The sequence below is a fragment of the Xiphias gladius genome, chromosome 15, assembly GCF_016859285.1.
Source record: "Xiphias gladius isolate SHS-SW01 ecotype Sanya breed wild chromosome 15, ASM1685928v1, whole genome shotgun sequence".
In the NCBI taxonomy this organism is placed as follows: domain Eukaryota; kingdom Metazoa; phylum Chordata; class Actinopteri; order Istiophoriformes; family Xiphiidae; genus Xiphias; species Xiphias gladius.
The window spans coordinates 18,946,869-19,007,816 of NC_053414.1; the positions used below are offsets into that span (position 1 = coordinate 18,946,869).

Sequence of the window (60,948 nt, forward strand, 5' to 3'; positions counted from 1 at the left end):
TTTTTTTTTTTTTTTTACATAAAAACCTTCTTCTTTAGCTTTTTGAACACGTATATACTGTATGTATTAAAAAAAACACAACCAAGAAACAACAAAACACTGGTCAAAACACCCCCATCCCGCCCACCGACAGTCGACAAGTATGAACAGGATCATTACTTTCAGAGACACACTTTAAAAAACAACAACTTTATTTATGAAAACAGAACAAGCACACAGAAGTGTACAAAAATAGAAATGACAAAATATACAGTGAAGCCGGTGTTATCAGAAGGGCATGGATTTAAATAAAAACATTATCAGACATATAGTCCAGATACTATAGATTTTGACAGCTTTTCTGATTTTACTGTAAGAAATAATAGCAACGTAGTAATTTGATTCAATTAACCAGTAGTGGACTAACAGAGAAAAGGTTTGCTGTCAGAGAAATAACATTTATGGATATAAAATTTAACCATAAGCATGATGATATTTATCAGGTACAATTGTCCCTATCATTCATGTTGTGTTCAGAGAAAACAAACAAAACATTTTCCCTGTTAAGAGAAAAAGCAAGATAACTTCTGGAAAAAGCAGAGACACAAGAGTCAACCTCGGCGGTGGAAGAAGTATTCTTATCCTTTGTTTAAGTGAAAGCATCAGTACACTAATGTAAACATACTCCATCACAAGTAAAACTCCTGCATTCAGAATCTTACATAAGGAAAAGTACAGAAGTATTATTGCTTAAATGTACTTAATGTATCAAAAGCAAAATTACTAATTATATGGCATCATATCTGTCATTTTATATGACATTATTAGATGTTGATACTGAGGCATCAGCATGTAAGTAGCATTTTGCAGTTATAACTGATTGATGTTTAATGTTTTAGTCCAGTGTTTCCCAACCTATGGGTTGGGCCCTCTCCTAAGGGACACAAGATAAATCTGAGGGGAAGGAAAGAATAAAACACAAAGTTCTGCTACTCACATTTGTATTTGTTTTATTAACTTTTTTGTATTTTTTTTGTGTGAAATATTGGATACTTTTACCCCTTTGGTCTCAAACATATATTTAAGGGGTTACAGGCCAGAAAGTTTGAGAACCACCGTTTTTATCTTAAACAATGTGTTGTATTTGTATATGTACGTATGATGTTTTTTTTGGGGGGGGGTTTATCTTAATGTCAAAAGTACAATATTTCCCTCCCAAATGTAGTGGAGTATTAGTATAAACCAGCATAAAACGTGAAGTTCTCCAGTAAAGTACGAGTACCTCGAAACTGTACAGTGACTGAGTAAACGTACTTAGTGACTTTCCAGCACTGATCAACACGACTGTCCCTGCTCCGACCCGCGCGTCTGTGGCGCTCTCTAGCGGATAAACTGTGCAGCACACCCTCCCCTCCCCTCCCCTCCCTCGCTCTCTGCTCAGGTGAGCTGGTGAATGTTTTACCTGCTCGGCGTGACGTCACGGCACCTCCGGGGACAAAGACAGAGTCGAGTCCACGGGCACCTCGGGCTGGTTCACTTCTCTGGTTCGGATGGCTGGACCGCATTAACACCGAGTCGGGGGGGGGAGGAGGGAGACTCGCGTTGGACCTGAAGCGGAGCTGCTCGTGCCCTGTGAACTTCGCACGCTGCGCCGGTGCGCGAACCAACACGATGTCTGCCTCCGCTATATTCGTGCTGGATCTGAAGGGGAAGGTACGATCGACGCCTGAGCTCCACTGCAGACACTGATAATGGCACCGATAATCGCTCATTTGGATTAATACACAAGTTACAAAGCCCACACCTTTCCCTCGCTTTTGGCTGCGCGGGTTGAGTTTTTAACTGTTGCTTTAACTGTCAAACATTAATGGCATTTGCCACTCATTAATTTTTTTGCCTCGTTAAAAATTAATAAAGAGCTTGCTAGAGACTCATTCATTGGCCCTCTCTTCTGTACTTCCGGATCCCCGTCCGCCTGTGGAGAGACCGCCGGGCCGCGGCCTCAAACAGCGTCACGAGAAGTGGGGAAAGTGAAAGTGTCCAGCTGTGTTGCAGCAGCTGTGTACGCGTTAAGTCTGCGCACTCGCGGCCTGTGTGCCGCCGTCCCCTGGTCGTGGACATCCCCTGAGGACGTCCTCTTCTTGTAACCCGACCCACGAGCTAGTGTTACTGAGAAACGGGAGTGGAAGCGGGCACGGTGTCAGATGTTCTGTGCGTGATAAAAGGGCTGCGCGACAGAGAGCGCAGAGCAACACGTTGACGCCACTGTTTAACTGGACCCGCTCAAAGCTCGCCGCGGCAGTTTGGTGACTCGCAGTAGGCGACGACCTTAGTTCATCTAAAGCATCTAATGCGCCTCGAACAGGTCTGACCTGTTTCGCATCGGCCCTCTCTTAGACATCTCATCTTGTAGTACGGTAGGACACTAGCCTTAAAGAAGGGTCTGCAGACTCGCGGGGGTCAGGGGCAGTCCTGGCAGGGATCAACTCTGTCCCCTTTTAGTCAGGTAATGGTTTACTGCGCTAAATCACAACCGAATCAGCATCTTCAGGCACAAATTATCATCGGGAATAAGTGGATGCGGATCCTCCTGCGCTTTCAACCGAAAAAATCGAGTGGCCCATTCTGAAGAATTCACATGTCAACTGTATCAAGGATTGCCTTAAATGGTCATTTTCATTATCAGTTAATCTGCCCATTATTCTCCTAAATAGTCTGAATAATAATCAGTTATGAAACATTTGGTCCATAAAATGTTAGGAAAAGGTGAAAAATAACCGTTTTACGAATGCCCAAAGTGCTTGTTTTATTTTAAAAACAGCCCAAATACCAAAGAAATTCAATTTACTTTCACATAAAACAAAGAAAAGCAGCAAATCCTCACAACTGCATGAGGGCCGTTTCTGGAATTTTTGCTTAAAACCTACTTTTACAGTAGGTGCCGCTTGTTTCTTGTTGACGGACTTAACCAACCAATGCTCTAATTGTATCAAAGCCTAAAAATGTCACTATGTCTCACCTGCTTCTCTTTACCTTCTACTTCTCCTGCTTTGTGTTTGGTAAACAGTTGGTATTGAAATCGGTGAAGTAATAATACCTGTTACCTAGAATCACCTCATCAGTGACCTTCATGATAACAGTCAATGTCGGCGATATTGTGATCGATAATGACAGTAATAAAGAAAAACAAATACTGTAATCTTTTGAGACATACATGTAGATTAAATGTTGCCCCATCCTTGTCGATACCAGCCTTGCTTTCTGAGTCCCAGCTCACGTGTGAGACTGTTTGGACCATTTACTTTGGCAAAATGTTACTTTATATTCACCGCTGTCTGTTATTCGCCCCGCTCAGGTGTTGATCTGTCGGAACTACAAAGGCGATGTGGACATGGCGGAGATCGACCACTTCATGCCTTTACTCATGCAACAGGAAGAGGAAGGACTTGTCTCTCCTGTAATTCCACATGGCAATGTTCACTTCATGTGGATCAAACACAGCAACCTGTACCGTATCCTTTACCTGGCGCGTTCTGCGCTATAAATTATTAATAGTGACTGTAAGTTCAATTTGAGGTTAAAACGTAGGAGAATAATCAATTCCAGGGATTTTAACAGTAACAAAACATGAATGTGTGGAACACTCCTTGACCTGGTCTTCATACAGTGGTGGTCACCACAAACAAGAACTCCAACGCCTGCCTCGTGTACTCATTTCTCTTCAAACTTGTCGAGGTGAGTGGCACATGCAATGCAATTATATAGAGTGGTGACACACCATGAAATGTTTGTCGTACATCCAGTTTACAAGAGTAGGTTTGCATTTACGTGGAAAGCCGGTGAAGGATGGCAGTCAAATATAGTGATAATTCAGAGTAAAAACTGGCAGTTACTCTGTCCGTTTCGTGCAGGTGTTCACGGAGTACTTCAAAGAGCTGGAGGAGGAGAGCATTCAGGATAATTTTGTGGTCGTCTACGAGCTGCTGGATGAGCTGATGGATTTCGGCTTCCCCCAGACTACCGACAGCAAGATCCTACAGGAGTGAGACTCTCCGAGACGCACACTGACGCACAGACAGACGCACAGACATGACGCATATTGATAGAGAGTGTGGGGTTGAATTACAGCAGGCCACCTCCTTCTCATCTCACCCCTTGCAGATACATCACTCAGGAAGGGGCCAAGCTCGAGGTGGCAAAGACCAAGGTGCCGACCACCGTCACCAACGCTGTCTCCTGGAGGTCAGAGGGTATCAAATACAAGAAGAACGAGGTCTTCATTGATGTCATCGAATCCATCAACGTACTGGTGAGAAGGGATGTGGAGCTCTTTCGTTGAGCTCTGTCATTAAAGCCTCTGTCACCATCAGATTTATTAATTAAAAGAATAGTTGTCAGGGAGCACTTACTATAAATCACACAGAAAGGGAGCAGAAAATTTAATCGTACTGACGTTTGGCGATATTACTGTCATAGAATTTGGAGCTAGTTGTGTTATGTTGAATACGCCATATCAGAGTAAGTAGCGCAAGACTTTTCTGTATAGTGAGTATATTGTATATCAGTGTGTAATATGCTCTGCACGGCCTTATTATTATCATTGTTTTATTGTTTCAGTTACACTCCATCCATTAGCTGTATGTTATTTTAATATTTATACATGTGTTAGTGCAAGTAGTATTAGTGTCTTTGTGTCACTTTACCAGTAGAGGCTTAACTGATTTCATGTTTTCTGTGATACTGTATTCTCTGACGTGCGTTCAGCTTAATCTCCCTGCCTGGTGTTTGGTTTGATTGACTAATTAAATCAGATGATAATTATTAATTCAATTGAATAATGTACTCGGATGGATGGACCACTGTGTGCTGTTTTGCTCAGGTGAATGCCAACGGCAGCGTGATGAGCAGTGACATCGTGGGCAGCATCAAGCTGAAGACCATGCTGTCTGGGATGCCCGAACTGCGCCTGGGCCTCAACGATCGAGTGCTTTTTGCACTCACTGGACGTGCGTATGCAGCCCCGGTTACCTAGTAAGATATGTAGCTAATCTCTCTGCTTTGGTTGTGTTCAAATTAACCCCACTCGTTGTGTCGTTTTTTTTATTCAGGGGACAAGGGGAAGACCGTGGTGATGGAAGACGTGAAGTTCCACCAGTGTGTCCGTCTTTCACGTTTCGAGAGTGATCGTACGATCTCCTTCATCCCTCCAGACGGGGAGTCCGAACTCATGTCTTACCGCATCAATACTCATGTTAGTTCAATTAAGTACCAGGGATTCATACGTAAATTTTTATATTTGTCATTCATGTCATATTAATGGCGCACATGCTGTTTAGGATGAGACCCGGAGTACTGTAAATGCATGTACTCAATTTAGACGTAGCTGATGGAGCTAGTGCCATGTTCTATATGTTACAAATAGCAGGGTACTGATATGAAGAGATAGCTAAACACATAAATCCAGATGGGAAATTCACATCTATTTCAAATGAAACAAGTATAACAAACCAATAAATTACAGAAAATTAGATTCAAAAGCTATATATTACAGTACTTCAGGTAATATACAGGATTTTTGAAATGTATAAGTTCCTGTTTAAATATATGTGCAGAAATAAGGAGTCTAGTAGTGCAACTCCGAAAGCCTTATCGAGCTTTATATTGGTGTGCATGTAAACACATGAATTTCATTCTCATGTATACTGACTCATTTGCATATGTGACTCAAAAAAGCATTTTCACATTGTTTTAATTGTAAAATCGTTTGCATAATGAAACCCTATCCTTTATCTCTTACAGGTGAAGCCTCTGATATGGATCGAATCAGTCATAGAGAAATTCTCTCACAGTAGAGTGGAAATCATGGTGAAGGTACTGACCAGCTGTGTTTTTAACCACCATACATGCATTTTTTTTTTTAATAAACATTTTGTGTCATTGACTGGAGACATATGCTTTGGTAACTTCAATGAAAACTGTTAGAGCATGAAGAGCACAAGGAACAGAGCAAACATTATCTGTGTCATGTCTTGTGTCTCAAGTTTTTGTTTACTTTCTACCCAGTGATACAGTTCACTGCCCTGAGGCAACAGCAAGGAGGAGGCTTTCACAACACGCCCTGCTATATTGTGTTGTATTTTCAGGCCAAGGGGCAGTTTAAAAAACAGTCTGTGGCAAATAATGTGGAGGTGAGGGTCCCTGTCCCCAGTGACGCTGACTCGCCCAAGTTCAAAACCAGCACAGGCCATGCCAAATACGTGCCTGAGAAGAACCTGGTGGTGTGGACCATCAGGTCTTTCCCCGTAAGAAATTCACAACTCAGTCTTTTATATGCCACGGAGTTCAAATTATATTCCTGTCTTCAGTGTTTATTGATATTCTGATCAAAGATTGAAATTTGTGTCGTATTCTTTGTGTCTTTCCGCTTGCCTGTGTATCGCTTCTGTAACTCTGTCTAATCAGTTTTCTCTGTGTGTGCCTGCATCTATCCAGGGAGGTAAAGAGTTTCTAATGAGAGCTCATTTCGGGCTGCCCAGTGTGGAAAATGATGAGATGGAGGGCAAACCTCCCATTACTGTCAAATTTGAAATCCCATACTTCACAGTCTCGGGCATACAGGTATGTATGCGTACAGGTTTTTAGTGTGTTTATGGTGAGGTTCTCCCTTCATGCCAGACAACCCAAGAATATAGCCTGTAAGACGCACACATTTATTCTGGATCTGAAGCCTATCAGAGCACAGAATATCGTGCTTATATTAATTTGGAAAATAATAAAGCTCTAACTATCAGGTGAGACGATTACTACTCTGCATAGGGTGTCTAGTTTACAGCCTGTGGAAAGTCAAGCCAGGTCCTGTAAGAGCTGATATTGTGTGCTTACTCCAGGAGCGTGGGTTTGCCTCAACACGTTGTGTCTCTGTCTCGCTCACTCTTTTTCCACCAGGTGCGATATATGAAGATCATAGAAAAAAGTGGCTACCAGGCTTTGCCCTGGGTCCGCTACATTACGCAGAGTGGAGGTACATTAGTAATTCTTTTCATCAGACCTCAAAGTAATAAGACATACTGTTTTTGGAACACTTAGTTCTATTTAGGAAAGTGGTGATATACGAATGAATGTAGAAACTGGATCACAGTTAACTTCACACTAACATTTGTTCTCTTCTTTTTTTTTTTTTTTTTAGATTATCAACTGAGGACCAATGTGTAAAGTGGGGGGGTGATTACAATACTGGATATTACTCAGTTCCAGGACTTCCAGATGAGCGTCAATGATCACTTTAAAACTGGACTGAAAGAATGTAATAGAAATTTCACTTGCTCTTTGTAGTGTCAGTGATCTTGTTTTATGAATTATCCGTGTGACTTGATTTTAATGCTGTAATGTGTATTGTGGGACTATTGCAAATTATTTAAATGCTTAATTAAAATGATTCCCTTCAAACAATTTGTTATGAGTAACCTTAGTATTTTTCTCGAGTCCCTTTGTTTTTCCTGAGTTTGCATCACCATATAAGGACAGTTTTTGTCCTCATTTTGTAGTAATGACTGTGCAATCACAGTCACTAAATTCCGCCTAAAATTAAAAACTTACACCCGCCTTTTTTCTACACTTACCTCTGGAGAAATACAAACAAAGGTCAGAAATGTGAATGAACTGCCTTTGAAGACATCAACGTATACGAATCGCCCGCTTTCTTCGCTACGTGCACTGATTGGTCGAATGCTGCTGTTGCCACAGTGATAGTGTAGTAACGGAGTTGTAACCCCACCTCTTTAACCATATATGGAAGAACAACACCCTCTAGGCAAGCTGGGATTGGTCAGCGTGTGTTCTCTCATATGTTTGTAAATTGTAGTCTGGAGACGCCGCTGTGTGGATCTCAGCGCGCAAATGTTATTTTCCAATGTTGATAAACCTTCCTTGTTTGGATTTTATTTAAAAATTACTGGTCTTTAGAAACAGCGGGATAGAAAATCTTGGCGACATTGTGGATCTTGACGAACCGAACAAGGTATGCGTAAAAGCTCTATAGTTTGCTCTTTTCAATGTTAGCGGTTAGCCTGGATGCTAATTGTTTGTGACATTCGGCTGAGCAGTCGGTAAAAACAAAATGTGTTCACAAAGCTTTGTTGTTTAAACGTACGGTTTTGTGAAAACGACCCGATGTAACATTACGCCAGCACCGTCAGATAACATGGCGTCAACGGGGAACTGAAGCTTACGTTAGCCGGATGCTGTAGTAGCTAGCTGTAGCCGAAGTTAATCTTCCTGAATCCTGGCTTCGCTTCTTTACTGTCCATCGATGCTTAATTGTCATCATGAGGAGCCCGCCGTTGGGTTTCGGTGTAGTAAACTGTTGTACATCTCCTACTGAATAGGCAGGAAGAGAGAGTATAATGGTCCTTAGTCAGATGGATGCCGGTAAAGCTTTGACGGCGGCGGCAGCCAAAGGGAATACGAGCGAGGTGCAGAGGATCCTGGAGGAGAGCCGAGTGCATCCTGATACTCTCAATGAATTTGGCATGACTGCACTGCAGGTGAGGACCAGTCCCCCATGTTCAAATGGTCATACATGATTCACACTTACCGAGGTATTAACTACACAAATACAAATACATATACGGTAGAAATACGGTAGTCCAGAGTTTTTGTCTGTGACAGACTCACCTTTCCTCCCCCTTCCTACATACACCACATACGGCTCTCTTGAATTTTTCTCTCAAGTTTCCACTTGTGAATTTGTTGTAGTGCCGTGTATAAAAGCAAAGTTTATGTTTTTATGTTAAAATCACGCAGTGCCAAAGTCCGAGTCCCCGATCTCGCTCGGAAACCAGGTAATATCCAGCAAAATATGGAATATTTTATGTTTTGACTCACTAAATCGATTAAAGCAACGTCCTACCTCCATGAGGGTTACAATGTTCAGTTGAGGTGTCGATTCAGCGTTTTGCAGGCTGTAGTTCGTGTGGCTGTTGAATTGTACTGTAAATGTTTTGTACACCCATTTATATCAGAAAAGGTAGACTAAATGGAAAGGCTGCAATAAACGATTGATCGTGTTTTTCTTTTTCTTTTTCTTTTTTTGCAATAAAATGTCAGAAATAGTGAAAAATATCCATTGCAATTTCCCAGACCTCCAAATGACATCTGCAAATGATTGTTCTGCTCAAACCAACAGTCACAGACCCAAAGATATTAAATTTACAGAAAACTGAAAAAAGAGAAAAGCAACCAATCCTCACATTTTAGAAGCTGGATTTGGCCTCATAATTGACTGAACTGATTAATTAGTTGTCAGATTTGGTGCAGATACATTTTCTGTTGATGGACTAATCAATTAATTGTCTAGTTATCATTTCAGCTCAACTAAATGGAAACACCACAGTACAATGCAATAGAATTCAACAGCAGTGTAAACTACAGCCTCCAAAATGATCATTAAGTTTAATCAATCCCTCTTCAAACATTATAACCTTCATAAAAGTTGAATTTATTGTAGGATTGTTTTATTAGACTGCATTTGTTTCACCTAGGTGTACCTGATGATAAACTGGCAACTGATCGTATTAAGATGAGTGTTGTCATTAAAGACTTCCCTCTTCCCATTGCTGTCCTGTTATAGTTTCACTAACACTATAGACAGTTAGTGTTTTTAATTCTTTACCATGTCCCATTTGACATTTTCATGATATCGACTTTTGGGACTAAAACGAAACATTTAATAGGGCTTTGTGATCTCAAATCCTATACATGAAACAGTTAAAAAGCCTCTGTATTTGAGAGAGTTTAGGGTCACAACCTGCCATTTACATACAGGTGCTGAATTTACTATGCGCTTTCGTCGTCTCTCTAATATCTCCTGAAGGTGATGATGATGGGGAACTCCAAGATTGCGAGTTTGCTGTTGGAAAAAGGAGCAGACCCCAACATCCAGGACAAACATGGGATAGCGCCTGTCCACGATGCAGCCCGAACAGGATTCGTGGACACTCTGCAGGTTCTGGTGGAGTACGGTGCTTCGGTAAACCTCCCGGACCAGAGTGGGGCCCTGCCTATCCACATTGCCATCCGGGGCGGCCACCGGGATGTTGTGGAGTTCCTGGCACCGCGGTCCGACCTGAAGCACGCCACCGTCAGCGGGCAGACAGCGATAGACGTGGCCCGAGCTTCGTGTGTGCCTGATATGATTGACTTGCTTTTCGCTCACATTCATAGTTAGTCAGAAGTCTGGGTGCCTTCTGGGTAAACATAACCTCACACTTTTTTTTTTTTTTTTTGTCTGTTTTTTGCTTTAAACCTGGTGACTTGAATTCATTGCTGTGTAAAGGATTCATTTTTTGTGATTAGTGGCTCAGAATTAATATGTGACACAGGACATATTGTCTTGGCAGCTTATTTTCAGTGGATTGGGTGGCTACAGTAGAGTAGACACCTCTTTTGCACAGTGCAATTTAGGCACCTTATATATCTGTTTTCCCTATTAATTGGGAGTGCACATTTGTAGATAGTTTTCCCTCAGTGTTTTGTAATTATTGCATTATTTCTATTGTGTAAGAATTGTAACAGTTGATACAATGTATGTGTTTTTTTAAAAATTTTACAAACTTGACATGGTGCACCCTGATTGCTTTGCATAGTTGTGTTTCTCTCGATTAGATGTACTTAGACTTTGAATTTACTCTTATTTATTGTTGGAATAGGACTGAATATTCCTGTGACTTTGTAAATAGCGACATTTATTGTGATTTGTTGAAATGTTATTTATATAAATACTTTTAAAGCAAAAGTGAGATTATTCACTTTACTATTTGAAGATGAAAGCACAAAATAAAGTGTTGAACTTGAAGTCAAAGTGTCGATTTTGTACAGTATACTGTATTTAGCTACTGTGTATTTGGAGATTTAATGACCTTAGCAGTAGTTTACATTCTATATAAAATTATTTTCCAGGCAACTTCTGACAAAAAAACAAAAAAAGAAGAATTTAATTTTGCTGAAATAAAATGATTAAACGTTTTATTTTCCACATTATTTTATTCCTGGCAGTTTGATGAAGGCTGTGAAACAGCATTTAGACCATCATGTAGAAGGCCAGTGGTTCTCAACCCGAGGGTCAGTACCTCTTAAGGGGTCACAAAATAAATCTAGGGGTTTGTGAGATGATTGACAGGATAGGAGAAATCACAAACTGCTCTGCTACATAAATTTTAAAGTTTTTATCTCCTCTTTTATAAGAATTATTTAAATGTAAAAAATCAATGGTGAATCTGCTCACAACTCAGTGGTATTAGGTGACAAATGATGCGTGGTGCCAAGTAGTCACTGCTTTATTTCGAGGCAATAAAGGCTGGAAACCTCTGATGTTGGGAGATCAAATTTACAGAAAATAATGAACTCCGCATTTCTAAAATCCTGGCTACGGCCCTGATTGACTCATTATTATTCTTTTTTTTCACATTTTAAATCTTTACAAACTCCAAGGCTCTATTATAATTTTTTTTTTTTTAGCATAAAGAAGCAAATAAACAAGTACCTGTTTTGAAGCAGAAATTAAATGAATTGATTTGTGCAAATTTAGCTGACTCTAAAAATAGATTTGTTCAACCATGTTAACAGCATGTTCCTTTACATTCATAATAATCTGCTGTATTCTGCCTTGAGAGACAAATCAGATTGGTTTATGTACTGATAACTACGCTACATATTTCCTTAAGTGTCCAGCACTTCCCCAAGGTGATCCATCAAGGGCATTTATAATAACTGCGCACTGGAATGCACTGCACAATGAAAAATGTCAGAAAGGTCACTCAGATAGCTGGATTGAAACTCAAAATGAATGAGGGCCCTGTTTTCTTGGGGCTTGTAGGTAACGGCAGCACAGTTTGCTTATGTCTGTGCTCAGGGCTCTTACGGCACAATGGGTATTTTGTTTTTCTTTTTCTGTGCCACGGGCCAACTTCACCAGGAGATACAGTTCAGCTACTGCGCTGCCATTTCTCTGTGCAGAGGCCCATGATGTCACAGAAAACAAAAAACAAAACAAAACACAAAAAAAACCCAGCACTTATGTTGTCAGAATGTCGGCACATTTAGATGCAGTTTTACTCAACTGGGGTTTTGAATGCAGGAGCATTTTGTGCAGCATAAATTTGCTGCTTATGGTTAAACAAAGGGTCTGAATACTGCACTTCTTCTACCACTGGATTTAATAGTCTGCATTTACATGTTGTTTTCACCTTCCTGTTTCAGATTTACATAGTCCCACACCTCCTGCGAACTGCACAGCCCAACCACAGCATTTGACTGCTGGGCACTGAACAACTCTACTGGAGCAGCTGGATGTTAAATGTCTGCCTCAAGGGCACTTCAGCAGTAGTTGTTGAGTAGAAAAAAAGTCATTCACTCTCCCCACCCATATTTTCCCAGCTGGTCTTGGGTTTTGAAACAAATCTTCCGGTCAGAAGTCTGCTTCTCTATCTTTGTGCTACCACTCCCTCATCTTGTGTAATAAAGACCCACAACAACGAACAATATTTAAGTTTATTTTCCCGCCCTGATAACTAGACCAGTTACACAAGTGAAAAATACAGACTCACCCGGACATACACCCAGCCACTAGGTAGAGCTGCCTGACTTCACAGCGCACAAATGTGGTTTGCTGCGAGATGTGCAAATACTCCACGTATAAACACTGTTCACTGTTGTGGTTGATTTGCTTTGCCTGTTGGGGGAGAGATAAGCTTGCATGCAGCAAGAAATAGTGGAGTAGACAAGAAAAACCTGTGTCAACCTACTTCTTCACACCTGTGGACGAGCATACACATACGGGTCTGTGTGAATACATGATGATGACAAGAATGAGGGAAAATTAGGTATGAATCAAAACTCTGATGAGTGAACTTTTGAACCTATTACAGATGAAGGACAATGACAAAGGAATGAACTATCTGACAGACCCGCCTGACTAAGTGCATGCCATTGGAGACGGTTTAAACGTGTTGCTTTTTAAAAGTATGTTTGGGGTGTTTTTGCCTTCATTAGATAGTAGACGGTGGAGAGTTGACAGGAAACGAGGGGAGAGAGAGATGGGGGATGGCATGCAACAAAGACCTCGGGCTAGACTCGAACTGGGACGCTTCCTCCACAAGGATGCCCCTTACCACTCTTTTAGAGCATCAATTAGTTGATTAGTTCATTGTTTAAGTCATTTTTCAAAGCAACTATGCCAAAGATTTGATTGTTTCCAGATTATCCAGTGTATGAATTTGCAGCTTCTCCTCGTCTTACATTACAGTCATCTGATTCTGTCTGGACTTTTGGACTGTTGCTCGAACAAAACAAGACATTTGAAGACATCACTTTGGGCTCTAGGAAATGCAGGAACCAGTTAATGGATTAATTGAGGAATTAAACTGCAAATTATTAGTTACTTGCAGCTCTGTACAGTGCTCACCTGTCCATATGTAGATTGAAGGCATTGTTGCTCACTGTAATCATTCCTACTCTCCGTACTAGATGTGAAGCGACACCTTTATAATTTGACTACACCGTAAGAAATGAGATAAAAATCCACAGTCCTTGTTTTGTATTAAAATGCATTCTAAGGTTCATCCAAAGCTAATAAGAGGCTTCGGTAGTCCGAGTTAGCCAAATCAAGCGGGTATCCTCTAGTCTTTTTAGTCTGAAATTCCCCCTTTTGTTCCCCCGGACTGTTTGTTCTTTGCTGAAGCCACACTGCATGGTCAGTATGGATAGGAAGACTGATCACATTGACCAATAACATTTTCACAATGTTATATGGACAAGTGAGCATTGTATCAAATCCAAAGCGATCCCTTAAGCTTTGGAGTTAAGGGTAGTTCTCATTCATGGGTGTGTAAAATACAGTTTAATATCATCCAAGATTTAAAATAGTGGTAAAATGATGTAACACATTTTATGAGTTATGGACTTTGACCTCAATGTACTGTAAGTCATGCTGAAAACGGGTTGAAATCATGAGTGATGAGTCACTGTAAACCGTCAGCACGTACTGTAACATGCTCTGTTAGGTTAAGTCCTTAGATTCACACTTTGACTCAGTTCATCAATCTGCAGGGAACCACAGAATGTATGCACCGAATCCTGACCTGTCAGAAATCGCAACAACAGAAACTCACATGGCAGGAGGAAGCTTCCCAGTCTCATTTTCCCACTCAAATGTAAATACTGCATCGGGTCAACTAGTCCTAGTAGCTCACTCCCCAAGTATGACTATGGCAGCAGCTGTAGAATTTCGGACTGAAGTCAACATATGACTTCCAACTGAAGATATCCCCTCTAACATCTTAAAGCAGCCCTCTTGGAGACATAACATGTTGTTAGCTATTTCCAGCCAAGCATTAGTCACTGTGATGACATCAAATCTGTTTTGGTTAATGCTAGTGACACACTCAGCTGCCACCCTCAGTGAGAGGAAAAAAAATGCGGCAATGATTGACAAAGCATTATAAAATACAAATACAAATACGGCTATGCACCTCTGGAAAATTCCACAGTTCAAACTCCCTCTTCCTCTTTTTGTTGGCAACTTTCAGTGCTCAAATCCATCCAAACGATAAAATATAAAAGACATCAACACAAGGTTTTCCTGGAGGTATGTGGCAGTGTGGGCGGGTCAGTGTATGCTCAAATATTACTGTGGTATGACCGTAAACTGACTGACAGGATCCAATTTTGTAGCCAAGCAAGCCAGGACATGACTGCACCGAAGTTCAGGCAGAATTGTGGAAGCCCTGACCGCAAAATACAGATTTGTTATGCATGTGTGAGTCTGTGACTGAGAGACTGCTTTATAGAGGGAAGATAGGGAGAAAGAAAGAATGAAAGAAAGAAAGAAAGAAGGTATTTGCTTGTGACATAGACCAAACACGGGAGTTTCTGAGTCAAATGTATCTAATTTCAAGCATTTCAACACCTACTTGACCTCTCAACGTAAAACTAAACACAAGTTGACTGCAATGACTTCCTTTCTAGCAACAGAAACTTTAAGACATTTTATTTCCTTGATTCTGCGTATTTAAAAGGCACTCTAAATTTACTTCCATCCCTTTATGAAGTACAAAATATACAGCATATTTTTAGGTAATTTTACATCTTTTACATCTTATTACACATATTCCAACTAGTTAACAGTGTTGTCTGGAAATCAAACTATTTTCCCCATACTGTATTGTAAAAGTTGAGTAAAATTATGTTAAAGAGGTAGCAAAAAATAATACAAGGAAGCAAAACTGAAATTCTAGTGAAGCCATTAATTCATACATAATGTGTTGAAAGAGTATCACCCATAATCACAATTATCACTGTACTCAACATATTACTCATCCAAAAGGTATTTAAGAGACAGTGGTCTTGTCTTCTTTCTTGCTATAAATGCTTATTTATTTTGTCCTGCTTTGAACACTGAATATCATGTTGACTTGACTTTTGTGTGATTGATAATCTCATGTATGAATTCAGTCTTTTCTCTGTTCGACAGAATATGTAAACAAAGGAATGGGCATCTATTATTCTCCAACTGAAAGGCTCTTCTTCCTCCACTTGTTTAGTGTCTGAAAGGCGGCAACGTGAGCTACCGCACTGTGGGAAACGATTCTTCATGCTGTATAAACCTGTCCAACAAGATACAGCACAGTTTGAAATCCCTTGACATTTGCTCTGAAGAACCCAGAAAATACTCAGTAAATAAAACTCTTGAGTGAAAATGTTGGCCCATGACAATTTGAAGGTCGTGCCTTTCTCACTGATTTATTTTTGAAAAGTGTTGAACGCTTGTCTCATCCAAACACAACATTGTTCGGACCCTGCATTTATAATAATCCCAGTTAAACTGTACATTAATGTGAGATCTGCACCAGTAAAATCAGCAACATAAAAATCCAGTTTTGTAAAAAATAAGTTTAGTAAGGTACTTACGGGACACCAATGATTTTTTTTACGGTATTTTTAAGAAAATACATAAAAAACATTGTGCAAGAATATGTGCAACTTGATTCTCCATTCAATAACACAGACTGGAAGACACATTTCATGAGGACTGATTTTATAAATAATTTTTTTTAGTGTCTGGTTATTGTTTTGTGTTCAGTTGTGGATTTGATTATGGTTTCGCTTTTGTTCTGTTTGTATGAAACATATCCTCTAATGCCATGAATCAATACCCCGCTAATTCTCTGTTTCTTCCGTGCACCATCGACCACCATGCTGCGCTGAGAAAAGATGAGTCCAGTAGCTCTACAAACTTAGCTGTTAGCTAGCCTGCTTCGTACATCTGATGGCAGCAGATCCAGCAGGCTCTCTTCTACCGTCAACCCACTGACAGTCAGCAGGGGACAGTCCCCTATCTCCAGAGGCAGAGACTCCAGGCGGTTCCCTTTAATCTCCAGCCGGACCAGCTGAGCCAGGTTGGCAACTCTGGAGCTAAGATACGACAGGCAGTTGTTTCCAAGAGCCAATGTCTTTAGCCTTTTACAGGAGAACAGCTCCTCTGGCACCGTTTCTAAAGAGTTGAAAGCAGCGGAGAAGAACTGGAGGCCCTGCGGGATGCCCACCTCAGGAGGTAAAGCGCTGAGCTGGTTGTGGGAGACATCGAGGTGCCTGAGCTTGGTGCAATAAAACAGTCGAGAGGGAAGCTGTCTTAGCTTGTTCCAGCTAATGTCCAGCGTCTCTAGGGAGTGCAGCTTGCTGATATGATCAGGGATGTAAGTGATTTTGTTGTGCCACAGTCGGAGTGTCACTAAACGGCGACAGTGCTGTAAGCTCAGAATCTCCTCCACCGTGGTTAGTTTGTTTTCTTTCAGGTCCAACTCCTGCAGATTGTTCAGGCTAAAGACTGCACTTGGGATGCGCTCCAACTCGCAGCCCACTAACTCCAGTGAGACTAGGTTGGTTAACTTCTTCAGGCTGCTGAACGCTTGGAGCTTGACACCTTCATTATAGATGCACAACCTCTGCAGCTGCAACGCTACATCCCCTATGCTGGGTGGGATCTTTGTAAGGTTGGAGCGGAGAGTGAGGACCCTCAGAGCTCTAAGTTCTCGGAGGGAGTCCAGGGTGGCACTTCTGGACAATTCATTGGTTAAAGGACCATTCAGATGTAACTCTTCCAGGCCATGCAGGGTGTACATCCATATAGGCACCGCTTCTAAATGTTCAAAAGCTAGACGAAGGACCTTTAAATGTTCCTTGAGGTGGTTCAGGGCGGGCAGCTGGACCTTTGCAGGGCAGTAGATCAGTGATAACTCCTGAAGAGAATCTAGTTTTGCCACGCTTGATGGGATTGTGACGTTTTTAACTTGTTCCAGTTTGAGTGATTCCACTTCAGGGATCTCAAAGACTGTGTCCGGTAGCCCCGGTAACATTAAGAGGTGGAGCTCCAACTGGTTACTGGTGTTCCTGGCAAGACGGTTGCGCAGCTTTTTGGCAGTCCACTCATAGTTGAGGTTGAGCTGATGGAGACGACTCTCACTGACCTCAGAGAGAAAGACAGCAAATCTTTTAGAGTAAAGGGCATCATATTGGTCCACAAGGTGCAGGAGGAATGCAAAATCATTCTTTACATCCGGTATGTCGTTAATACCCGTCTCTAGCCTGACGTGCTCAAAGGAGTACTCCTTCAGAGGCCGATGAAAAAGCCAGTAGAGAGAGTAGATGCACAGAAGTCCATACACTCCCACAAAGAAGATATAGCAGTAGGCAAGCTTGGAGAAAAGATGGGCTTTGTTATGGTTACAGCAATAGATATCAAAACCAGTCAGCTCAGGAGGAACATAGCAGCGCACTACTATCTCAATGTTTGGTACAAGCACTGCAGTGTAGATAATTATTAAAAGGAACTTGAAGACTTTCAATGATGTTTGCAGTACATGCATGAGATACAAGATGTCTGCCTCCTCTACATGAGTTCTAAACTTCTTCACCTTTTCAAATAGAGCTTTGGCCTGCTCTCCTTCCTTCTTATCCAAAACGGACGGGGCCGACTGAGACTCTGGACATTTCTTTTCTGGAATAGACTTGACAGAAAAGGAGTGAAAGAGCCCTACAGTCTCCTCCTCATCTCCACGTTGCTCTGTGGGATCCTTTGAGATTGTATTCTTCCTCCAACTAACCAATTTCTCCTCTCCTCTTTCCTCAGAAACTTCACTCAGGGCCCTCGTGGTCCAGGGTGAATCAAAGCACTTCCCGAGGATGGTGACAAACAGGTCGATTTTAGATGATGTCCCAGGAAACTTGAACCAGAAGCCGCTTGCTACCATGAAGATCACAGTGTGGATGACGACGAGGTATGGGAAGTACTTTGCATACCAGTGGACAAACCTCTCGTAGCAATAGTGGTTGACAAACACGTACTGGTGGATGTCCAGATTGTTTTTGCGGCCAAACACTTCCTGGATGATGGGGCTCACAGGTTTGACCAGTGTGTGCTGTACCGTTTCATTCTCCCTGTAGGTCCGGATGTGGCTGCAGTCGATTACCTCGGGCGTAGGGCTGGTGAAGTGACTGGGCAGGCAAGCAATCTTGTCTTGGGTGAGCTGTGGAGAATAGATGTATATATTAACCAATTGTGGGGGGGGGGGGGCTGCAAGAGTTTTTAATTGTATCATTAAATTAAAAATGTATCTGAATGGACAACAATAACATCTCCTTGTATTCACCATGTCATTAAAAAGGTGCTTCAAAAATAAATTCATTCATTAGATGTATAGAAAATCTACTCCAAAAGCTAACAATCCTTTCAATATTTTTAATGTATATTTGAACTGCTATATACTAACAGATTACAAATTAGAGATAAAGAGACTTGGAGAATCTGTGCCAAGCTGTTCTGGAGGCTTGTGGTGGCCCACGACCTTACTTAGACATTTTATGCTATTACACTTTTTAGCCATGTTGGCGGCGTGGCTCAAGGAATGGCAATGTGGGACTGTCTACCACTTTGGTCCTAACTGAAATATCTCCACAATTATTGGATGGATTGTAATGAAATTTTGTGCATCCGTAGTCCTCAGAGTATGAATACTAATAACTTTGGTGTTCCCCCTGACTTTTCCTCTAGCACCACCATGACATTGACATTTTTATTTTTCAGTAAAATATCCTAACAACTATTGGATGGTTTGCTGTCCAGTAGTTGTGGTACAGATATCCACAGTGCCCATGTGATGAATTCTCATGACTTTGATCCCCTGATTTTTCATCTAGCACCACCAGCAGGTCAAAGTTTTCACTTATTCAGGGAAGTATCTCTACATCTACTTTATAGATTGGCACAAAAGGTGGTACAGACATTCACGGTTCTCAGTCGATGAATCCTAATAACTTATGGTTTTGAGTGAAATATTTTGATAAATATAGTTGAGAATATGGTGAAGGATGACTCATCTGACCATATCACTTTTTCCACATCTTTGTAGACCAGTGCCTATGGTTTTTTCACCACTGAACTCTCAAATGTGCATTCATCTTTGTAATGAGGGGTTTATGCACTGCAACCCTACTATAATATTCCTCTCTATGTAATTGTCGACGGACTGTTCTTGTTGACACAGTCTGATCACGTCCTGTATTGACATTCAGTCACCTGAGAAAGAGTTGCTCTCCTGTTTGTCCTTACATATGGCACTAATGCATCTCTGTCATCAAATGTGCGCTGCCAACCACAGGTTTTGACCTTATTTACTCACGTCTTTCCTATAGATCTAAATGCAGATGTCACTTTAAACACTGTTTAACAGTCTTTGTGACTGAAGCTCCTGCCATCCATGGCCCAACAATTAACCCTTTTTCAAAGTGACTTAGATCTTTTCCTCTTGCCATCTTGATACAGAAATCAGAATCAACTGGGCCTTCTCCTCATCTTTTATACATGTCACGGAGCATGACTGTATGTTAACTGCTTAATTGTACCATGCAGTGCACCTGTGTGGAAGCATCTGCATTTGTTATGTTTCTCCACTCATTTATTCAGGTTCTTCCTTTAATTTGTCACCTGTCTGTATATCGGGCTTTGGTTACTTCTTAGTAGGATCAATTGTTTATTTTGGTCTTTTTATGGGATTTGTTGACAGCAAGAAAAATATATAGAATATCACCAGACTTATCTTTTGATTCTGAAATTGATTTCCTACAACATTTACTATCACAATACATATTGATATTGCAATATAAAATTGCAAATACCTCACTGCCCATTCCTAGTAATCCGTGGTTTCCTCAGGGTTCACTGAGTTAAATTTAAGAATTTTAAAGTCCTTTTTTAATACCACACAGAAAGCAATTTAAGACCTGTTTCATGATCATACCAGTACAGGCATGAAAGTATGATGGAAAACCAGTAGGGTATTGGATATGGCCTACAATTATTTATTATGATGTCACATTTTTTCTGTACTTCCCAGGAGTACATAACAATAATGATATAATTAACTACATTAAATCAACCTGGGCCTGGATAAGCATCAGAAAATAGATGGGTGGATTAACCAGTGAAAAATGATTAATTGATTAAAGTTAAGTTTTCGCTAAAATCAACACTTGACTGCTAGCAGTAGTGATGCTGTTTGCTAGAGGTCTGATTGTGCTGACCGAAACTCCACAAAAAGGATTGAACAGCCTCCTACGTGCACGATCACTTTTAGTTTATAAGTGTATAATGTCTCCAAACAGCACAGAATCGGATACAAAAACATTTTAGAGATAACTTTTTTAAAATTTTGAGTAAACCAAATTCAATGCTTTTCAAGACTTTTCAAGACCTACAGATACCCTGTACTTAGATGTGACAAGCAAACACTAACCGCCTTGGTCTTTCAGTTAAACGTTACCTCACTCCCACCGTATTTTAGTGTAGTCTGTGTGTTTTCTGTAAGCAACAGTTAAACTTCTGATCCAACAGAACCCGTAGTGCCTGTAGATGATGTAGTGGTTTAGACAGCTGCCTCAGGGTGCAATTTACTGGTCGTCTTTTAGATGTTTCCTCTGTACTACTCGTCTGTTATTCAGTATGTCCGCCTCAGTAAAGTTGCACTTATTAGGTGAATGGACTGTCCCTGGTTTTGCTCTTCAATAAAGCAACACCTACACCTTTCACGCTGAGCGACAGCGTGTTAACGTAACAAGGAAACGAGCAGCAGAAATTATTATCACATCTTTATCCCGTTGCTTTTCTTCTGGGCTATTTTCATGTGACACAGATATAACAATCGGGTGGTGAGAGACACATTAAGCAGCAAGTTAGTGATCTGAATCTGAAGTAAGTGGGTCAGGAGAGACAAGTTAGTTCAATTACACTGTCTGCGTTTTCGCCCGACTTGGACGTCAGATAATGTAGGAACTGCTGTGACATGTGCCATAAAACAGAGAGGAGGGTGTGTGGGTACAGAATATTCCGCCCAAGTTATTTTGAGATGCCACAATAGATAGAAATTACGCAAATGTCTCTTTAGGCAGGTTAGGTTGCATTAGGTTAGTAATGATTATGTTACTAAACAGGCTAACAATTCAGGATTGTAAGAGTTTATGATCACAAAGTGGCTGGTTGGTAGGTGCCTCACCTGCAAGGTGCACCCAAAGACTCCAATCATTAGCATAACAAGGCACAGGTACTCTGAGAAAACATCCCACCATGGTTTCAGGACCCGATACTTTGAGTTCTGCTCAGTGCTGAGGTTTCTGAATTCACCCACTGGGATCATCCTGGCTGCTGCTCCACACTGATGAAAGAAACGAGTGGCTGTGAACACTGAGGCTAAAATAGGCTTTCAACACAGTGCAGCCTCTGGGGAACATCTTGTCAAAGGTTTTAAAGTCACATGACACAAAAAGACACAAGATGTACTAGCACAATATATTTTCAGGAGTGAATATTTGGGTTCATTATGTAGATAGCGACTGCAAGCTTTGGGTGTCTATGGCCTTGAATGAATCAACAGCCCGCTCCTGTGCTAAAGTTAGGTTCAAAGTGGACAAACTAGTTTGACAACAATGTCTGACAGAAAGTAACTCCCATTCGGGAAAGGATTTAGGTAATTTTTTAAGCCACCCCCCCACCTCATAGCCAAATGAGCCAATTAGACTATTTAATTTCTAATGTAAAAAGTTTAGAAGTGACACTTTCCAACGAGTAGACAAATCGCTGAGCAAACTTTCTGTGGGATCTTTCTAAAACCGTGCTACTTCTTTGTGATTAAAAGAGACACTTTAACATCACACCATAAAGGGCAATGGACTCCATAACTGCGAAATGATAAAAAACCTATAGAGTCACACGTTCACACTCTCCCATCCATTAACTTGAAAGTAGTGTGAAGTTTGTCTCTGAGGTATGAGCGCGGACATGACAGCAGACAAATCCGTGGTGTTCAGCTTTAACCAGGTGAATTTAACTTACCTGCGACGGAAGAGGATCCACTGGTGTCCGGCAGGGATCGGGATCGGGACTCGCTTTTTGTCATAGTTAATGACGAGCGCACCGGTGTCAAGTTACCGAGACACAACACATGAAGGTCCGGACAGGATTTTCAAAATAAAACCCCTCCTCACCAGGCCAGTTCAACACTTTTGACTGCTAACTTTACAAACGACAGGAAACGAAAGAGACTTTATTTTATGATGCCTACTGTAGATTATGGGGACCTCTGTGGTAAATTAATATATATTTAATCACCGAATCTCTCCTATACTACTCTTAAATGCAAATGTCACTCTGTTGTCCTTCAAAAACGTTTAAAAACACACTTTACAGTAACTCTTCTTTTTTCTCGTTGAAGTTTGTTTCGTGCTTTTTATGTATTTTATTCACAATGTTTCACTCACATTTTACTAATAAAAGCAAAACAAGAATAATAATTTAAAAAAATGAATAGAAATCCAATTTCCTGTCTATTTTTTTCTGGCAAGTTTGTCTGAGCACATACATGGCAGGGGGTACATGATTATTTATGCATCCACATGTAAGGTTTCCTTCTTACTTAAGAATGGAACAGTCCTGAAATAATTCGCAGTGATATTTTGAGATGCTGTATCTTACAGACATGTAAAATAGAAGACCGTGCATGTAATGGTTTTTTTTTTTTAACCATATCGCATATTCAATTGCACAGGTAATACCATATTGCTGGTGCCTGTTGAGGCTCTGGTGGCTGGGGTGTTGGTGCTGTAATTCTACTGTTGAATCATGGGGGTGCTGCTTGGGGAATTTAGGGACATAGACTCATATCAGTAGCTGACCTGTGTAATTCAACGTAAAGCATCTGTCTAAAATGCATTAAAGGATGACAGTCTTTTTTTCCTGAGGGCACAGATGTTACTACAGCTCAAGCAGTTTTTTTTTTGTTGAGGGCCACTGTGGCCCTTCTAAATTTGGCAGGATGAGGTCTTGATACTCTTGTAAGCCCACATGATCAGGGAAATTTTCCTCTAGGATAATACAATAATGGTCTATCACATCCACCTGTCAGGTCCAGTAAGGAAATTAGATGTGTTGGCAGCCAATTTGGGTGGTCGATTAATCGCATACTTAAAAATTTAGACTGCATGAAAAACCAACTAAAAACCAAAGAAAAAAGTGACTTGGCTTATTGGTTTCTGTAGTGAAACTTAACTTTGTACCAGTGGCTCGTTGATGTTGGGGATAATATCTGATACAGTTTAACAGGTACAGGTTTTGTTCAGTATGAAAGAAAATTAGCTCCCTCCAGTGGCCACTGCTGCTTTGAAAACCTGCAGTAACTTAATTTTATGATCCAAATGCCAGGTCCACATCAGATAGATGCTTCACATTAAAACAAATATTCCTCTGTTTAGGGGCTAAATGTAAATAACAAAAGATGTCTACGGATCAGAACTAATAAATCATTGCATGACTACAACAGTACAATAAACATATATTTTACTTTACAATGTATTATTGTACAGGGCCTTTTTTTGTGCTGGAAAAAAAATGTACAAAGCAGACCTTAAATATTCTAATTTCCATTCCAACTGCTGACGGACAGGAAAAAAAAAAGTCCCTTTCGATGTGAAGCAAATTTTTACAAACATCCAAAATTAGCATTAACAGGCATTCCTACTCAGTTATAATGCATGCTAGTTTTTCAAAAACACAACACCAGGGTCCAATTCAATACAAAGCTGATGTCAGTTTAGAGGAACAAGAAAACCAAAAGAATCTGAACAAATAAATAAAAAAAGTGAGCTCTGAAATTCTGTACAAGACTTCTTAGAATATCAATGTACAAAACATCACTTAAAAACCTTTGTAGCTTAAATTGCTGTTACAAATACACTTCTTTAAGCAAGTTTTTGTCATTAGCATACAATATTTGAACACTAATGCACAAACAGGGTCACTTCTGTTTCTGAGGTCTGGTGGATGTGAAAACCAAAGAGTCAACTGTAGGGAGAGGTTCTCAGTGGTGTCAGTAATTAAGTGTTTTTATAAAACACATTCAGTGAGATGTATGAACCTAAGTTTTTTAAATTCTACAGTATTCTGTTTCCTCTAAACACAGTCAAAACCTATTTCTTCATCCTCTTGGCACTCCATATACCAACAAATATACAGACAAATCTCTCAATGTTTTTCTCAAGCCTTTTTCCACAAATGTCACATTTTATGAACCTACCAGTGGCTATTAGTGAAAGGACACATTAGTTACTACGCAGTTACTGTAAGGTCCTGCTTTTCCTGTACCAGCAATTGAATTTCAGACTTTGGGCCTCATGCAAGAACCAATAGTATCAACCACTAAACTCGTTCTTCAGTGGCATGTAGCGCTTTAAGTACTTTAAGAGTGATTTCTGTAGTATTATTTAATATTTTACTGCCATTTTATGCAGTGACAACTTCTACAATTTGGAATAAGCAGAACAAGTACACTTTTATAGTGGTGGGTCCGCGATTGCTCCTCCTCATGAAGGGGTGGCATAAATCAGGTTGAAATGAGCAATTTACAGCAAGTTTGTTCAGTGAAGAGAGTCTGCTGAATCTGACTTGGAACACATATGAGCAAGCTTCACAGAAAAAAAAAAAAAAAAAAAAAAAAAAAACCCACCAAACTGTTCTCGCATGAGGCCCATTCTCCTGTATAAGCTTCATCTTTTGGCTGTCTGGGTTAACTTAACTACAATTTCTACACACCACACAGGAACTCCGTCCGTGCCTGTCCAACACAAGCACCTCAAGACAATATACTGATGACAGTAATGCCCACAGGCATTGTAATGGCACTTTGAACTCTACTGCCCATACTGACTGACAAATTCTACTTTTCAAAATCTTTTTTTAATTTTTTTTTTTTTTTTTTTTTTACATAATGGGATCATTTTAATTTTTTTTCCCTCCCTTCAGATTAAACTTTTCCAATTTTTCCCCTGATGACTCTATGAGCCCATAAATGGCCCGTTTTAGTATGCAGCCCTTTCCTCCCATAGCTCAAAGCTGGGAGATGATGGTCCGACTGAGGACTTCAAATGCCAGATGTGAACACAGATGGACTGAGGTCAAAGTCGGATTTGGCGAAACACAATTCACCACCAACAAATTAATCAAATTTCAGGTCTTGGAAATTTGTCTGAGGGATAGCCTTTTTTTTTTTCTTTTCTTTTTTTAAATTCACATCAAATTGTGACATCTAGAACCAGTGAGGCAGCACGTGGTGTTTCGGCTCACTTCTGTCTGTAATCAGTTGTGAGGGTCCTTTTTTTGATTTGGAAAGACAGAGTTGAGTTTTGGGGTGCTCGTTTGTATATTTGCATGTGTGACAGCGTTGAGCTTCAGGTGCCTTTGCTGAACGGCCCACTGTGCCTCTGATTGTGGTGAGAGCCAAAACCGCAGTTGGCTGATTGATAGGCCGGGGATGCTGCACCACTCTCCCTCTCAGACGTTTGACATGGGGGCAGTTCTTTCTGGCAGGGCTCCATGGTAACAGCCACGCCCACGCCGCTCCGCCCTGATGTCATGTGTGTCACCTCTGACCAGGTGTCCTTCTCTGGGTCGTAACACTCCACGCTGTCCAGGAAAGTGTTCCCATCGTAACCCCCTGTAAACATAACATTGACATTTTGTTGTGTACTTTAGTTTTGTTTAATTAAGGCTCGTGCTAACACCTTCTTCACAGTGTACACTTTACTTTGACAAACACAGGTGTAAACAATAAGATTAATATTAACTATGTTATATATGCTACTTCCATAGCCATAGCTTACAGCAGTTCTACACTGTGGGCCCCACCTTAGTCAAAATCGAGACAACTGCAAATGGGTATTAAAAGTATGCTGAATTAGCTTTTAGCGGTTCCTGTTTGCAGTGCACCCCTGTATGTACAGACAAGTATCATTGGATTACTTTGATACTGAATAAAACTTAAAAACACACCTTTTCTCAGGCAAGTTCTGGAGTTATTAGGTGATGTGCTTTCTAAAGGGATATGGATGCTTATTTATTTTATTTATTGATTCATGCCTCAAAGTTTGAAAATCCCTGGATTACAGGGACACATAAATGGAATCTAACTGTGATGACAATCAGTTCATAAATTCATTAAATTTCCAATACATGATCAATTTTTGATACACTCAATGATGATTTTTTTTTAAGTTGTGTATGACAAACCATGAAAGTTCAGAAAAAAAAACAAAACAAAACAGATTTGCTTCAATGAATAAATAAGCCGACTTGTTGACACGACATTAAACTGAAAAACAAAAATGAATATGTAAGAATGTCCTAATTTTATGTATGAAGTTAGTTGGATTAACATTAGTTGGTTTGCCATTATCCCAATGTCCAAAAAAATTTGGTCAATTTATAACACTAAAATGTGCCTGCAGCAAACAGGAAATGTGTTAGTGGCCTGATTGTAAATGAAATAAAATAAGTAGTTACTATACAGTAACTACAGTGAAATCAATACATTACTTTAATACGGTGCTTTGACTCTCAGTAGGCAGTTTCTAGTTACACTACCACTCACCCAATACATAGATGCGTCCATGTAATGCTGTGACTCCCAGAGCACTGCGTCGGTGCCTCATGGAGGCAGCAAAGCTCCAAGTATCAGTTTCCACATCATAGCGCTCCACTGTGTTCAGCTGGTTTGTGCCATCGTAGCCACCCATCACAAAGATGTGATTTCCCAGTGCGCAAACACCTAAAAAATACAGGTCAAAGGTTAGTTTATTCATGTGTCAGATTAGTTTATCTAGATGTGAGCAAACAGTAGAATATCCTGCAAGCATATGCCAGAGTTTGCAAAACTCTTACATGGTACATGACGGTATAGTAAAAGAATACATTTTTCTACTGCTATGACTGCTATTGTGTTCAAAAAAAAAAAAAAAAAAAAAAGTTTTAAATTCTATGTCTAAATATCATAACACCAGCTCATACATGTAAATAAGGATGCATGAAGATGTGTGACTCAGTACAAGATGAATTTATTGCTTCATATTGAGTGGTCATAGTGAGATCTGGGCATTTTTGTCTTCAGTGGACAGCTTTGTGGTATAACACAGACTTTGAAATGCAAGACAGGTTCCTGTTGGGTATTAAACCGTTGGTATTATGGTTATATGACATGTATCTTAATTACTTGGCTAGCAGGACCCCGTTCCAGTCTGGTTTAAAACCCCCCCTCAACCTCATTAGCACAAATCAGAGAGCCTGTTGAAGCAGATTAAAAAAAAACTTGCATATATTATATATATATATATATATTTCAAAAACATGATTGAAACCTTGCACAACCATTTACGAATGGCCTAAGTTTCCAAGCTGACTGTACTGTGGAGACAAGTTTTTCCATTCGAAAGAAGATTTCTATTTCTTACTTACCAGCTCCAGAGCGGACAGTGTTCATGGGGGCCATGGTTTTCCACTCATCCCTCTCTGGGTTATAGCACTCACAGGAGCTGAGCCGGTTGGCCCCGTCGAACCCCCCCACAGCGTAAAGCAGCCGGTTGATGACCGCCACACCCACACCGATACGCCGTGTCAGCATGGGGGCCACCAGCTGCCACTGGTCCCTCTCTGGATCATACCTGCAGAGAAGAACCACCACAAATCAGTTTGTTTATTTTTTAGGGTTTATTTCCCTGTTTTTCTCAACCAACCAGTAAGATTAATCAATTAGTCAAGAATAGTGTTCATTCAGGTTCTCATTCAAACTAAGAACTCAGTTGTTTTTATTGGAACGCACCCCCAGGTTAAAGGGACTACTACAGAGAACTGAGCTGTGCAGCACAAATTCATTTGTGTCAGTTTTCCGCATCTGTAGTCTGCGATTCTGCTACACTGAGTCCGTCTGCAGGAATTCAGACATGTTGGAAATGTTCTTTTTTCACAGTCATGTACAGTCAATACATTGGACACTTGATGGTGAGACATGTTGATGGGCTGAGTGCTAAACATCATCCAGCCTCTTATTTCTTATTAAAATCTATGTTGTTGCTAGCTCACTGTCCAGGCCAACTGTCGAGAGGAAGCTACACAAACAAAAATGTAAAAGTGAATTATAAACTGTGTGGAGAGTGGGTGGGTAGCTCAAGGTTTTATTTTGAATATAGTACGTACAATCGCTAAAGAGTGCTTTTCCTCTGGCTGAGGGTAAGAAAAAAAAATTATGAAAACTTTGCCACTTCTATTTTTACCCATGATAACATTTAGGGTTTGGTTTTATAAAACACAAAAAATATTTCCCAGTGGATTAAAAAAAAAACTTCCTCACAGAAGCTTTGTGCAAATTAAAAATATATTACAGAAAGTGGAACAAATCCAACTATTTTCCAGGAAGTTACCTCACCAGAGCATAGGCGTGTATTTTAAACGTCCCCTGCTGGACTTAAGTCACATATATTAACATTCATCATATAGCAACAGGTTGTATAAACAACCTGGCACAAATAAAAGCACATCTGCAGCACACTGAAAGCAGATGTAGCGGTTGCTGCTTAAAAGACTATATTAATCAACAATGAACCAGGCTGTGGAAATACAAGTAATACTTGTTAGCAGGATAAATACACAATAAGATGAAGCTGAAGGTAAAACAACAATAACAAATAACATAATCTCAGCCTTTCCCATTAAATGGGACTCTCACTTACCTTTCCACACTATTATGATGAATGCAACCATGTGATCCACCAACTGCATATATCATGCCATCGATGACACCAACTCCGATTCGGTTCCTAGGCACACTCATCGGTGCACACGGCAGCCAGCAGTTGTTCATAGGATTGTAGCAGTCCAGTGCATTTGAGTCCATGTTACCATCAGGTGCATTGTTTCTTCCACCAACAGCGTAGAAAAGCCCGCTGATCACACAGGCTGCCAGGCCACTGCGGGGTACCTGCAGGTCAGCTAGCCTCAGCCAGGTCCCTGCACAGGGATTATAGGCCTCCAGGTAGCTGAGAGACTGACGGAAATAACCCCCTGCTGTGTAGATGAGCTGCGGCACCTTGGGAGTTCGGCAAGAAATGACTTTGGTGGGCTTGTGGAGGGTGAGGTCCTGGAAGATCTGGGCCAGGTAGTCTTTACACTGGGGGTCCCAGTCCAGGGACTGAAGCTGGGCCTGCAGGAAGTTGGGGGTGAGGGAATGGCAGCGGACAGCCTGGAGTAAGGCCTGGACGTACGGTCGCCGGTTCTCCCGGTCGTAGCGCACCCAGGCCACACACGCCTGGAAGACTTCGGACTCGCAGCGCACATTAAGCTCATCGCGGCTGATGAGGGTGACCAGCTGACAGTGGGACAAGTTGAAGAACTCCTCCTGGGTCGCCACCTGGAAGCAGGAGGAGGGATAAATATTTTTAATCCATGTTTCTACAACACAAGTGCTGAGCTCTGATCAATTAAATAATGAGAAGTGGCTATTAGACGTGAAAATATCTTGTGTTTGGTAATAAAAAAAGGAAGGTAATTTAAAATACAGAATCGGGATGCAACTAAAGATGATTTTATTATCACTTAATCTGACAATTATTTTCTCACTTGATCGATTGCGATGTAAAATACCAGAAATTAGTGAAAAAATAAAATAAAATTTAAAAAAAAAATCACAATTTCCTGAAGACCAAGATGACGTCTCTAGATAGTTTGTTTTGTCTGTTCACTCCAAAACCGAAAGATATTCAGTTTACTATCACATAAGACAAAGAAAAGCAGCAAATCCTCATAGTTTAAAAGCTGGAACCAGCATATTGTGTGTGTGTGTGTTTTTTTCCTGATTCATTTTCTGTATATTAAATAATAGATGAATTGAGTAATCACTTCAGTGTTGGGGCGACAGTTGCATTATGTTTAAGTGTTTTCAATCAAATATAACACAACTGTCGGTAAACAGTGACTGAAAACTGTTTAAACAAATCCAGCTCCCTGCCAAAAATAATTCACGTCTTTTGGTGACGCTTTGGTCAAATGTTACGACTATTTGGGTGACAATACAGGAATAAGATAACGCTTATTTAGACTAGCACACAGCCTAAACACTCAGGAAATCTGGCTTCCCGCCAGTCAGTCATAGTAGTATTACAGACAATCCTGGTACTTTTCAAACCAAATCTTGCGTGTATGCAACAAACATTATACTATTTGCGTATTATTTCTGAGAAACACAGAATAGTTTTCAAAAAAATCCCTTTTCACCTGGGTTTATCTCATTTCCTCATATCAAAAGACATGAATCTGACGCTCTGATATTATGTGACACATCCTTCACCCAGTTTGCTGCCTAACCTGCCACTTCCCTGTCTGTCTTATCAACTTATCAGCAATCAATATAAAGTTTGTTTTTTGTTTCTTTGTTGCTTCATGTAGTGCCAACTTTTGCAGTGAGGTATCCTCAAACCACATATGGACCCAAACACCCTTCATCATGACTCACATGATGACAATCATGGTGAGCAGTTCTGAAGTGGAAAAAAGCCAGCTAGGCAATAACCTCATTAGAACAAGTGAAACAGTCTTTGCTTATGCCGTGAAACACTTTACACACAAGTCCCCTAGTACAAACAGGACTATAAATAGTGAAGCTCAGTTTCTCTTCCAGTTATGAGCTGCACAGATACATTTAGAACGTATCATTGTTCTAGTAGTAAAAATATTATTGATTATTTTATAGTACTTTTAGATTACATGGAATTTACTTAAGCTGCTACTAGAACTTTTTAAAATCAGCATGTCATTGCCTTCAAATTAAGTCCAACCGCAGTATTTTTTTTTTTTCTTTCTGGTCAAAAATATGCAACCAAGACGATCTATCACAGTAGGGAACAGACTCTAAACTCATGTGCCATAAAGTAGCAGTTACACTGGTAGAATGAGCACCTGCACAGCCTGACTGATGCCACGTCTGTTCATAACAATATGCAGCGAGCCTAGCACCAGACGAAAGTTTCGTCTGGTGCTCGTGACTCCAGTCATTTCAATGAAAAGTTTATGGGGCATTCTGGTGGCGTAGTGGTTAAGACGCATACCACATAAGCACAATGCTCCCCAGCTGGGTACCTTAGTTGCATGTCAAACTCCTCTCTGTCCCTCTCGCCCCACATTTCCTGTCTGTTCCTACACTGTCAACTATCAAATAACGGCAAAAAATAAACTTTAAAAAAAAAAAAAAAAAAAAAAAAAAAAGATGATACAAAAATGAATACAGACAAAATAGTGGAGCTTTTGTTAGAAATACTGCCTGATCTTCACCTGGCTGAAGTTCATGTAGATGTACTCTCTGGCCTTCTGGTGGAGCTCTGTGCAACCAATCTGCTCAGCAAAGCTGGCGATGCCAATGGCATTGCTGGGGTCGAGCTGCTGGACCAAGAAGTCACAACAGGCCTTGACCACGCTGTCTATCTGGTACATGACAGCACCGTTCATCACATGGATCACACACTTCTCCCCCACAGAGATGCTGGCTGTGTAGGCAAACTCTATCAGTCTGTCCATAACCTAAATGGGTAAAGAGGACAAAGGATTGGGGGAAGGTGACGGCAGAGTAAAGGGAGAATGAACAGGGTGAGGATAGAAGAGAAAGTTCCTGAGAGAGAATATATGGCTCTGATGCTTAGGTACAGACAGATTGGCATCTCCTAAGCTAACAAGTAGTATTGTGTCCATGTGTGTATCTACATGAACTTGGTAAACATACAGGTTAAGTAAGAGAGGTCAAACTAAGGGTACTCTGTCAAGTCTTACTGTACTTTCTACTGTTTACACTTCAACTGCAGTAAGATCTTAATATTCAAAAGTGCAACCTGTGTCAATCACACACCAAACCACTGATGTTTTTAAATTAATTAAAGTGTTGTTTTTTTTTATTACAACAACATTTCCCATAAAACATAGTCCTTTTTATAAGGATGATGTTGCCATGGCAAGAAGATGAAACTTTTAACTTAAACACTGGTTTATGTGACAAGAATAAAAAAAATTGAATAAATAAATAGTGGTTTGATTTAAATTTAAAAAAAAAAAACAAAAACAAAAAAACAAACTGTTTTGTGCTGGAAAGCAGCTCAGTGGAAATTGTGCAAATAAGACCTAGTGTCAAGCAAAAAAAAAAGAAGCAATTTTCTGATCTTTTTATTCTAATTATTTTGATACCTAAAATCTGTGCTGAGACCCTGAATCACGCTTAATGATGAAAAGAAGACATCTGACTCACCCTGGGGTGAATCCCCTCGATGGGCACCAACTCCATACCACACTCTTTTAGGCCGTTGGTGAACATGGCCCTGAAGACCGGGGATGAGGAGGCCAGCACCACCTTGTGAGCCACAAAGTCCACCGCCTCCAGGTCTTTGTAGCGCACACGCAGTGTGACATCGCACAGTTGACGCTCGAGACGCAGCTCGTTCATTATGGCGAAGGCGGCTGCCGTGTGGCTCTCTAGCGTGTAGCTGAAGACGCGGTGGCCGTTGCGCGTGGACGGAGTCACCAGCGCTTTGCATTCTGTCAGGCACTCTGTCATTTCCTACCCTTTCTCCTCCTCCTTAGCCTCTTTCTCAAGAACAGCGGACACTGTTATGGGGCATCCTTGCACCACATGCAGGCATGGGTAAAATAAAAGAAAGGCTCTCCTAGATATGCCTGATTGTTTTCTGTATGGAAGAGTTCACGTTTAAATCTGATTTATGTGGACATGAGGATTTCCTTTCCCTGTTCAGTACCTGGGTCCAGCCATATTGCTCATTATGGGATTACTAGAGACTCCTTTGTGAGCTTTCAGTAAAGTCTGGGTGTGTTGTAAGATGTTGTAGTTCTAACATAATCAAAATGTCTTTGCGTGTTCAGGATTCCTCTGGGTTTTGTCAGGGGGTTAATTTGCAGAACCAAGTTCTAAGTATTTTTGTGACAATACGAACTGAACAAGTACAAGAGAGGAATCTCTCTTAGTTCAGCGTTTTGTGTCCACTCTTGGGGATGTAGACAGAAAATTGTCAATCAATCCTGACAATGAAAAAAAAACTATCTATTGCAATATGTCTCTTCTCTAGGGAATCATCGTTTTTTTGAGGATTCTTGTCACCAAATTTATTTAAATTGCTAAAAAGTTTTCGATAAAGAAATTAATCAGATATCCCCAAGATAAAAAATAAAAATATTTGTAGATGAATGTAAATGCTTGTCAGATTCACCACTGGGGCAGGTCTGTCCTGCATATTGGTTGCTCCAGAGAGGAAACAGAAGTCTGATTTACTGCTTACTTTTAAGAGGTAATAATTAAATCTTCCTTCAGAGAACTACGCTTCCGCTGAGAGCTGCAAAGTCAGATACTATAGATGAGGCAGTGGAAGGGTTGTCGACTCTGAAAGCTAAAAAAAAAAAAAAAAAGAAAGTTGAGTGCCAAAAGTGTCATATGGGTAACTTGGAGCCCTTGGGGATGAGGGGGGGTGTTCGGTGGCTTTCTCCGGAGACGTCTTCCTTGAGGTTTCCCAGCGAAGGAATTTGTTTGCACTGCTGTGTTTACTAGGAAGCTGTTGGCTCAGTTGACAACTGGGTGGAAAGAGGGAGAGAGAGACAGTGAGCTTATACATTGGTTATACACTTTCATAAGTCGTTGAAACAGCTTCTAATATGCAGTTCAGAAATACTGTTACTGTTTAAATCTTTGTGCATATCTGCTTGTCTTATGTAACAACTGACTCTGCACCAGTCTCTCTCAATCAACTTACACAGTAATGGTCTATTCTTTCTGGTGCAGTTCACTGGGGTCATGGTTTCCTCCTTTTCATGATGTGTATGCTACTTTTAGTCCTGATAGCTTGTTTTGAAAAATATGATCCTTTTTATCTTCAGTTCATAGGTTTCTCTGATAAGAAGATGATTCATTCTCATTTTCCCCAACATGCAAAAAGAAACTTAATAAACTTGTTACATTCACATCTAAACCCAAAACTAAATGTATAAGCATTGCGCTACTAAGGAGCCTTAGAATATTAACCAAAAAAAAAAAAAAAAGGATAAATATGGGCATAAATGGAGTGAGTGAGTAAGGAATAGGGAGGAAGTAATGTCCGTTTTGAAGGACAGTGGAGTGACTCTAATTAGACTGGACTTTAGCTGGCTGGCATGACTGAGTGTTTTTACTCTGTCCTGTGACCAAGCCAGCTGGGGGCTGGAGAGGAGGGAACAGTTTGTGAAACATCCCCAATGCTCACCAACAACAGACGCATGCAAACGTGCGTACCAAAGCTTCTAACTATTTAACCTACAAACACCGTCTTTCAATCTGCATCAGTTGCTACTCGTACTTTTACTGAGAAATCGCCAGGAGCCCCCCTGCAGCGGGCGATAAACCATGGAGGAGATAGCTATGCAGACACGTTTGAAAATGAATACGTCTACTGTGAATATGTGGGCTCAGGTCCATGGAGAAGAACACTTGCACTGTTGCACACCATTAAAATAACCTGTGTGTGTGTGTGTGTGGGGGGGGGCTGCAACATTAATACCGCTCTTTACTGTCAGTACAACTTCTTCTTTTTCCAGTTTACGAACTGCCTGCAACGGTAACATTCGCTAATTGTCCGGTCCCCAATCAGGAAGAGTCGGCGTAACCCAGCAACGAGGGCAACTGTGAGTGGTCAGACTTAGCTTAAAAAAAAAAAAAAAGAAAAGCACCCAGAAGTTGTGCGCACAGTGATGGTTGACCTGAAGTGATGGTGGGAGGCCTCGCCGCTTCCCAGTCTCCCGGTAGGCTACTGTGTATTCTTCAATCGGTATAGACGAGGAAACACAATATTTGTGTATGTCTGAGCCTTTTTCACTTCATCAAAAGAAGGCGACACGTCAGTGGCCATCGCGGAGCTCCTCCTGTCAGGCCCTGCTGTAATACGAGGCACACTGTGATTCCGATTTAATGCTGTGCTGTTTCTCCCTCCGGGTTACCGGGTAAAATAGTTTCACAGGAGAACATATTGCTCAACCCGCTTGCTCTCATTGGCGGACAGAAAGCTGCTAGCTGACAAACAGGCTCCCTGAGTCTCAGTCGGTACCTGAGGCATAGGTCGCGCAATTAAAACATACAGTACGTAAGTGTTTCCTTTTTTTTTTTTTTTCTTTTCAATGCTTGCAAAAGTTGAACAAAAACGCGTTGCAGCACAGGCTGGTATTGTTTGGTGCCAAACTACCCCGAAGAGAAAAGATATTTGTTGTTGAATATTTGTCCGGTAGAGCTGAAATGACAATTTGCTTTATCGATCAACAGATAATTTGAATATTTTGATAAGCGATTCATTAAGTCGTTTTCCAAACAAAAATGCTGCTTTGTGCGTCCTGACATATGATAGCAAAATCACTTTCTTTTGGTTTCGGTTCATCATGTTGGGCTCGGGGAAATCGTGACTTCTGACATTTCACAAACCACTCGAGAGACTTGAGATGCAAGTACTCGAGGGCCCCGTAACACCTCCAAGGACCCCTCGTGGACCCCGCACCTCAGTTTTGGAAACCGCTGCTCAGGGCTGCAATCCATGGATGCCAATCAGCAGGCATTGCACAATAGCTGGAGTGACTCAAACTTAAAAGTCCTAAACTAAAGTTTAGGAGTTCAATCGGAGGAGACACCTCGTAGGAGACATTACGCAGCAGTTTTAACGATTGCGAGGCTACAAAACAGGCAAACATAGTGGACATGGGCATTTTGGCAAAGAGCTTTCCTCCGTGACTCATCCTGAACTCTTCACCGAGCAAACAGTGGAACTGGATGTACCAAAACATGACCCAGAAGGGAAGTCAGTCCTTATATAAACCCAAATGGAATTAGATTTCCGCGCCATCTACCTAACATGAAGAGCTTTCACACAGAGCTTTCACACAAAGCTTTCACCCCCCACCAACCACCCACATCCCGGTGCAATCACTAGTTCTACACTGATCATTTCTGCGCTTGTTTTGATCAAATGATCCAGAGCGCTGGTATGCACCGAAAATAAGGGTAACGCAGGTGAAGCCGGATCGACTAATCCCCCTGTTTGGTTTGCGACGAAAGTGAACTCGATGTATCCGTGACAAACAGCCGGAGACACTACAAAGAACAAGTTAAACGTTTTCGGAAACAGAGCTGACAGCGAAATAGGCTCCTAATAATAGACAGTAGCGTAACGGCTGTGAGTCGACCCGAGCTCAAAAATGCTAACAAAGCGGTCTCCAAACATACTCCCGCCGCCAGCCGCCCCCCCCCACCCGCACTTTTAAATCTCTCCACAATACGGTTCGCGTTAACCATTACCAGTAGCTTAAATTTGTAATAAAAGAAACTCACGTAGTCTAGTTCAATTCCTCCATCACGGTCTGCCGACCGCCGAGCTGTGCGCCACATAGGAAGGAGGGGGGGGGGGGGAAAGCTGTAACTCACCGTGACTAAGCATTGTGCCGGCCTCTTCTCGCTTTCACAATAAAAGACCGCCTCCACGGCGCTGGACCCGCCTGCGTTGACGAGCAAAGGCAGTGACATACGTCCCGAGGGAGGGGGCTTTTATTGAGAAGGAGCTCTCAAAATGAAGGAAAAACAGGGCCAATTGTTGGCAGCGTGCCATAAACTGTAGCTTTAACATCAATCAAATCTGTTACAAATTAAACAAATACCACCTACACGATACACTTATAAAAAATTCTGTCTGCTGCACTTTGCAAGACGTTAAAAAGGATATGTTCATGTCATGTTAAGCAAAGGATCGTCTCACACTATAAAAGGAAAAATTCAGTAACATCACTTTAAACCAATGTGAACAAATTTTGAAATCTCAACAGGAAATTACTAAAAATGCTGTTGTTTAATGGTGTTAAATGCAAACATAATGGTGCTCAAGAGACAAAGCTATAATGTTCCCTAATTACACATGAACTCAAAATCCTTCCTCGTTTCTATGTGCAGCTCACCTTGCTTGTCAGGGTTCCTTCCCCAAAACATCCATGTTTGTGAATGGCTCCTTCAGTACAAAGCAGCTTGACAGAAATCTGCTTGATCCGCGCAGGTGCTGACACACCAGTAAGTTTTTTTTTTTTCGCCCTCTTGCAAAATACGTAATTTAGGTCAATACAGCATACTGTATCCGCTCTTCCGCTTAACAGCCACAAGGTGGCACCAAAGCCCAACTGTCAAACTGCAGGCCCTAAGACCCACGTTGAGTTACTAGTTTAAAATACTTGTTGTCAGATGAGTTTTAATCATTCGGAAATGAGCTGCCTAATTGTATTGTACAAGAAATATTTCAGCTTCGATGCCCTGTAGCGAGGATTCACAGCTGATTACATCCAATAATTCATGCCGTGATTACATTTCTACTCCCTTAGGCTAAATGAAATAGATGATAAAGCATCAACAGTCATGAAAAATCCTTGATATGATATGACAAGTCTTGAATCAGCCTTCACTTATAATTCACCCCAGCTGAACGAGGACTCTGCCCTCACTCTGTGCATGGTGGTAGTCAGAGGAATTAGGTGAGGCTAGCCTTGGGACACCGCATGGACAATCCTAGACAAATGTCATATTGTCTTGTCTGCTTCTCATGCCGCACGCATGGGTTAAAGCCGTACTCATATACAGCTCTAGGGGCAGTTTTGTGATTTTCTTTTGTATACTATTCCATTTTCTCTATTTAACTACACGAGCCAAAGCTCTGGTGGGTGTGGAGCAAGGAACAGTACAGCATGCATCTGTACATCTGGGATACAAACCTGTGGGTGGGATTGTCCTTGGTGCTCATGACAAATGACTTGTGAGTTCTACCTGTCCAGTTTGTTGAATGATTTCAGCAGCAGGAAGGAAGCTGGGGGACAGGAAAGATTCCCTGACTTGCTGACCTCTGTCAGCAGGCACAGTGCTGGTGGATACAGCCAACAACTGCAGGAACACCTGAACCCTTGCAAACCATATCAAAGGTGTCCGAGTGCCATGTGGTACCAGTTATTGTATGTAAGCATGTCTTGGGTTACTGAGGGTTAAATCAAAAGTGAAACAACTATATAGTTTGTCAGGCTGCCTGTTTGGTACCACTGGACTTTGCTCTAAATGAAGCTAATGAATGCATGTCTTTGCACGCAAACAATTTCCTCTGACAGCTGTGAAAAGTTTGTATATGTCTTTAACGAAGATTGCACATATACTATTTGCACGAGCTATAAATAATTGCTAATCCACACCATGGTTATGTTTAGAGTCAGAGGGTTTTGTAATCTTGATAACGTTTTAGATTTGAAAGAGGTTCTATGAACAGTGGTGAACCTCCAGCATTTGCGGTTGCAAAATAACGAAGCAGATCAAAACGTCATTTCACATTTGTTAGTCTTGCCATTTGTGGCATTTATTATAATCATACCCCAAAGTAGTGTTTCATAATTGTATGCACTAAAGTGCCAAATAAAACCCTCACAATATTTCTCTTGAATTATGGCCCACGGTGGGACTACAATGTCTCCTTTAGCCACTTGTAATGCAGGGAAATACACAAAGTCTAGTTGAATTAACAGCCTGTTGAGTTTATCCTTTCTACAGAAGGTACAGCTTCCATGGAACATTAAAGCCAGCTGCAAATGAACTTTCTCAGTTTCAGCCATTAAAAGCATGGACACCAGGTCAGAGTGAGGTGATGGCCAATCGTACCCACATTTTGGCAGAATAAGGAAAAAGAAAAATGGAGTGTTCAGTGCCTGAATAAAAGCTGCATTGTGTGTTGCTTGAGCCGTCCTCAGACATGCAGAGTGTGTAGAAGAGCACTGTATGTAGGCCAATGCCATTACCAGATGTGAGACAAGGGGGTTGACTTCCTGTGGTGCTTCTTTAAGAACTTTCTTCCATTCACACAGCCTCCGATATACAAAAAGGAAATACATGCAGGTACGCTTTCATGAATGCACCGTTTCAGTGCACACACAATGATAATAAACTAAAAACTCTTTGGAATCATTTAAGAAAACATTTTATTTCTCTTATGAAAAGAAAGGTAAAGTTTCCTAGCCCTTTCTCGTTACAAAATAGATATAATTTACAATATAGATGTTATAAAAAGTTTTCAGAAATACAAAAAGTTCACTACATGAATTACAGTACAAAGAAGAACACTGCCTCATTCATCAATTAAGGTCTGGAAAGACTGTATTAAAAAAACATCTGTATAAAGAGACTGGTGTCCAACTCATTTCATAATAAAAAAGTCAGTACCTTAAACTATAACCGGAAATATTCTGTAAACATGATTAGGAGTGAAGGAAAGTATTGGAATAATTGCCCTGTGATGAATCTGCCTGATTCTGCATGATTTAGCTTACAAGTGCAGTCACATTCTTGTCCTTGAAACTCCTGATGCAGCTGGATGATGGTGATTCATTACATCTACAACTTTATTTGCAAGTTGAAAAATAGATCTGTGACGAAATCATTTATCGGGTTTATTCTTTCAGGTGATCGCAGGTGATTTGGTTTCAGTCGGAGTTAAACAATCGGCATGTCAAAGCAAAAAGAAAGCATTGTTACGTCCATCAGTTAATCGCATTATATGATGAAATTTTGTTGTTTAAGTTGCTGTAGAAGTTTTCCTGCGGATGCCGGACTGACAATTCAAAAAATCGGACACCAACCCAGCAACCGTTCACTTGGCATCAGTTAGGTTAACCATCTGTCATTTTAAAAAAAGTCGGGGATTTTAGTTTTTTTGCCCCCCCTCCCACAACTATGCCACAACATTCTTCACCGAGTTGTCTTTGTACGAACAGTTGAGAGTGAGTTCCACTTTTCACTTTCCTATTATCTTTCTCCCTCCCTGTAACTCTCGCTGCATCATGTACACAGATATTTGTAGGGGTGCCGCACGATTTTATCACATCAAATCTAGCACACCAACTGAAAAAAGGGGAAAAGACAGTCACACTCATTCACCATTAACCCAGCAGTTCTCGGTGAAAATGTTACACAATTTACACTTTTTCAGTCACAAGAGTCTTTTGGTTTGCAGAAATGTCCTTCCAGGCTTCGACACAAACTGCAGAAGTGCAGGAAAATTTCATCCAAGGCTGCTGCTCCATTTATTGTGATATTTCAGTGCAAATTAGTTAAGGAGGCTCATCACTTTCATCAAACCCTTAAAAAAGTTTGTTTGCTTGTTCACATTTGAATGGCTTCCTTATGGCCTTTTGGTCTGTAATAATGTCACCATGATGTTCGTAGCTGTGGTTATATTGTTATAATTTGTACCACTTTTGACTTGTCAAGGTGAGACATTATTCTAAACATGATACTCTTGTGCCTCCATAATATCTGTTTCTGGCTATACTCCAAATTTGAGAATACCAGAACTGCCTCCTCTCTATAGAAGATAGACATGTGCTACATGGCCTCTGTTTAGTGGGAAACCCATTCACACATTTTTAGACTCAACCCGTCAGTCTGTGTCCTTATGACTTGAAGAGTTTAGGGTAAAGAGCTTTAATTGGAGACGGGGTGGTGACAACGTTCCCAGAGGAAATGGTCGTCTCCAGACCCCCCTCTAACTTCTGCGAGGCCACCTCAGTCTTACTGAAACTGCACTCCAGGAATGGCATCCCGATCTTCTTTACTTGGCCATCTCTGGTCATCAGACATGGCCGACAGAGCAGCCTCAGAATGGCTCTCCTCATGTCTTTACTGGTCAGAGTATAGATGATGGGGTTGAGGAGCGAGTTGACCATGGCTACTCCCAGGAAGTAATCAGCCTTGTAGAGCAACCAGCAGCTGTGGGTAGAGCAGAAAAAATCCAGGAGGAGGAGGAGGAAGAGGGGCAGCCAACAAGCAATGAAGACGCCCAGCACAATGGTGACTGTCTTGAGGAGGGCGATGTACTTCTGCGACTTCCTCGCTAAGCCTTTTCGCAAGCTGCCTGACAGCCCCAACCGCTGGCGCTGCGTGTTGGTGCGAACAATGCGGAAAACTCTGGCATAAAGTACCACGATGGCCAGGAGCACTGCACTGAACACAGATACGCAGCAGAGGATGTAGCTCTTGGCATAAAGCGGGAGCACTGTTGAACACTGGGCGAGTCTGTGGATGCAGTTCCATCCCAGAATTGGTAGGACCCCCAGAAAGCCTGCCAGGGCCCAACTTGCACCAATCAGTGCCAACATCCGTCCCCGCTTTGCCCCGTGGTATGGCCGCATAGTCACCATAGTAACGTGTCGTTCAATTGCAATGGCCAGCAGACTAATGATAGAGGCAGCCAGAGTGATGAAGACCCCTCCCTCCCTGAGGAACCACAGCAGTGGCGTCAGTTTCAAAGTATTAGGTCCAGACATTATAATGTTGGCCATGTAGGTAATCCCAGCCAGCAGGTCAGACAGAGTCAGGTTACCCAGCAGGTAATACATGGGAAGGTGGAACTTCTTGTTCCGCCAAATGGCAATGAGAACCACAGCGTTCTCCAGGACAATGAGGAGACACACCACCAGGAACGCAATGCCCTCAGGCTTGAGCCCCTCGCGGTAGCGGTCTTTCTGCAGCTTGCCAGTGTAGTTGTAATGTTCCACGATGACAGAATTGTCCTGGTACTCCCAGAAGAACTGCAAGTAGCCAGGAGAGGAGGGAGTAGGGGAGGTGGGAAATATGGGTGTAGAGGGGGATGTCCCTGCATGAGTGGAACTCGAAGCCTCCATGCTGTATGTTGCGTTTCTTCTATTCTGCCTGCAGTAAGTGGCTATGAAGTCATTTTTGTTGACATGCTTCTGGCAGTAGGAGCCCTGAAGAATTAGTCCAACAACAAAAAAAAAGATACACAAAAAAATGCCTGAGCTCCTTCAATAAATGTTGAAGTTGATAGAGTGTAATCCACCAGAATCCTTAGATGTTTTCCTTTTTGCCAGAAGACGGTGCTACCGAGCTCTGTTTGATCTGGTTAGAGGGTCCAGACCCTGCAGAAAGACATAAGAAATCCTGATCCTTAAAGATAAGCTTGAACACATCACACTCTTAAATTAAAATAAATAGGTGAACATTTAGATATTTTTAAAAGAGTTTACGACAAAGTTACATTACAACTACATTCAAGCCGCTTAGCCGAAACGCGATTTTCATGAATCACAATTCCACAGAAAAGCAGAGTTTAGGCTGGTGATGCACTTACTGAAAATGAAAACGTCTATGTCCTGCCCTGACATAATAATAATAATAACCTATATAGTTGCTAGATGGCCCGAATGCAAACATTCCTTTGACATCTGAGAGGCTGAGTAATTATTGCCGTTTGTGTTTTATAGAGCAGAATGTGATACTAAAGACCAAACGGACAGAGGGATTATTTTAATGTCAAACAAACATTTAGCCTTTCCAGTTGTGTTTAAAGTGTATGTCAGTCAGTGTAAGGTTGTTAGACAAGAACCATCACAACATGTGCACTTAATTTGGCTCATATGCAGCTGCTTTTCCCTTCAGCATCGCCATTCCACTTTCACAGCATAGATGAGGTGTGTTTGAAGTGCCTCGCACATGCAAATATACTTTAAACCTCTAAGGTTTAAGACTGAAAGAGTACGTCTAAAGTATATGGCATTAGAAAACTATGATCATAAATACATTGTGAATGTTGTGGCTGAATTATTTTAGCTTGCACTTTTATGTTGAAAACAATCAGGGGTGATTGGGGTTGCATTCCTTTGAGTCTTTGTTGTGTGAGGGAATGTTTTTCTTGCTTCTAGAGTCATATGTTAACATTTACAAAACGGTCTGGAGACTTAAACCTATTCAATCTGTTGCCAAGAATTTGGGAAATTACTGTAACTTGTCCAAGCTGGCACAAACAGCTGAGTGCCGAGCGTCGAGAAGTACAGTTTGGATGAAAATATGAATGGAGATCATGAATGAGTACTGGTATTTCAGTGTCAAATTATCCATGAAGAGATGTGATTGAGAGAATACGTATGTTATAATTGCATGCATCAGAATTTTGTGCTGAGAATAATTTCAAAAATATTGACTAACATTGAAAAAAAAACCTCTGTCAATTTGCAGCATATATATATATATATATATATATATATATATAGGTGTAAATGGTTTCATAAAGCAACTGATTCATTATACACAAATTATCAAAAGTCCTGAAACTCTAAAGGTAATCATTATTTTTCTCCCTGACATTCTGTCCTGTATAAACATGACACAAATTCAACCCCTTGAAAAATATCTGAAACAAAGAATGCCACTAATAACATCATCTATCACATATTGAATCAGACATGGGGATCACAAAGAAATTACCTTGAAATCGTTGTAGCATTGCCCTTATCCTGCACTGCATCTGCTTTTCAGTGAGGAGAATCCAAACACGAGCACCAAGTGACTCACGGTCAAACTGACAAGGCAGGGGGAGTGAAGCAAAACCTTAGTGGAAACATGCAACAGCTAAAGGGGGTTGGTCTTAACTACTCCCCCCCCACACACTGTAATCTGTGGCTCTGATTACACAGCCGCAACACTTGTAGCTGTGAGACACTGTTACATTTCAAAGTTCACAGTATGTCATCGATCTACAGGTTAACACAAATGGGTGATACAAACCGAAATTTCCTGATACAATCGTGAAGACTCCTCTCTTCCTGGTACAATGATAACATGATGACAGAGAAATCAGTTAACTCTGCTCACACGGGCCTCCTCAAAATTTTCCCCAAATTATGAGAGAGTGCCAACAATTTTCAGGTGTCTCATGTGTTCTAAATAAACACAAATTTCCAGCTTCCTAAAGAAATAAAAGGTTTGCGAAACTTTGCTGCCATTTTGCTGGAAAAACCAGTTTTGAAAAGAAGTAGTAGTAAAGTAGTAAAGAAGCTCAGTAGCAATTCCCCAAACTCCCTGAGCCAAGTGAAGTGTGTACACTGAGTTTTTGTGTTTCTAGAGTTTCTGAGAATTTCAATTTATTGTTCCCACGATTATCTGTTCTACAGCGCCTACTTATATAGCCAGGGAATTGAGGAGAATCTAATTCACATGAGTTATGTAGTAATGATGGCATCCCGGTTCCCAGAGTGTGAGATTGCAGCATGCTATGACATGCTTCCGTGGCTCACCTGCAAACCTCCCCTGCAGGGCCTGCAGAAGGTTTCTCAGGACTAAACAGAGCAGGGGAGAGGTGAGAGGGATGCTCTATAAGGCTCAAATAAAACTTTTGTTGCTTTGTTGTACGTTTCAAAACCAGTGCTTGGTGTGATACGCATGCTGTCCTGCATGTTCATACTGTACACACATTATACTGTACATGCAGGAACACACAAGCTCGCTGTCCCTTGAACACATCTGAAACAGCTGTGACTTAGCTTTTTCTCTAATATACCCCCATTACTCTGTTGTTGTTCTTTCAAACACGTTTCCTAACCTACAGTTGTTTGACGGTTGGAAAATCCTGCTCTTTATCTGGCTGCTCCTCTGATAAATTACACTGCAGTGTGTGACCATGCGAACAGAGGCTTCCTTAAACTAAACCTGTTGGTTGTGAGATTACCTGGTTTAGCTGAAGAATCCTGTTGCTCCTTTGTGCGTCTGAATGCGTCTCAGTCTTTCTTTCTTTTTCCTTCTCTGTCATCCCACCTCTTCTACATTTTACTCTTCTTTTACTCTCTCTGCCTCCAAGGTTCCTCATCAAAATTTCTGTTTGTATCTGACAGGGTCAAGTGCCAGCTTTGTAGGCCCCTGATAATGTCGGTTAAGTGTGACTGTTGATTTACTGGCACACATTAAATCAGCAGATCAAACGGTTACTGTACCCGAAGCCAACTCATGAAAAAGGCTAGCGTGCTTATGCGTTGTATTAAAATGGGATCAGTCTGAGCCGTTGGCTGAAATAAACACATGAACTTCTCTCATCACAAAGGATTGCCACAGAGAAGCCAAGAGGCTGCGGTGCTATTTAATGTATTGTATCCAGTAATTACTATTGTACATCTGTGCAACTGCATGAATGTGTGTAGTAGAATGTTGACCTTGATGGACCAGTTATATGACCAACAGGACCTGGTTGTGGTGCATGAGGGGTTTATATTTGCCAGACCACAGCCTCACTGCTGATTCGATTCCACCAAGGGAATGATGTTACGATGGCTTCTTTAAGTTTCAGCCGTTGTGTTAATATTTTTATGTCCTTGATGTTTTGCAGCGTTGTGTGGAGAGACATGGTTTTCAAAAGTAGGTGCATGCTGCCATCAGAAAGTCTGGGAAATCAGGACCACCTACAATTTAAGAGCTGGAAACACGTTACTCTTATGGCATTGTGGTATTTATTTCACTTTTTGATGCACATGAACCTGAGCCATACTTCCCCTCAGTGCTATAAAACTTTAAAATATCCCAGACGTTATTTCACAGCTTCAGCTTTTGCCTATCAGACATTCATAAGGGTTGAGGTTTTGATTACCTAAGAGGCAGAGATGGCATATTGGGCTGTAAAACACCGTCTAAATGCTCTTTTCCTGCCAAGTTCTCTTCAGGCCTCTTCCTCATCACCTAAACACTTCAGACTGGGGTCTTTCTAAGGCTATCACACCGCTGCCCCTCCTGCAGTCTATCACCACTCAGTCCTCAGTCCTAATCCACTGATAAGTACCAAAAATCAGACTAGCCAGACCAGCTCCGTGATGATAAGAAAACATTCCTCACTGCTAGCATTTGTATCTCTTTCCCTTTTTTTGTCTTTTTTTTCCTTGCACACACACACACACAGCAGTAGATTGTTCCTCTCCTCTTTAACTTTATCCTTTGCTCTCCACATTTCCATAAAGCCTTGCTGAAGTGTGATGTTTTCTTTCCAGTATCCAATCACTCAATGGGCTCAGGGGTTATGTTGCACGACCTAAGACAGTCCAACCCGCTCATCAGTACATTGTTTGTTTGGATTTTCCAGCCGACTTGCTGTGGTTTGGGGTCCGCTCAAGGGCGATTTATGAGGATCTGTGTTCTTTTGAAGTGCAGAAGTGGTGGCTTCAGAAGGAGGGATGAGCTCAGGAATGATTTCACAGGGAAAAGTTGAGGGAGGGGGGGGTTGTGGGAAAGGGGTACAGGCGAATCGGTCTTCTTCTGGGACAGTTAGCGCGGTTGCTTGGAGATTCAGTGAGGAGCAATGAGTAATCACAATTGAGCTCCCTCCTCACAGGAAATGACCCCCTATTGCCCCAATTACAGTGATGACAGTAGATAACGCCTAAGACAAAGAGAAACCAGTGCTCCTTGTGTGTGTTCATGCTTGCATGGAAGCGAACCTGTCCATGTACTGTATGTACATCTCTTTTATGTGTTTTTTCACTGTTTGCTGACGGCAGACATCTGAACCCATCTCGCGTTTTCATCCAGTGTTTTCCATCCTCTACTGTAGGGGTGGTTCAGGTCACCGATCACTCTATTGGTGAGCTGGTCTGTTTCATTTGGCTTGGCTGTGTCTCAGTGCCAAAGCTTTGTTGGGTGAGTGTGGCTGCAGTCGAGATGCATTCACTCCAGCACTGGCAGACTACAGGGCTAATGAGATCCAGATTGAGAACTCTCTTGGTTTAGTGTTTGATATTGACCCCCCTCTTGGCTCCATAGGGCTGCAACCATCTCAATCAACCCTCCAGATGATGTGTTCATTCCTGCGATGCCAGAAGTAACACACAACACCACTGGAGGCTTTGTCCCTGAGGGCATTTGGGCATGCATCTGCCAGTTAGGGACTTGGCATACGCTTTCACATGTACAGAGAGAGAATTTCAAGAGAAATGGGAAGCACCTGAGTTAAATTTCCAGTGTAAGTGACCTGAATAATTATGTCAATGTGATATTTCATTTTTTTTAAAAAATAAATTAGCAAAAATATGTTACAATTCTGTTTTTGCTTTTCATTATGGGGTATTGAGTGTAGATTGATGAGGGGGAAATGAATTATAATGATTTTAGCATAAGGCTGCAACATAACAAAATGTGGAAAAAAGTGAAGGGGTCTGAATACTTTATGAATTCAAATGACAAAATTATCACCCCAAAGTAAACTTCAGGAAGAAATCGTGATAGATTAGCATTTCTCTGGGGTTTATCCATTTTTTCCTGAGATGTTTTAGAAGATAGAGGAATGGTCATCTCTCATTAAAAATTTGCCCTTACAGAATTTATATTAACAGGAATGTCTGTTATAATATGTTTTATAATTAATAATAATAATAATAATAATAATATATAATTTCTTCAGTTAGCCAGTTGGATCCTTGAAACTTACCTATGTAAAACTATCTCTAAATCCTTATGAATAATGTTAATCAAAATTTATACTTTAAAGCTGCTCTAATCAATATTTTAACAACAGGTAATTGTTAAAATACCAAAAGATGATTATCATCCTCCTCTGTAGTTTCCCTCAGTGCTATGGCTTTAGTGTTTTTCAGCTCATTGTTTTGGTTTTTACAGTATGCAACTTTACTGTTTTGTTTCACGCTCAACGGTCTCATCAGCGTTGATTCCAGTGGGCAGCTGTCTTCAACAAAAAAACTACGTAAAACCCACTGTATACTACCTGCTCAGCACCAAACAGCAGACGGACATAGTTAGTGAGAAGCTGGTGCACTGAGTGAAGCATTTAGAGAGAGAGGCAGAGGCAGTGAAAACTGCTTTAAGCAGTGAATATTGGACTTATTTTTATCAGGTGTCCAGAAACACAACTGTACATGAATGCTAATGTTGCTCTGTGTCTCGGGGTTGTGTAAATAAACGACCGTTTTCCTTACACGTTTGCTATATCAACTTTAAAAGTCGCTGTTGTGTGTACAGCATGTTGTGCTGCACCCGAAGGACCAAAAAAATTAATTAATGCAGATTTAACTTTATCCAACATACATGCACAATTGTACCCACAACTTAACCAAATATATTTCTTAAGAATTTTGTAAGTATATAAATTCATATTTAAGGTACAATATGATACTTTCCCCCCATTTTATATGATAATTGCAGTTGCATTATACTTTTGCAAACACAGTCATACACATCTCTGCAAACACACATGAACACACACAAATTCTACCCTCATAGACCCCTCTAGAGACATGATGGTAATCAGAGGAGATGGGCGGACAAAGACATTACAACCGCACGGCAGCCATATGGATCCCTGTGGGACGCTCACTCAGGGATTTTGTTGCTTGAACGAGTCCTGCTCTGTTTCTTTTTGGCCCCTTGAAATTCCATCTTGCGCTGTCTTCTTGAAGAAAAAAAAGAGAGCAGGAAAGGCACAAACCAGTAAGAATGTAAATGAATGCCAGATCTCCAAGTTTTGGCCCCTTTCTCCAACCCAGAATAATTTGTAAAAATGTGCAGCCAACACGTTGATAAGGTGAGAGTAAGGAGAAGGGCATGAGACAAGCTCAGGCCTGAAACCTTTTTTTTCTACTTTTCCTGTCTGTTTCTTCTTTTTAGTCCTTCTCATTTTCCACTTGTGACCTCCACTCACTTTCTTTCATTGTAACTTTCTCTGTTTCCATTCATAAGGTGTTTTATAAAGAGAAAGGCTCTGGCAAAATGGCAGAGTACCAGCTCAGTTAACCAGACGGTAAGGTTAGCGTGACTGGCAGTGATTTGAAGTCTGGTTTCCCCCTTTTTATTCCTTCCAGTGTTTATACTTAAAGAGCATACCACTCTAAAAACTGCTGACCTCAGCTGAACAATTAGCCCCTCACATCTTCTTCGAACCAAACCAAAGAGATGCTGACAGCATTAATGGTTCAAAGACTTTTTCCTATTGGTGCTTCAGTCAGTTTGATATGGTGTAGATCGTAAAAGAGCAAATTTGAACCAGGTTAGCTGGTGCCAGTTCAAATAGATGAAATTCACTTAAAGGAATAGTTTGACATTTTGGGAAATATACTGCTTTCCTTTCTTGCCCAAAATTAAATGAGAAGATCAATACTATTTTCATGTCTGTATGTTACAGTGGATATAAAATAAATTAAACCAAGATGAATCATCAATCATCAAAACTTTTGGAGGGACATCGTGTTCTTGGTAATGTCACAGTTGTGCCATTTTTTCCTCTACTTGGTGATGGTGGTCTTCACCGTGTTCCATGGTATATCTAATAATTTGGCAATTCTTTAGTACCCCTCTCCTGATCAATGCCTCTCAACAATGAGAACCTGTTCATGCTTCGGAAGTTCTCTGTGGACCATGGCTTTTGTAGTAGGATGCAACTACAAAGATGTCAGGAAAATCCTACAGGAACAGCTGAACTTTAATTGGGGTTAATCAGAGTCACTTTAATTGGTGGCAGGTGTATACTAACTATTATTTAACATGAGTTTGAATGTGATTGGTTGATTCTGATCACAGGATGGAGGAAAGACAACATAGCAAAGTACAGGTACAACATAAAGATGTGTAACAATAATGAGCTAATAATACAAATAATAATTATAATAATAGGGTGTATAATAATACTAATAAAACTATATATAATAATAGTAATGATAATCATAATAATTGAAGCAGTGGGTCTTGAGCAGGATCATGGGGGCAGTAGGTGGTTGGCAGTCACAGATCCAGACTCTGCAGCACCAGGGGCAGAAATACCTGCAGAAAGCGACAGGAAGAGAGAGGAGAGAGACGAGAAAGCACAAAACTATGGGAGAGAGAAGAAGTCAAGTTAGTAATGAGCATTGATGTCATATGAATGCTTACAGATGGAGAGGAAGAGGAGGAGAGAGGAGCTGGGTGCATCATGGGAAGTCCCCCAGCAGTCTAGGCCTATAGCAGCATAACTAGGGGGTGGTTCAAGACAAGCCCGAGCCAGCCCTAACTGTAACTTTATCAAAAAGGAAGGTTTTAAGCCTACTCTTAAATGTGGGGAGGGTGTCTGCCTCCCGGACCCAAACTGGAACATGGTTCCACAGTAGAGGAGCCTGATAACTGAAGGCTCTGCCTCCTATTCTACTTCTGGAAAATCTAGGAACCACAAGCAAGCCTGCGTTCTGGGAGCACAGTGCTCTATTAGAAGCTCTTCTATTGTAAATGCAACAGTGGCTCAAGCAACCATCACTACCACTGCTCCTGGCAAGAAACCACAATTGGCAGCAAAGAAAAACTTACAAATAGCCCCTTGATGGGATGTTTGAGTGTTTTTTTTATCCCTCGGTATATACCAGGTGCAGACCTCTAAATGTATTGAATATTTTGAGTATTTACAGTTTTTTCACGATTTTGTGTTCATTATTATGCACCTTTCAGGCCACAAAATGGCCGGGCACACTAACACTAACATTGGTATTGAGTGGAAATTAAACATGCTTCACTATCCTCCCAAAATATTAAACAGCAGGCTTCAAATGGATCATAACTTAAATCAAGAAGTGTTTTTACTTAACTCACTGTTATAATTGCGCTTATGCTATGTGTTTGTTTTTACAGTGAATAGACAATGCACAGAGATGAAAGTGGTATCGATCTTGGCAAGAAAGCAAATATTTCCCAAAATCTGAAACTATTCTTGTAAAAGGACAAACGGTATAAACATTTATTTTGGTGTCTTACGAGGTCAACCTAAAAAAAATAGTACGTCTTGCGCCTCTTAAAATAGAAAGGAAAGCGAGTTGCTGATTTGATTTGTGTAACAGTTTGATTCCCTGTTCAGTCCTGTTAACACAATGTTTAGCACAACTTGTAAAGTGTAAATCCTCTCACACAAGCACACACAAATCACACACAAAAAACTTAATTCAAAACATTGCTACATTGCATACTTGCCAGAGTCAGAGCTGCAGGATCCAGCAATAAGCTAAACATGTGTCTTAGATCTCAGCTGTATTGTTAACCATCAGTAGGTTTTGCTGCTGTCCCATTCATACTGGCTTGTTCAGTTTTACAATGGAAAGTTTTATCAGAGCAACAGCACATATTTCAACCTCTAACTGTGCCTGTATTATCTGTCACATCTTACCGTGCTGCCGTGCCAACAGATGCCAGAGATGTCAACAGATTTAGATAACCGGCATGGGAAAGAGGGAAATTCTCATTTAAAGAACCCATAGTGCACACTACTTTTTCTTATAGACCTTTAGATTATAAAAGCCCGTATTGTATTGTTTGTAAAGCTTCATGTATGATCTCTGATAGCCTTTTTTGTTTTGAATGGCAACCCAGCTCTTTCAGCAAGCCCATTAGTGGGAGTCAACGCTCTGATGTCATTCAAACTCTGCAACCAATTATGTGCGGTTCAGAGAAATTCAAATGCAGAAATTTAATGTCTTCCTTCGCTTCCAAGCCCTCCACATCTATGTGTCAGTCAGCCGTCTCTTTACCCCACAACCCCACCACCACTACCACCTCCCCTCCTCCTGAAACCACATTTCAGAGCTGCTCGTTCCATTGCAAGCAGTTAGATGTCAGGTCACAGGCACACAGGCAGCTGGGTCCTGTTTCAGTGTGCTGCCGTGAAGGTTCAGCGCAGGTTTCGGTAAATGGGGTATCATGAGTGCACCAGCATACCGTACACAGACACAAACCAGCTGGCCTCTTCAGCTAATTTGATCCGTGGTGAAAAGTGAAGGAAAAGCAATGGGAATTTAAATTTTCTATCTTAAGTGTTTCTAAATGTGAACTGCAGGGTTTCCCCTACTCCACCTTGAGCGATTGCGGCAGCAGAATAATCACGTCGGCCCACACACTTACATGTATGGGCATGTTCACACACTCACACACATATCCACTTGGGAGTGGGGTAAGTTCTTCTAAAGCCATATTTGACTGCTCATTTTCCCAGACAACCCCTCTCTTTGCCCTCATGCTTCGGGAGATCAGAAATAGACCCAGATGACAGCCAGCGGGGACAGAGGAAATCTCTAGAGTCACAAAATTTCCAGACAAACATCCTTCTGTTAAAAATTAGTCCATTTCTCGTGTTTTCAACTGTGTCCCAATAAGTTTTGACTTCTGATTAAACAGTTTTCATTTGATTGCAACCGCTTAAGGGATCAGGTTACTTTGTGGTTTATGTCCAGATAAATCCAAATCTTACAGTTGTTCATTTGTCAGCAATTTGCAGTTGCAATCAAAGTTGTTGAGTCAATTCAGCAGAGGGGGTTCAAATCAAGCATTGGTCCTGGGGCTCACTTGCCTAAACCAAACATCCTGGGTCTGAGGATTTTACTTGTCAATCCCACAAACCCTTTGGCAGGTCTATCGTAGGCTTTCCTCAAACCCACAGAACTTGTTAATTCTAGTCAACATCCCAAACTGTCCAAAGATATCAAATAAGCCAGGATGAATGAGGGGAATTTGTATAAAATGAAGCACAAGACATCAAAACTTTTTCATTTTCTGCAAGAATATTTCAATTAACATTAGTGTAATGTAGTTTCACTGATATGCTGGGACATGCAGGTACAGTGTATTATATTATCACTGTGGAAAACCAGTTTTATCTCATTTTGACACTACTTCAGGGGATGTTTGAGAACTTTTGGGAAGGATACAGCTGAAATCCCAGACTTGGTGTTTTGTCTGTGCGTAGTTGATTGTCAGTGCCAATCAGCCCCATAGTAATGCAGAGATCAGCGGGTCACTGTGAGTTTCAGCTCCATGTCTTGTTTTTGTGTTTTGTTTGGGTGCTTTTCAGGAGGGAGGGTATTTTGGTTTTCCCAGTGACTGATAGACCTCATTGTTTACGGAAGCACAATTATACGAGTGACTAGGCAGCATGCTGGTCCCAAAAGAGTCCCTAAGGGCCCCCTAACGGCCATCATATGACTGTTGAATTTCGATGAAAGCGCAGGTTGTGTCTTTGCTAGCATCTATTAACCATTTTAGTCCTTGCTAACACTGTAGACCCTGTGCCGGACATCTGGACCGAGGTCTTCCATGCTTAATGTTAGTTGAGAGGGACTGATAGAGGCAGAGGTACTTTTACATGTGGTGGAGAAGCTGGAAAAGGAGCCAGCGGTGATGGATTTCACAAGCTTCCTGATGTGCCTCTGACATTCCCACTGGGACTTGTCATCTTGGACCTTTCCCCTTTCCCTCATCTAAAAGGTATGATGCCAGGAGCAATTTACAATTGTAGAATAGCAGAGGAGAAGGAGGAGGGATGGAAGTAAATCACTTTGAAGAAGAGAGGAAGCGAAAGCTGCACAAAAAAAAGGACAACACCAACAAAAATTTGACGACATATTGATTTAAATATTAGCCAGTTGTACATTACTTTTCTCCTGCCTCACACATAAAACAGCTTTGATGAAAACACGGAAAAGAGCTGTGAGTGCCTCGCTAGTGAATGGCCAGGAATATGCCAGTCCCTTAAGAGAAATGGCACTCTTCTTTGGAGCTTGTTTACACTAGAGAGCAAAATATCCCCATAATTCCTCACGCTGTCATCTAGTGTCTTTTCTTCTTCTATAACCTAAACCTTCCTCCATCTCTGATCATGCTTTTCCTCTGGCTTTTACTCCCCACTTAGAGGTGAAATGTCTGCTATTGCAAATATGTGCTAATGTTTGGACAGGAAAACATAAAATACCCTGGAACACATATAGGCAAATTTTTTTTTCTGGATCAGCTGGGGTATGTCTTTTAGCATGGTGCATTTAATTACCTCACAAAAGACAGTCAGTGTACAGAACATGCACTTACAGTAAGGCCATTGGTTTGTTGACTATAAATCAGTGGGTTCAAGTCTGTATTTACATGTTCTGCAGCTGGGTACGAGACAGAGAGGAACATCAACACAGAGGGTTTAGAAGAGGAGGATGGGAATGGGATGGGGATGTGGTAGCGTTCAGTATGAGTGTGTCAACTCAGCTGGACTTGCTGGAGGGCTCTTTCCTCATCAGGAGTGGGGTTTGTTTGTTTACTGCACAGTCCACTATTTTGCACTTCCGCTCTCACCCACCCCTCGCTCCTACATTCTCCCTCACTTTCCTCAAATCGCCCTCTTCCTCCCACTCCCCCACACCTCTGCTCCCTCTCAAACTTTCCTTCAGCTTCTCCCTTCAGATCACTCTTTGGTAATCCTTTAAACCCACTGTCATCTGCTTGACACAGCCTGCTTGTGAACGCTCATGTCAGCATCAGCGCTTAGATCGTGTTTTGAGGGCCCCCTGTGCGCTTGCACGGATTATCAACCAGAATCTGAAACCCTCTCCCCCTGAATTTACTCCAAGCATCCCCACTTCACGTAGCATTAGGCCAGGTGAACAGAGTTGACAAGGTATACGGGATCTGAACTTCTGTCTTTCTCTATTTTCATTCTTCACACATCTACTTCCATCTACTTTTCATGTGTACAAATGGGTAAAACACTATGAGTGCCTTCGAGAGAGACTTTCTAAAAGTGTAAGTTTATTGCATCTAACCCCTCTCCATGACAGCAGGCTTTTCACCCTGCGTTTGAGTTTGGCCATTTGGAACAGCTATAAACACTTGTGCATTCAGACATTGTCAGACGCCACATCAGACAAACTTTGTTTCAACCAGCCTTTAGTGTGCGACTTGCTCTGTAACCTACCATATACTTTATCTCTTTTGGTAAAGAACCTCTTTGCGTTATTTTGTCAGTGTCTTTTGCAGACTCAGATGACGTGCAGATTTAGATGTTGCGAAGGTGGAAAGTGGAAAATGGAGAATGGAAAATTAAATAGAAATTTATAGAACAGGGAAATTGGAAAATAGGTTAAAATCTATTCAGAATATAAGCATACAGCCTGACGATGACACATAAAAGAAATACAGTAAAAGTGTGATCATTCTTTTACAGTCATTTTGAATGAGAAGGAAAAAGATTATAGGACCTCTTTCTCCCATGATTAGTACTTCTCTCTTCAGTTCAGTGCAGAATTTTGTTGTTTGGTAATGTCTGGGTGAGTCTAATGGAAACAGAATACAGATGGTGACCAAATCTCCCTCCAGGACAGCTGACAATTTCATACCCATTTCTGGATGACTCTTTTAGGGTATCTATGCTACATAGGAACAAAACAACCTAACAGCAACATAGTCACCAAATATATTAGTCGTATTTGTCTCTTTTAATTCAAATGCTGAAATACATTAAATATATTAAAACATTTGTTTTAAGAGCATTAATTTATAGGCTATTACTACCTATTATTAACTACTATTACTGTTGTTGTTTTTATGTCATGCCATCAGGACCTGGAAGAGTGATTAAGTGAACAAAACAGATTACATCTCCACGCCATGTCTGTATATTTTTCCAATTGGGACTACTTGTTTGTTTTGGGTCTAGTTCAAGTGCTCCCCAGTAGCAGATGTGATTTTCCAATGGCTCTTAACTGGTTTATAAATATATACCCTTCGCCATGGGTGAACTTTCAAGTTTCTACAGGAAGTTGTGGAAAGGAGGAGGTTTACTGATACCTTTGGCCCACATACTATCATGTGTATTTGCATATGTTTTTCTGTGTGTGAGTGTGGTTGTAATGCTGCTCCAGGCCAGAGAAACAGGTAGAGTCATGGACTCGAAATCCAACTAAATATTCTCACGAAACAAGGTTCAGCAACAGTATCTGTCAACTGTGACCTTTGGCTCTCAATGGTGATTCCTGAGAGCTTGTTTTCATTCTTTACATTTACCTCATTCCCACTTTAACATCCCTGCCACTCCTGTTGAACCCCTCATCCAAGCCTCAGGGCTCTGCGTCACATTTTTTTGTTTTTAGATGTGACCACTACTATCCTCTGTGACACTCTGCCTTGGCTCTTAAGAGCAGGATTACCATTAATTTACACATTTAAACTAGAATGCGTGATGGGTTAGCACGTTGCTGCTCTCCAGCCAAATATGTAATTGAGCTAATAGCAGCTGTTCGAGCCGGATCTTATAACACATTCACATGTTCCATTAGGAGCTGCAGTCGCGAGCCAGCGGTGGAGTGACTGAGTCCAGATGTTCTCCTTGGCAGTGAAAGAGACTCATGGGATACAACAAGGGAGATGAGGAGATGTGTTTTCTGTCACAAGAGAAGGATGAGAATGGTCCCTGGTGATTTTAAATACCCTAAAAGGAGCTCTATTTTTACCAGCTCTGAGCTTATTAGGCCACTTTTAATCAGGCAGCCTTCCTTTGCCAAATCCTTATATCCTATGAGCAGTCCAAATGATAACACTTCAATGATTGTGTTATTATATTTTGGTTCTGGGAAACAGGAACACTCTGTGGCTGTGATTAAGTCACGTTTGTGTTGGAAGGATGTAAACAGCTCTGGATGGTTCAAGAACAGAGCTGAGCAAGGGAGACTCTTCTCTCAGTTTCCTGCCCTTTACTGTTAAATGGATGTTTGTCTGGTAGTCTCTGTGTGTGCTTGTCTTAAAAACAGGACCCTTGGTTACTTCATCACTGTTTGTTTGAGCCAAATGTGAAAAATTCAGTTGTTTGTGCAGAGAAATTGGCCTCTGATTAGCAGCATGTAAACCACTGTTACAGAATCTACTGCCTGTAAACTTTGTCCAAACCAGACAGCTGTGTTCGCAAGGGAAATTTATTATCATTGCTGCTCTCCTTAGGCAGTTCATGTAGAATCAAGTTTTCAAACTTTTCACTTGTGACTCAGGATTTCTGTTTGCCAGCTGAGAAACACTGTAAATGAATGCCAGGAGAGAAGACGATTATTCATACGTTTATTTCATCATGTTTGTATTAGTTTAACTCCCATTATGCTTGCCTCCACAGGATCATCACTTTATTGTATGTAGAGATCCATAATGCTGCTGATTATGTTTTTAATGATGGCTCTTATATTACACCCATCTTAATAAACTGATGCCCCATCAAATCCAGAATTCAAGTCACTGTCATCTTTTTTCAAGCTTTGCATGATCAGTCAACTGTTTGGTAGCCGGTAATTTGCTGCACTAATCAGTGAATTACTGCAAGCTATAGGTCACTGATGTGTATTTGCCCCAGGGTTAATTGTTTTACTACTTTTTATGCACTTTATCTAATTATTTAGCCCAGTGTCAGTATTCATGTCCAAATTGGACGATTCTGCACCTCACGATTTAAGTCAAACGCCGGCATTCAGTGTCAATGCAGGAAGAAGCATGGGTTAAAGTAAAGGAGTGTGGGAGGAAGTGTTGGATGTATGTGTAACATGGCTGGCTTTCATGCAGTTCTGGCAGACCTTTAATTAATGTTTGCCATAATCTTGATGTTTCCCTAACCATAACCCAGTGTTTTAACCTTAACCATACAATAGTTGCCATGTGTGTTGCCATTTGGTTAAACTGTCCAATAATGACATTCTTTTCTGGTGATAGGGTTGGTTTATTACTGTGAGGGTGTTTGAGACGTCTGCTCCTCAATGGTACAATATATAGAAATTTTACTTAATTATTCTTAAAGTTACAACATGCAGTTTTATCACACTTGAATTTAATACAAACAGGATATAAAATATACAATGACTTTGTGTTTTTTTGTGCCTCTGTGTATTGGTTGCATGATGTTGAGTATATTTCAGCAGCGTTCTGTTTCCTGTGGGCATGGTCAGTGATAAACTGGGTGGCAATTCCCAAGGGGTGACTTTAGTGGCTGCAGCATACATCAACAATGGTGGAGGAAAGCAATAAGAACACTGAAGCCAACAGAACATCAGTCAAGACAGGTTCTTTTTGTTTTTCTTGTTTTTTGTTTTTTTGCATTTGAAATCACTTGCTTTGTTTGTTTTGCCTACTCATCAGTTCTGGTAGCATTACTCATACTGGTTACCAGAGCCCTGGGGCTGATGACAGCTCATTAAAATAAGAGACAGGTGGTAGAGTAGGAGACTAGCACTGTCAAACACTCACTGCTTTAAGATAAAAAGGCAGCTTTTCAGGTCCATACAACAGCAAGTTTAGCCCCTGTGTTATGACTACAAATCATGCACTTGTATCCTTCGCATCACTGCTAGCGGGCAGCACATCACGGCTTTCAGGCAGGCATGTTTTCTGTTCATTTTTGTTTGCCATAAAAATCAACAGGCAGAATCTTAATATTTTACAGAAATTAATAGCAAAAACAATTACTCGAAAGATGGTAAACAGCAGAACTTTAAAAAGTTGAATATTTCCTCTGACCCAAAACTAATTTTGCAGGGTACCGTGTTGGTAATTGAACAACATGCAATTCATGTAATTTATGCCATCATACCTATCATGGGGGGAAATGGATAAGGAAATCCAAATTGCAGCACGAAAGAATTGGAGAGTAAATATTAATTTCCTTGACAGCCGTTACATGTTGAATAAACCTTTATGAAGACAAAGGTAACGCTACTACAGTTTAAAATCGAAACTGACATTGGGACACTGACTGCTTTTCTGCAGAGTGCCAATGTGGAGGTTTCTCCTGTGTCAGGCAATGTGGTTTTTATGAGCCCATCTTCTCATCTGTGCTTAGTTAACACTGGTTGTGTTCTCTTGTGGTATTGGTTTATGTGGCCCTGATCTCTGGAGCTAACTGCTCCTTAAGCAGTCAGCTCAACTATAAATCTTAAATTTCAAGCAGATCTTGCATCGAAAGAAAACTTTTGCCACATCATAGCTTAAGTAGTAGGTAATTGGAAGAATTGGCGTCTGGGGAGTTTTTTAATGATGCAGTCATTGGGGTCGCTTATGTGCTTAATGATGCTAATGTGGTTCACATCTGCTTGCTCACAGTAAAACACGTCCAATTTGATGAGGGACTCATTGCATCTGTGTTTTTCATTTAAACAGGAACTGAAGAGCAGTGCTCTCTATGATCATCTTCTTTCCATCTCACTGTCGCTCAGAGCGACATCTTTTGGACAAACATGTTGTGGATGTTTCTCAGACTGTGTGTAAACCCAGTGAAACACCAACAGCTAACATTTCTGGAGTAAGTCTCAAGTTAGCAGCTAAAAACGACAAAACAAAAGGCTTTGGCTGCCCAGAGGGGCTTAGTGCTGCGCTGACACCGTGCAGACAGCAACTGATTTAGACTGACGACAAGCCTCATTCCCACCTTCAGCTCCCTCAAAGTGTTTCTTCTCACTCCCAGCAAGAGTAAGCACATTTTGAAGACAAAGAATGTGTGGGGAGTGACGCTGGTCTTTAATGACCTTTGGCCCTAAACAAGGGAGTGACACAGTAATGGTGTCACAGGATCCTTGGTTTACATGAACAGCACTCTAAGTAATCCAGATCTGCTTTAATGACATGGAAATAATGTCACGTACATAACATGGCAGTCGACAGACAAGTGACAAGTGACTGCACAGTCTTTAGGTGATGTCACATCCTCCACTAATGAACCCTTCAGAGACACATTAGAGAAAGAGCGAGAAAGAGAGAGGAGGTAGTGTGTGAGGGGGGTCACATTCCCTGCATTCTTGCTGCACAGTCAGTTACTGTTCTGGAGGCTACGGTCACAGTTACGTTAAGTTTCTTACTGCTAAGTCTTATCACTGGCCAACTAACAGATCTTTGCTTGAAACCTAAGTAATAACTCTTCTTGAAATACTGCTGTGTTTCACAACATGACCCAGCCTTGACCATCAGCCCCTGCATTTTCGAAGTTTTTGTCTAAGAGACCAGTTTAAAAAGATTTCACTTGTCTAGTCACACTGTTGACGGGAAAAGAGCAGAGACAGAGTGAAACCTCTGACTTGGATGGTTATTATACACTCTCTCCTAGTGCTAAACTCAATTTATTGTGATGATACAGAAAGTTCAGATTTTTTCAAGTCTATCTTAATAAAATACTCCTATGCCATATGTACGTCAAAAAAAGTTATTGGTTGTTGTATCACGATGTGATACCTTCCCACTACTCCACTGTAAGAAATGCTGAAGGTTCTGCCAAAGCTAATATGAGGCTTCAGCGGCAGAGTTACCCAAATAACGCGGGTATAAAGCTACACTTTTTAATTCTCTTTTTGTGTTTCCCCAGACTGCGTTCCTTCTTGCTGAGTGGAGTGGGAGGAGTACTTACTTGTAGTTGCACATAGGTTTTTTGTTTTTTTTTGCTGGGACAAAACACTATCAGGAGAAAAATATGCACTTTATTTGGCTAACTCGCAATGCTGAAACCTCATATTAGCTTCTGCCACTCATACCAGTGTTTACAATGGCAAAATTTTGCACAAAAAGTAATTTCATTTCAATGGAATTGCCTCAATTACCAGACTTGCTCACAAGTCTTTTGCATTGTTCAATTTGGCTGAACTTTGACACACAAATTTGCACCAACCTATAGTAAGCTATCTTTGCAGGTCTGACCTTTGAGGGAATGGAGAGGTAGCTATTGCAGCTTTTTAGCTGCGTTACTCTATCCACTCTTATTTAACCCATCTAAGAAGGAGAAAAAAAACTCCTCCACAAAATAGGAAAGGTTTGCAGAGAGTTATGATGAGACAGGAGTAGATTGTACAAATACATCACTTGGAAAAACTGTGTGAATTCATGGTCACGTTAGTGACTGATCTAGCTGGCTTCCTAACTGACT

The 60,948-nt window shown here is 41.0% G+C and overlaps 5 protein-coding genes across 9 annotated transcripts; 2 read left to right on the forward strand and 3 right to left on the reverse strand.

Moving 5' to 3' along the window:
- Positions 1–1,453: 1,453 nt before the first annotated feature.
- Positions 1,454–7,428, forward strand: ap1m2 (adaptor related protein complex 1 subunit mu 2). Of its 2 annotated transcripts, none has more exons than XM_040144950.1 (12): positions 1,454–1,692; positions 3,335–3,491; positions 3,647–3,714; positions 3,891–4,021; positions 4,141–4,288; positions 4,859–4,985; positions 5,088–5,230; positions 5,779–5,850; positions 6,123–6,281; positions 6,472–6,597; positions 6,925–7,000; positions 7,166–7,428. In XM_040144950.1, the coding sequence occupies exons 1-12, from the start codon at positions 1,651–1,653 to the stop codon at positions 7,189–7,191; spliced, it is 1,275 nt and encodes a 424-aa protein (XP_040000884.1). In that variant the 5' UTR covers positions 1,454–1,650; the 3' UTR covers positions 7,192–7,428. The 2 variants fall into 2 exon arrangements, with proteins under 2 accessions (XP_040000884.1, XP_040000885.1); XM_040144951.1 differs by lacking the exon at positions 1,454–1,692 and adding an exon at positions 1,992–2,396.
- A 381-nt stretch (positions 7,429–7,809) lies between these two features.
- On the forward strand, positions 7,810–10,794 carry cdkn2d (cyclin-dependent kinase inhibitor 2D (p19, inhibits CDK4)). Its single transcript, XM_040147398.1, has 3 exons — positions 7,810–7,996; positions 8,364–8,522; positions 9,851–10,794. Exons 2-3 carry the CDS (start codon positions 8,382–8,384, stop codon positions 10,202–10,204), a joined length of 495 nt encoding a protein of 164 aa, XP_040003332.1. The 5' UTR covers positions 7,810–7,996; positions 8,364–8,381; the 3' UTR covers positions 10,205–10,794.
- Positions 10,795–15,033: 4,239 nt separating this feature from the next.
- si:zfos-323e3.4 (volume-regulated anion channel subunit LRRC8C) lies at positions 15,034–22,470 on the reverse strand. Its single transcript, XM_040147397.1, has 3 exons — positions 22,415–22,470; positions 21,579–21,737; positions 15,034–18,557 (listed from the first exon to the last, which is right to left on the reverse strand). The coding sequence occupies exons 2-3, from the start codon at positions 21,717–21,719 to the stop codon at positions 16,269–16,271; spliced, it is 2,430 nt and encodes an 809-aa protein (XP_040003331.1). The 5' UTR covers positions 21,720–21,737; positions 22,415–22,470; the 3' UTR covers positions 15,034–16,268.
- Positions 22,471–25,298: 2,828 nt separating this feature from the next.
- On the reverse strand, positions 25,299–37,421 carry keap1b (kelch-like ECH-associated protein 1b). Of its 4 annotated transcripts, none has more exons than XM_040146385.1 (7): positions 37,403–37,421; positions 32,685–34,015; positions 31,724–31,969; positions 29,131–29,807; positions 27,860–28,065; positions 27,000–27,176; positions 25,299–26,066 (listed from the first exon to the last, which is right to left on the reverse strand). In XM_040146385.1, the coding sequence occupies exons 2-7, from the start codon at positions 32,988–32,990 to the stop codon at positions 25,801–25,803; spliced, it is 1,878 nt and encodes a 625-aa protein (XP_040002319.1). In that variant the 5' UTR covers positions 32,991–34,015; positions 37,403–37,421; the 3' UTR covers positions 25,299–25,800. The 4 variants fall into 4 exon arrangements, with proteins under 4 accessions (XP_040002319.1, XP_040002317.1, XP_040002315.1 ...); XM_040146383.1 differs by lacking the exon at positions 37,403–37,421 and adding an exon at positions 36,879–36,972; XM_040146381.1 differs by lacking the exon at positions 37,403–37,421 and adding an exon at positions 36,786–36,852.
- Positions 37,422–39,483: 2,062 nt separating this feature from the next.
- On the reverse strand, positions 39,484–43,834 carry s1pr5b (sphingosine-1-phosphate receptor 5b). The gene is made up of 2 exons (XM_040144916.1): positions 43,746–43,834; positions 39,484–42,400 (listed from the first exon to the last, which is right to left on the reverse strand). The coding sequence occupies exon 2, from the start codon at positions 42,143–42,145 to the stop codon at positions 40,916–40,918; it is 1,230 nt and encodes a 409-aa protein (XP_040000850.1). The 5' UTR covers positions 42,146–42,400; positions 43,746–43,834; the 3' UTR covers positions 39,484–40,915.
- Positions 43,835–60,948: the final 17,114 nt, after the last annotated feature.

Bases quoted from the DNA above. Each gene is read 5' to 3' on its own strand.
- cdkn2d (XM_040147398.1), top strand. From the start codon at position 8,382: ATGGTCCTTAGTCAGATGGATGCCGGTAAAGCTTTGACGGCGGCGGCA. The intron at 8,523-9,850 runs GTGAGGACCAGT...TATCTCCTGAAG, and splicing joins TTGGCATGACTGCACTGCAG to GTGATGATGATGGGGAACTC.
- si:zfos-323e3.4 (XM_040147397.1), bottom strand. From the start codon at position 21,719: ATGATCCCAGTGGGTGAATTCAGAAACCTCAGCACTGAGCAGAACTCA. The intron at 18,558-21,578 runs GTGAGGCACCTA...TATTCTCCACAG, and splicing joins TCTTTGGGTGCACCTTGCAG to CTCACCCAAGACAAGATTGC.
- s1pr5b (XM_040144916.1), bottom strand. From the start codon at position 42,145: ATGGAGGCTTCGAGTTCCACTCATGCAGGGACATCCCCCTCTACACCC.
- ap1m2 (XM_040144950.1), top strand. From the start codon at position 1,651: ATGTCTGCCTCCGCTATATTCGTGCTGGATCTGAAGGGGAAG. The intron at 3,492-3,646 runs GTATCCTTTACC...GTCTTCATACAG, and splicing joins CAAACACAGCAACCTGTACC to TGGTGGTCACCACAAACAAG. The intron at 4,022-4,140 runs GTGAGACTCTCC...CACCCCTTGCAG, and splicing joins GACAGCAAGATCCTACAGGA to ATACATCACTCAGGAAGGGG.
- keap1b (XM_040146385.1), bottom strand. From the start codon at position 32,990: ATGACAGAGTGCCTGACAGAATGCAAAGCGCTGGTGACTCCGTCCACG. The intron at 29,808-31,723 runs GTGAAGATCAGG...TCCTGCTTCCAG, and splicing joins TCTACATGAACTTCAGCCAG to GTGGCGACCCAGGAGGAGTT. The intron at 28,066-29,130 runs GTAAGTGAGAGT...TCTTCTCTGCAG, and splicing joins CATCATAATAGTGTGGAAAG to GTATGATCCAGAGAGGGACC.